Here is a 70,577-nt window from a genome sequence, read left to right on the forward strand (position 1 = left end):
AGGACAGGCCCTGAAGCCGGGCCGGGCACAGAGACGGAGGCGGAGCCCCCGCTGGGCTGTCCCGCAGGGTTTCGGTGCTGGGGGGCCCAGCCTGAGGCCGTGTTGGAACACAGCACCCCACTGGAAATACTGATTCGAGCAAGTGGCAGAGGCTGTGATGTCAGGAGGCAGGTGACAGCTGGAAGAGGGGACGTCCTGCTGCTCCCGCACACCCACGGCTGACCCACCCTGCGGGGCCAAGGGCGGTGTGGCCAGAAAGCCGTGGCTGGCACACAGGGCCAGACCCCAGGGCAGGGGCAGGTCCCTCGCCCTCTTGCTCACAGCTCTCGGTTGGTCTCTTGGAGAAACTCACAGTGTGGGGTGCGTCTGCCAGGAGAAAAGGAAAAGTGACTCCAGTACTGGGAAATTATGCTTTTCTAACACAGCCAGGCCGCTGAAGCGTCCGTGTTGGCGTGCAATGTGGAAAGCCACGTGGTGTCTTTGATACCGACTTTTAAAACACTCTGAACCACCCGCGGGGCGAAGGTCGTGGCAAAGCACGACTCGCTCTGGTGAAGCTTTAGTTGGTCCGCCACGGCGGGGACGTGTCTTGAACCAGAGGCTGGAGCCGGAGGCCACAGGGTGAGTGAGGGCTGAGTGGGCGGCGCATGGATGTTCTCTGCGTTGTGGGAAAGAGCCAGCCTGTGAGCTGTCCAGGTCTAGTCGTGCAGAGACAGAAACCAGTGTGGACTGACGCCTCCTCCATGAGGCCCACTTTGCTCTCCTGGGAGCTGGTGGAGCAGGTCTGGCCTCTGCCTGGAGGTCCGCCGCCCCCCACCCCGCCCACCACGTGCCTCTGTCCGGTGCGGGAGCTCTGGCCTCGCCGTGGGGAACACAAGCTTGGGCTCTGAGCCCGGTCTCCCCTGCACGTGGCCGGGAACTTGGCTGGGAAGTGACGCGGCTGGCACTCAGCTCCCCAGTGTGTGCTCTGGAACTCTCCGTGGCGGCGTGCCCGAGTGTGGGAGGAGCTGGAGACAAAACACATCTGGGGTCTCCGTCCCTGACCCCCGAGTGCTGACCCCCGTGTGGCCAGGAGGCGAGCGATCCTGCAGAATTGCGTAGCGTTCCCGCGGCCACTCTTCCTGACCTTTCTCAGCTGTTTTCCTGGGGGTCGCGGGTAGACTGGCCTTGGCTTTGCTTCCTGTCTGGGAACCCAGAGAAGGCGGGAGCCGGCCTTGGCCTGTGACCCCCGGGCGGGGCGCAGAGGGCCCGGCTGCGGCGGGGTCGAGCTCCGGGAGCTGCGGCCCACCGCGTCCTTCCACGTGGACATCCGCATGTCTCAGGCCACGGCGGGTTTGGGGGACTCAGTTACCGCCTGGGAAACAGCTTGGACCCACTTTCAGAAAGTGTGTAGAATACTACCCAACGGTGTAGACTGCGTGGTCCGGCCGTTGCTTCCAGACTGTCCCTCCCTCAAAGGCCCGGACTCTTCGAGCCCCATTTAGGGGCCCCAGGATTGCTGTGGTCCCGGTGGCCGTCTCCAGGGGCGCCTCACGTGTCCTTCCGTTCCTGGGGCTCGCAGGGGCACCAGCTCCGCTCAAACATGCGCCCCCCCCCCCACACTCACAGTGAGCTTCGAGGTCAGGCTGGCAGGAAGGAGCACGTGCCGGGCAGACGTTCAGCAAGAGGACATAAGGAAACCTCTCCGATCCCTCTACTGGCCGGATCTAGTGGAAAGACTGGAAATTGCTACCCTGAACGGAGCAGCCGGCCTCTGGCCGCTCACTTTGAGCATAAATCCCTGATGACGTCCTTTTACACCTGTCGAAACCTGATTTCCAGGGGTGCCTGCCGCTGGCTTTCAGGCCCCTGTGCAGACAGGCCTGATGTGGGCGCGTGGCCAGGACTGGGGAGCTCCTGCCCCGGGGGGCGACTGCCCCCTAGTGGGCGCTCACGGGGTCGGGGAAGACGGCGCCCTGTGGCCAGGCCGGCCCCCTCCTGCCGAGGCCCCGCCCACCTCCCCTTTTTCCCTCCCCTCCCCCTCCAGAGAGAGGCTCAACCCAGAAACGCAGCCGCCTGGGAGGCCAGTCCCACGGGGTGGGTGGGGGGCAAGCTTTCTCCAAGCAGAGGGCTGCGGCCCACGCTCAGGCAAGGCCACGCTCGGGCACAAAGGGAAGCCGACTCTGGACTCCGTTCTGGAAGGCAGCCCCTTCCCCGCCAGGGTTTCAGGAATAAGGCTCATCTGGGGCTGAGCTGCCGTCCTGTCTGCCTGGTGCATTAGGTCCTTACAGTGGGGTGCTTGGGGGCCCAGCACTTGGCCTAAACACATGGTCACTTGGTGGCTCCCGAGGGACACACGGCATGGGCCAGACAGGGCCATCTCGGAGCAGCCACTGCGCGGAGTCGCCATCCATGCCTGGGGACAGGCGGCTCTAGGGGCGGGGCTCCTGCTTCCCCTCAGTCGGGGCTGGGATTCACCCACCTAAGAGCCGAGTGCAGCGTGGGACGCTCCTTCAGATTCGACTTCTCTGGGCTCTGGAAGCTTCCTGCTGGGTGTTTCTTCTTTCTTCCGTAGTTCTTTGTCTCCGTCTCTGTCTCTCACACACACAGACACACGCAGACACAGGGCTGAGCCGAGACTGAACATTCCCACAGACAAACCTGCCACACAGCCTTCCCAGGGTTACCCTGACCCTGCGAATAAGGATGACAATGGGCGTGTGGGGTGACACCTGCCTTTGACCTCCGCTGTCCTTGAGCCATATCACGTGGGTCTGCAGGGTGGGATTCAGACTAACCCTTGCAGGGTCAGAGGGCAAAGCTGGAGCGTGCTGACTGGACCGGGACGGTTCCCCCACAGACCTGGCTGGACACGGCCACACAGAGACCGTGATGACCGCAGGGAACTGTGGCTTCTGGGGCACGGCCTAGGAGGGGCTGCCCCAAGCTGAGCTAACTGCTCTGGGGCGAGTCCGGGATCCTGGACTCTGAGACCCAGGCTTTAGGCCTTTGGGCTCAGTCCCCAGAGCTCCACCTGGAGCCCTACTTAGGACAAGCGCGGATTGTCACACAGCCGGAAGATGCTTGGGTTTGAGACCCTCGTCTGCTGCTTCTCGGGACGCAGGAAACACCTTGGGGACGTGCTCACGGGGCCTGGCGCTTTAGCGGATGTGAGCTATTTGACCAGTCTGATGAGACGTGCTGTCTCCGCCACGGCCTCCCAGAGTCTCTGCCTGGGTCTGGTCTGAGAGGGGCCTCAGACTAGATGAGGGCTTGGACAGCAGACACACTCTGAGGAATGATGTGGGCAGGCCTGGGAGTCGTGACCGGTGGCTGTGGTCTCCGTGTGGACTCGGGGACACTCAGCAGTGGGCCAGGGGCATCTCTAGATGACGGGGAGCGGAGATGTTTCCATCCGCCGTGCGCACCTGGCCTTGGTGCCGTGCGTAGGTGGGGGACCTGGAGAGAAGGAGGGTGGGGACGGTGTGCAGCTGGAGGGGCCTTGTCAGACCCTGACGACAACGCACTGAGCAGGGTCAGCCCCGGCGAGCGGACGGAGTGGACAGGGCACAGGCAGAACTCACACTAGAGTGGGGCCCTGGCAGGTGACTTCTGTCCTCTGCCGTCTGCCTGGCCCACACCACCTGCAGCCTTTTCCACCCTTCCCCTCTCCCCCTGTCCCCTCCTCCTCCTGTCCTCCCCCCTCCTGCTCCTTGGTCTGTCTGTCCATGTGTCCGTCTTAATACTCAGGCTCTTGCCATCCTGCTGGCGGTTGGCAGACGACTTGCCGAGAGGCTAACACGATAGTCCTCAGTGCCCAGGGACCGGATGGGCCCGTCCGAGGTCCTGGGAGAGGACCTGACAGTGCAAGTCGCGCCGTTTACATACAGTTTCCCAGAGGAAGAAATTGTATCTGTGATGTCTCAAGACAGCTGCCTCCTTCCCCTCCGCGTTCCCCAGGGAGCGGCCCTCCTACGATTCGGGAAAGGAAAGACGTGCTGGGGGAGCAGACCGCCTGGGTCCTGGGTCCTGTGTCTCCCGCTCCCGGCCACTGCCTGCTTTCCCGAGCACCTGGCTTGAGAGGGGAAGGTGGTGGGAGTTGATAGACAGACAAACAGAAGGTGGTGTGTCCCTTGTAGGTGGGCAGGAGGAACACAGTTGCCCAGTTCCGGAGCTAGGAGTGTGACCAGGACAGCCGGGTCCCGGTGGAAGCAGGGACGGTTCTCCTCCGGAAGCGGGACTCCCCTGCCCGCCGCACTTGGCCCGACAAATTTATACAATCATCGTAGGTGCTCTTCACTTTCTCCATGGACGTCACCTAGGGTGGAGTCGACCAGCATTCCCTTTCCCGTGGGCCAAACCTGGAGCCCTCCCCAGCTCGGAACTGTCTGCTGGGGTCTCCCAGATTCTTCTCCTGAGCAAGGCCTGTGTCCTCTCTGTCGTCCTGGGCCGAGCACGGCTCCTGACGCCTCCTCAGCGCCCCTGAGAACTTGCCCCTCTTTGTCAGACGCCGCAGACAGAACGGGATGGGAGGACGCGAGCTGCTTCCAGTCCGTTCCCTGACCTGCCGAGCCGGCGTGGACAGACTGGTCGTGACATTGAGCTTCCCATACTACAGGTTTCTTTGTTCTTCCATGAAATGCTGGAAACTAAATCACAGGGAGCGATGAGGTTTAGCAGCAAAAACGAGTGAGTCGGGTTTCTCTCATGTGAGAGAACTCAGGACCCTAACTCATCCCTGAGCCGTTGTGGGACAGCGGGGCCCCCACTCAGTGACCCATCATGAAAATTTTGGGTTGACAGCGCTTGGCCTCCAACAGAGAAGCCCAACCTGCCGGAACTCAGGTCTGGCCACGACCCTCACCTTCTTGTCCCAGATTCCGAGCGGCTCCGTGTGCCCAGGGTCAGAGCCCCGAGGAGCAGAGTCGCAAACCTACCTCCGGGCACACCTGCACAGACCGTGAATGCCCGGGGCGCGCCAGGCCAGGAGGCCGTGCTCTGGGAGTCAAGCCTGGGCACCTGCATTCTGGAAGCCACTGAAGATTCTGTACAGTCAGGCCCAAGAGCCGGGGCATGAGGGAAGAAACGGGGTCAGCCTCGTTTCTGCTGCTCTTTTCCGAATCATGGCCTTTCGTTTGTAAAATGAGGCATTAATAATGACAGCTGTCTCAGAAGTGGCTCATTTTTAGACTTAAAATGGACTTAAAACAGCGTTTTATACCTGAAAACACGTTGCCAGCCATGAAGCGCACAAACGAACGAAAGGCAGCAGAGCCTCGGTGCCGGGTCCCGGGTCTGGCGTGCAAGGCCGGCTCGCTGTTTGCGCGTGTGGGCAGCGCCGTGGCGTCCCGCCGTGTCCGCTGGTTGCCATGTGCAACCCTTTGCACGCCCGTCTGCCCGTGGTCGGGGCGGGGCCGAAGCTGCTGGAGGGTCTCACGCAGGCATCCGCGTCTCCGGCCCCTGAGGCTCAGCTGGGCGCTTTCCCAAAAGCTGAGAGCGGGGAGAGGGAAGACGAGGACACCCACAGAGCCTCATGCCGCAGTCACGTGTTGTGGACGTTCTCTCCTGCAGGCCTCCAAGAACCGCTGGTGGCCTAGGGCCCAGGGGCCCAGGCCGGGGAGGCCTCCCTCAGCAGTGCAGGGAGTCGCCTCTGGGATGAAGTGTTCGTTGTAAATCCTGCTCTGCCAGTTAGGCTTGTTTCTCAAGGGTAGGAGGACTGGTCTTGGTAGCAAAAATCCAATTCCACGATTCCACTCTGCAGGTGTGCAGAGAACGGCCTCCGACCTTGGGCCTCTGCTTCCGGCACCCTCCCTGGGAGCCCGAGCGGGCGGGCAGTCCTGGAGGGGCCCAGGAGAGACAAACCCCTCATGGGGAAGTGAAGTAGGAAGGCGTGCCCCAGGCCCAGCCCCGCGCAGGGGACATGGGGAGCAGGGTTAACTCTGGGGGGCCAGGGATGGGAGCCCAGTGTGCACACCCTGGGCTGACCTGGGAAAATGGTGACCAAGTAGGTTAATGACAGAATGTGATTTTCATGTTGAAAGGAGTATTAGGATGACATGAGGCTCGGGAACAAAGAGACAGATACTGTTTAACAGGGTCACACACACACACACACACACACACACACACACTGCAGGACAGGCCCCCCCGGCCAGCTTGGGGCCCTGGGTTTGCCGACACTGCTGTGCAGCTGCAGGGACGGGCCGGCGCGCAGAGGCCCCCCCGGGGTGAGAGCTGTGGGTGGGAATCTTACTCACTTTCGGCAGAAGAGTGTCCCGGTGTGCACAAACGACTACATGCTTTGAGGGCAGGACTAAGTCGACTAAAACGGTGCGTGCTCCCAGCCAGCCTGGAGCTGGGCTGCACTTCCCTCCGCAGGAGTCTCCCCGGCGTAATCCTGCCCGTCCCGGAGGCCGGCCTGGCGTCTGAGTCATCCCGGATGGCGGTGGGCTGACAGCCTGTGTGTGCATGTCCACGTGTGTGCGCGTGTGTGCGCGTGTGTGCGCGTGTGTGCGCGTGTGTGCGCGTGTGTGCGCGTGTGCACGTGTGTGGGCTCAGTCCTTTCTGTTTGTGCCCTCCTGCCACTTGCACTGTTGCACACGCACAGAGATGCACAGCAAGCGTCTTGTTTCCTCCTTCTGTGGGGTGGGGTGGTTGGTGGTGCACGTCCCGCAGCTGTGACAGTGGCCAGGGGACAGTGCGCGGCTGTGCGAGCCTGCGCACGCGGCAGCTCGGGGAACACGCGCGGTGAGCATGTGCGCCACTGTCTGAGCAGTCCCGAGAGCACGAAGGCCAGGAACCTCACAGCCTGGGGGCCGGTGGCTCGCCTCCTCCGTGAAAACCACTCTCTGACTAGCACAGACACATGGCAAGGGCCCACGTAGCAAAAACAGTTCCCCTCCCGTCCCTGTGTGCACGGCCACGGCCTCTGCGGTGCCCCCCGTCCGAGGGAAGGCCTCCGACAGCCGGGCCTGAGCGGGGAGTGGTCCCAGCCCCGACGTCCCCCGCGCTCCGGCATCGTCAGCGGCTCAGGGAAATCCACGGTGGCACCTGCTACCAGCCACAGACCATGCCCAGCCCCAGACGTGGGAGCTTAATTTCCACAAACGAGGAAGAGCCATTTACGAGCAACATGGCTTTCTTACCCACTGTTCCACAGTGTCATGACGGGCATGGAAAACTGAGTCATTCCGAGACCTCAGGGACGGTGAGGCCTTGCCTTGTGACTCACGGCTTTGGTCGAATAACAGCTCGATAACGAGGTCGCTCCCGGAGCCGACCCCGGCCGAGCAGTGTGTGCGCCAAGAGTGACCCGTGGTCAGTTGACGCCCTGCGAGGGGGCCGTGACCGGCGAGACAGACAGAGGCCGACAAGCAGACGTGTGCCATGGGCTCAGGGTGTGCAGGGAGACCAGGCGGATGTCACCAGTGGGTGGGTCAGCGGTGGCTCCAGGGAAGTGCTTTCTTCCCCTCTAGGCTAATTCTGCAAAGCTCCAACATCCTACGTGGCCTTCAAAAGAGCTCTAGGTGGTGAAACGCCAAGTATGTGCCCTGGGCAGCCCCGGTGTAGCGAGATGCTACCATTGCTGCTTGTTTTTCTTTGAAGGAGTGATTGCTTGTACGTGTCCTGGGTGTGTGTGTGCGCGAGAGAGAACAGGGTGTGTAAGGAACCCACATGTGAGATCAGGACGGGGCCGGTTGTAGCACAGCAGACAGCCTCCCCAGCTGACGTCAGGGACAGAATTAGCTCCCCACCCGCGCCCCTTGTCCCCAGTAGAGCCACCTCCCTCATGTGCGGCTTTCTGGCCTGTGTGTGGATCGCCAGCTCCGTGTTGCTAACAGGCCCTGAGCATGATGGGGGGGCTGTGGTCAGAGAAGTCGGGGACATGCTGAGCTGGCGCGAATGTGTGGAAAGGTCTCTGTTGCTGAGCTCCTCAAACTGCGAGTAGGCTGCTGGGCACCGGGGCCCTTCCCGGGCAGGGCCGAGCCGAGCTGCCCGAGCCTCTCCAGCAGGGACTCAGCCTCGCTGGTGCAGAAGCCCCGGAGGGTCTGTCTTTGCTTCTCCACGTGCCTGCAGGGGAAGGAGCAGGAGCAGGGCTGGGCTCTGCTTTTGCCTGCCTCCCAACACCGAGAAAGATGCAGGGACTGGGGAGGACCGGCTGTCCCTGGCCACCATTCCCAAGGCCATGAGGGGTGTCCAGAAGTAGCATGACGTGGAGCCATCAGCCCCGTCTATCCTACCCTAATAGAGTCTGCAGAAAAGCCACCTCTCATTCCGGCTCTTGGAAAAGACTCTTCTTTTCCTGCACCCGGAATGTGTTCACTGACTTGCTCTGACGTCTGTCCGCACCTGGAGCCACGATCCTGGGTCTCAAATCCCTCTACCCGAGCTCACCTGGCGACAGAGCTGTCTCACGTCCCTGCCTCTGCGGCGCTGCGGTTCCTGTGCCCTCCCCAGGGTTGAAGGCTCGGAGTCAAGGTCGCTGGCTTCCTGAGTCACCGCCCAGCCGGCCTGCAGGTCCTCACGAGGTGGAGCTCCCTCTGACATGTTCAGAGTTGGGCCCCCAGCCTGGGAGTCTGCACTCGCAGGCGTCCGCGCCGGTTGGTGGGCAAGCCTCCCCCGGTGCAGGGGACCCGCCACGGCTGGTGTTGGGGACCCACTGACTGGTGCTCTCTGTTGCCACTTGGCACACCTGTGCTGTGGGGGTTCCCGGCATCATCACCCCCTTCCCTGAGGGTACGAGGTGGGCTATCAGGCCCTCCCTGGGCAGACCCCCTGCCCCCAGGAATTCCTCAGCAGGCCTTTGCCCAAGAGAAGCCCCCAGACCCACTCCCAGGTATCTCTGTGCAGCCGTCTTCTTAGGACTCAACTGGGCACTTAGCATTTTTTTTTTTAAACACCACATTTCACATTTCACGATGCTGCTTAACACTGTTTATTTGACGTTACAACCTACAGTATTCCGTGAAAATCATCACAAAGCTAGTTTAAAGTTCTTATTAAAAAGTCAGTTAAAGAAAAAAGAAAAGTCTGGTGACAAAAGGTCATTCTTCTGAAATGGTGACGTGTGCTCTTTGGGGTGGGGAGTGCCCAGCAGGAGGACCCAGCAGTCACCTGTGCGTGTGGAAGTCCAGGCGAGGCGGCCGTCATGGGGCTGGGGGGACCGTGACGCTGCCGTCCAGTAGGAAAACCAAGGCTGGCGACAGCCCGCGTGGGGACACGCTCACATGAAAACCACAAGCGGTCCCGTCACCACAGACTGGGTTATGGTTGTGTTATGGAAACCTCCAGTCCCGCAGTGGGGACATGGGGTGTGCACGTGGCCCCAGCAGTGACTGGTTCTGCCCTGAGCAGTATGTCTGTCCATGAAGCTGCCTTGTTCCCGCAGAACAAAGACCAGAAGGGAAGGCACGAGGAGGGGGCTCAGGCCTGGGGAGGGAGAACCGGGCGGAGGGCGGCACGCCCGTGAGCTCCAGCCCCAGCAGGGCCTGGTGAGGACCCTCCCCTCCCAGACGGCGCGCGTCCGCATCACGGAGCCTTCCACGCGCGGCCTCCTGCTCAGAGGTCCCCACGCTCCATCCAGCCCTTCCAGGCGTGACTCCAAATCCACGGGGGGCCCCACCGCACGGTTGTGTCCCACAGCTTGTTGATGTTGGGGGCTCTGATGTGTGTTGCCACTGTTCTGAGTATCTGCTCAGCACGCCAGGACCTTCTCTAACAAAAATGATTAATGATCAATTAATCAATTAATGATTAATCCACCAGCAAGCACAATCCCAAAAACAAAACAAAAACACAGCACAGGTGGGTTCTAAACGCATCTCCCTACCAGTTCGACGCGGGACTCCTGTCTGCTTCTGGCTGAGCCGCGTGCCGACTGCTGTGTCCCCCCGGCCTCCTCCCCGGTTACTGGAGGGGACAACCCTCCTGACAAGACGCCAGACGGACACTCTAAAATGTCTCGGGGTCTTGTGTCTTATGGGTCTCAGCTGACCTAAGAAGGACGGCTAATTCCCTCTGACTTCCGAACGGCACAGATGGGCCAATGACCTGTGTAAGCTCGCACGTGACTCCAGGGCGACTAGAGAGCTAGCAGAGAATTCCCGGTCCCGTGTCTCCAGGACAAGGTCACACTCAGGCATGCTTGTGGCGAGGCTCAGGGTCTGGCTTTATTATGAATTAATACAATCTTAGGAAACTCACGCAGAGATGACCTTGGCCCCCACCTTGTCCCCACCCCACCCCCACGCTATGAACACAGAGAAAGTCGGGGTTTCTGGGGGCACCATCTCTCTAGGGGAGAGGGGTTTGGACCTCCCTGTGGAGAGGACAGCCCCTGCACGCCGTCGTCTGTCCTTGCTCAGGCCCAAGGGGACAGGCACCCGCCATCTCCATGTAAGCAGCCCCCCAGGAAGGTGTGCAGGGGAGAGGCTCTCGGGGGGGGGGGGCAGGAGGCCGCCAGGTCAGCTCATGCCACAGCCCTGCCTTTCCCGAGGATCTGGGTCTCGTGTCTCCAAACGCACAGAGCAAATACAACATCCAGACTTTCTTCCCCCCTTAACTGGCTACAAGCTTAGGAGCTGGACTGGCCCAGCTTGATTTTTTTTTCTTTCTTCCTTTTGTAAAGTCTCAAAGCACACTCATTGCCGGGAAAGCTCTTCCGGGCAGGGCCCAGTCTTGGGACCTGTGGGAGCCAGGTTCTGGAGGCAGCGGAGCCCGGGCCGTGCGGGGCCGCCTCCAGGCTGCCGGACGGTCGGAGGCCGACCCGGGTGCTGGCGGGACCTGCCCCACACGCTGCGCAGACGGGAAACACGAAGGAACCCACGGCCCCCCGAGCCTGCGGTCCTTCTCCCCGGGCTCTGCGGGGAGGGTGCGCTCTGCGGAGAGCATGTTCTCAGGCGGGCTCTGGGGTGACAGCCGCGCGGGGGACAGTCGCAGCACAGCCCGCGCGAAGCTGGCTGTCCCGACGGCGGAGAGAGGCGGACGCTGTCCCGATCCAGGTGCTGGGGGGCTTCGTGGCCCGGCCCCCCAGTCCCCCGGAGGCCGCGGAGGGCCGGGGGCCTTAGTTCACCACGTCGTAGTAATAATTGCGCAGCCGCAGCTCCACATTTTCGAAACTCGGCCTCTTCTCCACCCTGTGAAGGGGAGACCCCGTTACTTTTTGTCCCGCACGCGCCGTCCACCCCGCGACAGGTGCCTGTGGCCGCGCCCCCCAGGGCCCTCCCCACCGCAGTCATACTGCCCGGGACTCTGTGAACACCTGCCGTTGATTTGCATTAAACTCCAAGCGTGTCCTAGACCTGTCGCCCCCACGCGGCAGCATCAGCTGGAAGGAAGCTTTCTTAGAACTGTGGGAACCTGCCCCGAAGCAGAACTTATTTTGCTTCCATTTGGGGCTGCCCTGCCTGCAGGGAGAGTTGCCCCGGAAGTGAACCAGAACTTGAGGTCACCCTGGGTGAAGTGTCCACATTCAGACTGGAATTTTGAGAGGTTCCCTGTGGTCTGGCAGGGCAGCCAGGGGCAGGCTCCCGGGGACCCAGAATCACTCACCCCCACAAGAGAGCGCGGTTTCCACAGAGCCCGCATGGGTTTTGTCAAATGGCACCTGAATAAACGGCTTCTCCTACAGCCTTCAAGACAAGGAAAAGCCGTAACGGACTCCTGGAATTCAGCGGCCGTCTGTGCTCATGGCTGGGGACACAGGCCACCTCGGGCGTCGTGGTGCGAGCCATGCCTCTGGCCGCCAAGCCGTGGTCAAGGAGGGCCGGGGGCCAAGCCCGGGTGCAGGAGTGTGGGTTGAACGTCTGTGACACAGACGGACGGCCTCCCTCCTTCTACAAAGAGCGCACCTCCTCGACTTTCCAAAACCCGACGTTCTCCTCCAGCTCCGTGGACCCAAATGCTTGGAGCTCCCGAGTCCTGTCCCCTGGCAGCCAGGCGCCCGGGAAGTATTCGAAGACCCCAGTCCCACGTACAACACCCCCTGGGCCGTGTCATCAGCACTGAAATGCCATCGGACTCCTCACCTTCTGAGAGCACATGGGTTCCCGACCTTGTTTATAGCCTGTCCGCCCCTCCCCCGGCCCGTGGGCTCTAGCTGGGCAGGGTCTGGGCCTTCCGTGAGGCTCCCCGATCCCTGCCCCGGGTTATGGGATGGTGGCTTGCACACAGCACCTCTAGTGGTGAGTGCGGCCCACGTGAATCCTGGGGCGCTCGGGACAGGGCGCTCAGAGGGAGCAGAGCAGGGAGCCGGGGGTAGTAGGCCTCAAGATGGTCCAGGCAACATCACCCCGTTGCTCAGGTTTAATGATCTTTAAGAAGCACTTTGAGTTCCCTTTAGATCGTTCCCGACCTCAGGGATCCTCAGTATCCCGGGCTTTTCTCCATCAGGCAGAAGCCCATTTTTCAGGGTGCAGAGACCCCAATTCTCCTAATTCGCAAGTGTTTTCCCCATTGGCATCCCTAATTACAGGCCAGGCACTGACTCTGTAAACACACTGAGGCCCCCGGCCCCCCGCTCCCCATCTTCCTCAGGGACCATCTTCCCTTCTGGCCCTGACACACACCCCCCGCCCTCAGTGTGACCTTGGCGGGTGTGCTCGGAATGCCTTCTCCCCTCTGCAAGGCCAGAGGTCCAGGGGGTCCAGCTGCCTACACAGGGCTCCGGCCCCCACCATGGAAAGTCCCCAGAATGTTGCTCTGGGACACACTGTGGGTCTGCAGGGAAAGCTGGGTGATGGCAGCCACTGCCGCCCACCTTGGCCGGGTGTTGTCTTGAGGTCCCCGGGCGGGGACCCGGCTGCCAGACCATCTCCTGGTATGAGTGCTCTTTGGTGGCCGTGCCCAAGAAAACGGTGCTTTGTCATTCAAGGGCACATCGTCTCACTACTTACACTGAGACCGAGTCTCAGGACCCCCGTCCTGTCCCCCACCTGGTTTGGGGTTACTACCAGAAGAGCCTGGACCTTCAGAAATGCGGCTCTGCTGGAAAACGAATCGAAGACTGAGAAGGGCCCATCGTTTCTCATCTTAGGCACCGACTGCCATCAGTCCTGTAACCTGGCCGACACTGCAGTCCGTGGCTGGTGTTCCGTGAGCGACATGGAACTCGCCAGAGCGCATGCTTAGGCTGGAAGCCGTGGGAAAGACGGCCCCACCTGCAGGGCTCACGCTGCTGCAGCTGAAACCCCTCTGTGAGCACACATGGCCCCAGAAGCAAAGCTCCCGAGAGCTCACAAGTCTGGTGAGGACCCGGGAGACCCATGTCCCCTGCGTGTCTCCCTTTGTGGACCGTGCCACCGATAACCGTGTAAGGGGCCATCCGTGTCCCGTGGGGACAGGCAGGCAGAGCGCCGGCATCGGGTGCCCTGAGCCATGAGTGCCCCCGGAGCTGAGGGTCTTGGGAGGGGCATCCTGGCCACCCCAGCCCACGGGGCATCCCTCACACCTGCCCCCACCGTGAGCCTCCTGCTGCCCATCCTTACCCTCGTCATCGGCAAACACAAAGGATGGCAGTCAGAAATGAACATCTCAGTCTTAGCGTGAAATGCCAAAACACTGATTCTAACTATCTCCCTGAGAGCTGATTTTAATTCCAGGTTTTAAAATGTGTTTCAGAATGATTTCCAGCGCATTCTTCTGCGCAGCGGTGAAACCCGCCGCAGGAGAAGTTTCCTTCTTCTAGAAGCTTGCTTACGTCTAGTAAGTCCCCTCCCCAGGACTGCGCCTGACCCGCCGCCTTGCCCTGCTGCTGGGGGTCACCTGACCCAGTGTCCTTGGGAAGGGGTTGCCTAGGCCAGAGCCTGGGACCCAAGTGCATGGAGGGAAGGCACTGAGAGCCCCTTTCCAACCTGGGGCTCAGCTCCCAGTGAATCCTCACCGCCTGCGGGGTCTCCAGAGCCAAGCAGGGTGCGCGGTGCCTGCTGGAGGCCGGGACGAGCCTGCGCTGTTCCCAGCGGCTCCATCGGACCCCCACCAAAGGCCCTTTCCCTGGGCCGTGTCCACGGCGTCAGCCAGGGAATGTCTGCCCTCTCCCCTGGGGGCTGACCCTGCGGGCCTTCTAGATTCTTCCCCTCCCAGCCGTGGGGGACGATGGCCCTCCGGGAGTTATAGCATCCCGAGAGGCATCTGAAAGCACCTGGAGTATTCCCCACCCTCCGGATGCTCTGCTGCATCAGCCCATGTCGCTGGCCACAAACCTGACCCCGAGTGTTACAGCCACGGTCGGGCAAGCACACGGCTCCCATAGATCACAGACCCGCGGCACCTCGGAGCTCCGAGGGCTCACAGACACACCCCTGGGTCAGGGTTTCCCCACAGCCCACTCACAGGCCTCCGATCCGGGCAAGGTCAGAGGCCGTGTCCCTGCCTGTCCGCTGTGATGCATGTCTCTGGTCTGGGGAGCTGCCCTGAACACCATCCCCTACAGCACCTCGTGCACATCCAGGCAGAATGCCTGATGGCACTCGGCCATCGCTGAGAGCCACTGTCCCGGGTCTGAGTCCCTTCTGGGGAAGTGCTTCCTGCGGCCTGGACAATGCCCCTGGTCTTGCCAGGAAAGGTGGTTGGGAATCAGGCAAGTATGACATTCATGGCCCTGCTGAGTACTTCCGCCGTCCAGTACTGCCAAAAGGGGGATGCAGCGCCAGCCCGGACTCCCACCGACATCTTCTACACCGACCACCCTCCCCCCCAGCTGACAGCATCTACACTTAAATTCTGACACCTGGATTAGAGCTCATTGTCTAAACTACTTCTTTGTACCGAAGAGTACGAGAGCCTGGCCCAGGAAGCAAGCCACTCACAGCTCTTCGGTTAGGAGGGAGCACAGCCCTGGTTCATGGAAAGGCAGAGGGGGGTGCTTCTTTCCAGGGCCTTCCCATGTGCCTCAGGGCCTTTGCATAAACTGCAGGGCATGCTGGGTACTCACTCATATGTCCAGCACAGCTTCATCAGCTCGTACATCTCCCTCGGACATCCCGCGGGGCACCCCATCCTCTCCCCTTTCTCCAGCATAGCCGAAACTTCACTTCCTTTCATGCCCTAAAATGCAAAACATAGCCAGCCTTATTAAAGACAGCATTCGGCAAAACACAGCACATCAACAGGTTAAGTCCTACCCCGGCCCAAAGAGGCAAAAAGTACACGTTGCACTATTTCACTTACAAGAGCCCCTAACCCATGGTCTAGAAGTCACACGGGGCTGCCCCTGGGGGACACTTTGTGCCTTCGGGGGGCGCGGGGGCCTCCTGTTTCATCATCTGGGGGCTCGCTTCATGGACACACCCACTTGTGAGAATTTATAAGCTGTATTCTAGCACATATGCCCTTCCTGGCATACATATTTTGACTTTAAAAAATCTAAAATTTTTAGCTAGACTGTCAGTTTAACCCTGGAAGTAGCCAGGATTAAATATCTCTTTCCACTCCAATTACAATGTTGACGTGGGCGTCTCTCATGCGTACTTCTATGTGTGAAGCCCAGCGAGACTAAGTACGCTACTCGGTCAATGTCACGTGCCAGGTTAGAATGAACTGAGGTCGTGCCGCGGCTCACTGGCACTCGACAGGGAGCCCAGACTTTTTGAGTTCAGGATTTTCACCGTCCTGTGACAATCATCCGGGCCTGTCTGTTCCGCGAGCCACGCAGCTAGAACCGAAATGGTGGGGGCTCACCCGGTAGGGCTTCTGCCCGTAGGAGAACGCCTCCCACATCAACACACCGAAGCTCCAGACGTCGCTCTTGCTGGAGAACTTGTAGTAGTTGATGCACTCGGGAGCGTACCACTTCACCGGCCACTTCCCGTGCGTCTGGGCCTGAAAGCAAAGCAGAGACTCTCGGTGACAACAGGACTATGGGCGCCCAGCGGGAGAAGGTGCGCACCACCCAAGCGTCCGCGGATATGTCCGTGTCCACGCCATGGAGGGCCATCGGGCTTCGGACAGGAAGACTCCGTGAACTCAGCCGGCCAAGTCCCTACAGTAGCGATAGTGCCTGAAGACACTCAGCTGAGACCCCGAGAGGGTCCATGTCACAGAGACGACTGCCGGGGACCGGGGGCTCAAAGGGGACAGGGGAGAGGCTGTGTAAGGAGGACAGAGTTTCAGAGAATTCTGGAGGATGGTTGTAAACACGGGGAACGTTCTTAACGTGACTGCACTGCACACTTAAAAACAGTTCAGACGGTGAGATTTATGTCGACAAATAAAACGAACGTGTGTTAGCCAAAGTGAAAAAAAAAAAAAAAAGGAATAAAATGACTCACGAAATGCCGTGTGGGTGTGTATGTGCACGTACATATTTGGTCTGAATCTTAAAAAAATAGGTATTTAAATCTTAAAAAATTTAAACTTTTAAGATTTAATTATGGTTTTAAGATTCAGGCTGTATTTCTTGTCCCCTCTCGTCGTCTTCTACTCACAGCTTCATGGAGCTTATTGTGCCGATGCAAAGAGTCAGGCCCGAATTTTTAGCCTCGCGGTTGTGCTCCAAGAAACACTGGGCTATTCCCAAGAACTGTCAACTTTTACTAGGTGCCTAGCTATGGCTTTAAGCCAATGTTAATCATTTTGTCGCAGACTGCTAGTATTGGTCAAAAAATGTTTTAAACATTTCTTTTTTTTAAGATTTTATTTTTACACACAACGTGAGGCTCGAACTCACAACCCTGAGATCAAGTGTCACGTTCTCCACCCACTGAGACAGCCAAGTGCTCCAAAAATGTTTTCAACTTTCTAATTTAAAAAAGTAAGGGGGTAGTAAAGAGATCAAAATTGTGCCCAGCGGAAATCCCTTCCTCTGGGGCTTGGTGTTCAATGCATAAGTCAGTCCTGCTGCCTCCTGGGGGGTGGCTACCCTAACAAGCACCCTTGGGGGGAGGGAGGAGGGAGATGGGCTGCCCTACGGTGGGTCAGCGGGGGGCCAGCCCCGGACATCGCTGTGAGACCACAGGCACCATGGGTGTCTCTAAGTGGCGCTCTGATTACACTTCCACCTCAGTCATGTAATGCATTACTTCGAGATTCTGATTTCCAAAGCTGGGAACAATATAGTTACAGGTGTTATTGCCTTTAGAATTTGAATTTCGAGGTGATACAAAGATAACCCTTTGACGTATCCTAAATATGTCGAAAAGTGAGGTCTCTCTCCACCAACTTCAAATCTTCCTCCATAGAGATGGGCACGTTTGATCATTTTTCCTGAATCTTTGCAGAAAAATCTACATCCAGGTACAGATGGATAATATATCCCTTTGGGGAGGTAGAAGAGCTCGGGACATATGTTTTGCACTTTACACTTTAAGTCTCTCCTTAAACACCTGCTGTGGACATTGCTGCTATAAATGTGGGGGTGCAGGTGCCCCTTTGAATCACTACGTTTGTGTCCTTTGGATAAACACGCAGTAGTGCAACATGCTGGGTCATAGAGTAGCTCCATCTCTAACTGTCTGAGGAACCTCCATGCCGTAGGAGGGTATGCGTGGACATCCTTCCCTTGTTCCTGATCTTAGACCAAGAGCTTTCGATCTTTCTCCATCGAGTCCGGTGGGAGTAGCGGGCTTGTCCTCATGGCTTTGTGGTGTTGAGGCCTGTTCCTTCTATACCCGCTTTGTTGAATGTACGCATCACGAAAGGGTACTGAAATTTGTCAAATGCTTTTCCTGAATCTATTGAGATGACCATATGATTATCGCTCATCCAATCAATGCAGTGCACCGTGCTAGTATTTTTATTTTAAGATTTTATTTATTTATTTGACAGAGAGCACGAGAGAGCACGAGCAGGGGCAGAGGGAGAGGGCGAAGCAGGCCTCTCGCAGAGCAGGGAGCCCAAGGTGGGGCCCAATCCCAGGACACTGGGAACACAGCCTGAGCCGAAGGCAGATGCTTAATGACTGAGCCACCCAGGTGCCCCTCGTTTGCTAGCATTTTATCGAGAATTTCTGCACGTATGTTCATCAGGGGTTTTGGCCTATAGTTTTCTTTTGTGATACTATCCTTATCCGGCCTTGGGATCAGAGTGATGCTGGCTTTATGAAATGTGTTTGAGCACATCTCCTCTTCTTCCATTTTTTGGAAGAGCCTGAGAAGAACTGGTGTTAATTCTCCTGTCAATGGTAGAATTCACCTGCGAGTTCTGTTAAGGTGCATTTGGCCTAAAGTACAGTTCAAGTCCAATGTTCTTTATCCATTTTCTGTCTGGATAACTTATCCGTAGTTAAAAGTGGGATACTGAAACCCTTAGTACTATTGTATAATTGTTAGTTCTCCCTTCAGATGTGTCATTATCTATTTACTCAGTCATATTCAGAAAGTTCCCCAACGTTGGGTACATACATATTTAGAATTGTTAAGTTCTCCTGATGAATTGACTCCATCATAAATACAATGATGTTCTTTGCTTCTTATTACAGATTTTCACCTAAAGTCTGTTTCATCTGACATAAATGTAGCTACTTCTGCTACTATTTGGTTTCCGTTTTCAAGGAATATCTTTATCCCTTCATCTTCAAACACGTGTGTTCTTAAAGCTAACGTGAGTCTCTTGCAGGCAGCATGTAGTTTGGGTCAATTTTTTTAAAAAAATTTTCTGCCACCTTATATTTTTGGTTGGAGAATTTAATCCATTTGCAATTAATTATTGATAGGTAAAAACATACAAATGCCCTCTTATTGTTTTCTGGCTGCTTTGTAGTTCCTTTCTTCCTTTATTCCTCTCTTGATGTCTTCCTTTGTGATTTGATGGTTTTCCAAAACAGAATGCTTAGAATCTCTTCCATCTTGTGTGTATTTCCTGTAGGTTTTTGCTTTCTGATTACCCTGAGGCTTACATAAAACATCTAGTAAACATAACAGTTTGTTTTAAGGTGATAACTTCACTTGTATTCAAAAATTCTACCCTTTCATTTCTTCCCAACATATTTTATGGTTTTGATGTCACAATTCATATCTTTTTATACTATGTATCTGCTACAAATTATTGTAGCTATAGGGATCTGTAATACCCCTGTCCTTTAATCTTTCTACTAGTTAAGTGATCAACACAACACTGTGTTGTGGTATTGGGATATTTTGAATTTGACCATATACTTACTTCTACCATTGTGTTGCATATTTTCATGTTACTAATTTCTATCCTTTCATTTCAGCCTGAAGAACTTTCAGCTTTCTTCTAAGTGAGGTCTAGTGGTGATGAACTCCCTCCACTTCTGTTTATCTAGAAAAGTCTTTATTTTATTCACTTCTAGAGGACAACTTTGATGCATGAAAGTAACCTTTGCCAATTCTTTCTTTTCAGCACTTGGAATACATCCTCCCACCCCCTCCTGGCCTGTATGGTTTCTGCATAATCTTTGCAGAAGATCCATTTGAAGTTAATTTGTTTGGAGACCAATGAGCTTCATGAGTCTGGATGTCCAAATCTCTCCCCAGATTTGGGAATTCTCAGTCATTATTTCTTAAAAGTAAGTTTTTGCCCCTTTCTTCCTCTCTCCTCCTCCTGGGAATCCAGTAATGTGGGACTTTTTTCTCTTAATGGTGTCTCACAGGTCCTGTAGGCTTTCTTTCCCCATCTCATTTTCTGTGTGCGCCTCTGACAGGATCATTTCAAATGACCTGTCCTTGGGTTCACTGATGCTTCCCTGTGCTTGGCCTAGTCTGCCACCAAAACTCTCCATGGTCTTCTTCAGTTCAATCGTCGTATTTTCTAGCTCCAAAATTTCTTTTGGTTCTTTTTTATGTTCTTCATCTCTTTGTTGAACTTCTCATTTTGTTCTTGTATCATTTTCCTGATTTTTTAAAAAATTCTTTATCTGTGTTCTGTGCAGCTCTCTGCTCATTTTTAGAAGAACTCTTTGGAATTTCGTGTCAGTTCAGGCATCTCCATTTCCTTGGGGTCAGTTACTGGCAGTTTACTGTGATGCTCTTGCGTTTCCCTGATCTTCACGATCCTCGAGTTGGCTGTCCGTGTGCACTCCCACAGCTGCACAGGCTCATTCCAGCACATGCGCAGCTGGGGAGGGCAGCGAGGGGAGGTGGGCTGGCAGCGTGCAGGGGTGCAGAGGCGGGCGAGAGCAATGAGGGTGAGCCTGGGGGTGGAGGTCAGCTGTGGGTGTCTGGGCTGGTGTTCTGCATAGCTGGCTGCTGTCCTGGGTTCTAGGAAGTGGGGGATGGGGAGCAGGGAGGGACTCAGGCCTCCACTCTCTGTGCGCGTGGAAATATCTGTGGTGAAAACCTTTAAAATGCAATAGGCAAAGAGTCTGCAAAGACTGTGCTTTTGGCGGTTTTCTCAGCACCGAACGCCTCTGGAGTTCTCTGTGGTACAGCCCACGGGGGTCCATAGCAGGATGCTCGGTGACGGAAGCTGGGGGCGTCCAAACAGCCACAGGTCCTCAGCGGCGAAGGCTGCCAGGGGGCCTCTGCACAGGAGGTCACTGGGAACCATGGTGGCTCCCACCGTGGGGCCGACAGTGGCAGCCCCGGCGTTCCTCCTGGTTCCTAGCTGTCTCCAGGTGTCCCAGCTTTGCTGATCTCTTGGGCGGTGCCATGCAGTGGGTCCTTGGTGCCGTGTCCTGTAGCAGGAGGTGGGTGTGACTCTGAGCCTTGGCAGCCCGGCAGCCTCTCTTCCTGCCTCCCGAGTCAGCCGCCCTCAGGACCCAGCCGCCATGCTGTGAGCAAGCCTAGGCCACACGGAGAGGCCATGTGCAGGGGAGCTAGGTTGCCTGGGTACGCCGCAGCAGAGATCCTGGACCCCAGCCCACAGGAGATCAGGCTCTAGCCGTGCAAGTGAGCAGAATGGGAGCCGATCCTCCTGCCCGCCTGGGACCGCCCCTGAGGCACTGTGAGCAGCAGAGACGCGCCAACCCCCACACCCCACCCCAGCGCGGAACTGCGCGTCAATTCACACTTGGTATTGTGTTAACACACTAAGTTTGGGGACGATTTGTTATCTCAACTTCCCCGCATCCTCCTCGAGTCCTAGTCTCAGTCTCGATTTTCTTCTCCCTTTAATCATCACAACGAAACTTATATTCCAAAGTGCCTCCGATGGGAGGCCTGCTTTTCTCTGGCGCGTGCGTGGGGCTGTCCCTCTGGGCCGCTGCCTCCTCCATGTCACTTTCCAGCCGTGTCCATAAAGGGCTCACTCGGTGCTTTTCGAACGGTGCCTCTTCTCTGAAGGGGCTCTGCTCTGGCACCAGCTTCTGTGGGGCAGCTCCGCTCCTGCTGCCTATCCTTTATGCCGACCCCTAGCTGACCAAGACGTGCTGTGCCCATCTGCCCCCTGCAGGGCGGCCGTGCCAGAGAGAAGCCAGCGGGTGGGTGGGGGACCAGGCGCTCCAGGGTGTGGAGCTCAGGGCAACCCCGAGGTCCCCACCGTGCCATCCTCAAGTGCGAGCTCCAGGATGCGCTGTCTGTTTCTAAGAAAGCTGAACCCCCGGGCACCCGGAGAGTTGGAGATCTGGTTTTGGCTGGTCTTTCGCTATCTGGGTCCCACTTCCGTTACGTTTTCCAGTTGGTCAGCCTAGACTGTCCATCCACAGGGTGACTGAGTTCACATGAGGGTTTCTTGTGTGTCTCCCTTCCTCGAGTTGCTATTAGTTCATCTGGGGGGTCAGGGACGGGCTCTGGGAAATTCTACAAGAATCAACCTGTCCAACACATTTTCCCGAAGTAAGTTAAGGAAGCAATTCTATGTTGTTTTGTTTTTTAATGAGTTATCAATTAATACCTTGATTCCTTTTTGTTCTCAGAAATAGTTTGGAAGATACTATTTGGAATAAAGTCAAGTTGCGATATATGAGTATTTCCATTTTTTAAAACAATACAATCAAAGCTTAGCAAGAACATTTCTTAAATAGGCAAGTTGCTTCCTGAAACCCTCACATAATCAAATAAAGGACACAAACACTTGCATTTCAGATTCTCACCATACGGGCGAAGTCATTCCTACCTTATAGTAGTTTTCGTCAGCACGGAGTGCTTTGGACAGTCCGAAATCACTGATCTTGGCATAATGTTGCGTCACCAGCAGTACGTTTCTTGCCGCCAGATCCCTGTGCACGAAGTTGCACTCCTCCAAGTACTTCATCCCCATAGAAACCTGGTGAACCAGTTCTATGATGTTCTTGTCCTTGACGTGCCTGAAAGTCACACACGGGTCATTAGTGACGGCGGACAACAGTGCACCGGGGACGGCCAGCCGGGCTCTTCATGCAGGCGGAGGGATCCCCTCATTTCCTACTCTTCCTAAGAGTGGCAGGTGGCGGCAGATGCCCTTGTTCACTTACAGCCGCTCCCCACCGAGCCCCGTGAGCCTGGTCTTGCACAACCAGGACGTTCAAGGTGCGCTGCGACTGGGGTGGACAGGCCAGGCTTTGCTTGGATCCTCGTTCCCACACTGGACAGGGAACAAAACCAAGTCCGACTCTGTTTGTCACCCACAAAGTGGGGTAATGGCACCTTCCTCCTGTGCTGATTAGAGACACAATCAAAGCAGAGCACACGTGTAACATATCACACGGGACAATGTAACCAGAGGCTCCGGTTATGACTTATTCCACGGGAGCCCCTCTGCTCAGCAGCGGCTTCAGACCAGCACAGTGTCAGTCCCCCACCTGCGGTGGCTGTCGGTCAGCGGCAACAGAAGTTTTCAGCGTTACTCATGGGGACGTAGAGCTCAGCCGCTCGCGTAAGACGTCAATCACTGGTACCTTCTCTTAAAATGTTTGTTTTAATATTTCTCTGCCTAGGTAGGGCATGCTCTGCCGAGTGAGCAGAGACTGATTGCCAAGGTGTTCTAAGGCTGATTCTATCGCTGGGCCGTACAGAGGGAGGAAAGGAGAACCAGGACCAAATCGTTAGGCTGGAGTCCTGAGCACCGGAGGAGCTACGGGAGCATCTGACGCAAAGACTACGGCTCTCTCCCCTCCTCCCTGAAGGTCCCCGAGTGGGGGGCCAGCAGAGCCCTCAGGCGATGACGTACACCGGGCAGGCGGGCCCTGTCCGGCACAGCGTCAGCTGCCGGGGACCTCGAGGTACCTGTTCTGCTGTAAGTACTTGTTGAGCGGACCGAGCTCGGCCATCTCCATGACCAGCATCCAGGACTCGGCCTCACATATTCCGATCATGCGCACGATGTACGGGTTATCCAGCTGCTGCATGACGTTCGCTTCTGCCAACAACTCGTCTTTAAGGGCGGGATCATTAGCCTCGTTCTTCAGAATCTTCACGGCCACCGTCTTCACGACTCTGCGGAAGAAACCAGAGCGCATAAGGAACTTTTTGGAGGGGCTACGTTCTACGGAATCACCTTCCAGGAAGCATAACTGCTGCGCCGGAAACCATGTATCGAGACGTCCGCGGCCGTGTTCTCCCGTCTTGTAGACGGGGCGACCCCGCGTTAGCTACAGATCGTGAGGAGCTGCTGGAAGACGCCCGGCCAAACACAGCCTGAACAGTACAGGACACGCAAATCATTTTCAAATAAACCTCAGAAGCCGCGACACGCACGGATTCCTCCAACCTCTGCGGGTCTGTCTCCGACTATCTGTAACGTGGGTGAGTAGAACGTTCCTTCCATACATGACAAAGCGAATCTCCGGATGCAGAACTAAAAAGGCTACACTGTTAAAGCTCATGGTTTACGAAACACCTTTTAAAATGGAGCATTGATCATTTTAAGCAAGCTGTAACAAGTTTGCAAAAAAAAAAAAAAGCCGATTTTCACTTGCTCATAAAAGCATCCCGTAGATCCTGTCTGACCTCCTGAAAGTTTTCGGATAGAGCGGGACATAAACGAATGACGGTCACTCTGCGTGATCTGAAAAAGGGCATTTCTCTGGATGGGATTCCCCCCTCCCCACAGGAAGTACAGCTCCTTTGCTGAACTCCGAAAGGGGGGAATAAAAGCAGAACCGTCCAATAAGACGGTAAAATAAGAGAACGGTGGAGTAAATCTAACATCCGTTCACAAAAACCCAGACCACGTCGGTGTAGAGTTTAACAAGTGTTTCCACACGGACTGCAACCTGTAGGTCCTGTGCGAGCGCCCCCGGAGCCTCCCTGCCCCTCCTGCTGTCGTGGAATGCTTCCCCGCACTTCTCTCGTCAGGGCGTCGTGGTGCCTTTCCACAGCTGCGTCTACCGTCCCCCCGGAACTGCTCCGTGTACGGCGCGAGGTAGGGGCCGAAGTGAACAAGAGAAGCCTCGTGATCCTTCGCAATAGTGAAGGAAGAGAAAACACCTGCCATCTCTTCCAGAGAAGAGAAGAGGAGGGAAACCTCCCAAGTTATTTTGAGACCAGCAGTATAGCCTGATGCGAAAACTGGACAAAGAAACTTCCGAGAAGATCATTTACTGGTATCGTTCGTGAACATAAATGCAAATATTCTAAGAGAAGTATTAGCAAATTCAGTTCAGTGATTTATGAAAAAGGATGAATTCTCATTCATGAGCAAGAGGGGTTTATCCCAGGAAGTCGCGGTGGCTTTAACATCTAAGAGTCAGTGGCCTTCACCACATAAACGCAAGAAAGGAGAAAAACCATAAGGTCACCTTAGCAGAAGAAAACGAGCACTCAAGTAAATAGTAATAGAAACGTCTCTCCTCTCCCCAAACCCTCCAGTTGACATTACATATCCGTAGTTATGTCTCCTTTAATATATGTATTTAATTAAGTGAGGAATTTAAGTGTCATGAACTAGTTGAAGAAATTCATGCTTTAATACAGAGTAATTTATATTCATTTCACAAATGACTGTGATGTGCCTGCATGGATTTTCAAACGAGCCTATCAGTCAATTACACGCATCCAGAAAAACGGGACGGCAAGCACGAGTTTCTGTGCATGTTTTGCCTACGTTCTTGACACTTGAGTCATGTAAATTCACCCACTCAAGATAAAACATCTATAAAATGTCATAATTCAAAATAACATCAAACAACTAAACCCAGCTCTATTTGTATCAGTAACGTACTAATTCAAACATACACACTCAGAGACAGGGTCTGTTTCGAAGGACTATACAGTCTGACCCTTGTACTGGACACTCTTTGGGACACCTTCTACAGAGCAAATGAGGTATAGAAATTTCAGTGACATGGGAATTCTAGCTATTGTACGGTATGGATTATTATCTGAAATTATAGGAAAAAGCAGATAAATAATTGCACTGATGATGTCTGTAATCAGGAATTTTCTGGGTAAAAGAAATGATTTGAAAAATAAAATAAAATACTTAAAAATGCCGTGTTGTTGTCACTGAGTAATTTAACTAAAATTTAACTGAATAGTACCTGCCTATATGTATGCTTAAAAAGACCCGAAAGTAAGAAAAACACTACTGTTGGTTACGGGTGGTAACAAGAGGATGTTCTCATTTTACGACATTTCGCAGGTTCCTACTTTCTAATGCTCTAAGAGGCACACCTCCCACGAGCGGACTATGTCACCAGCATATGCAGAGTTAACATACACAAGGAATGCTTTCACCGTAGCCGCACCGTGAAGGGAGAACCACACACCGTTCACGAAGAAGGATCTGGCCCTGCTGGGTTAGATTCTGTGTTTGGGGCCGAATGCCCGGGATGCGTGTAGTGTGGCGGTTTCTAGAACGTCAGCTCGCGGGAGGGCGAGCCGTGCGGAGGTGTCGCCGTGACTTACTTTTTCATCTGGTAGTAGCCCTTCTTCACGGTCCCGAAGTTGCCGGAGCCCAGCTCACTGTCCTCCAGGGTCAGCAGCTTGCGGTCCAGGTAGACCTCCTTGGGCCGGATCTCCTCGGGGTCGGCGTAGGGGCTCTCGTACACCTCGGTGTCCATGGGCATGGCTTCTCTCTGGGCATCTGCAATGCAGTCAAGCAACAGGGGACCCGGGGCTGGGTCCCTGCTGGAAATCCCAGCATCACTCGCTCCTGCCTCCTACGGTCACACCTGCCTTTCCAGACCTTGGTCTCCCCTGACGGCTGTTTTGCCAGCGAGCGCTCAGGGTACAGTCTCTCCCAGTGTGTTGGGGGGTTAGCAAAAACGCCTCCATCCCCAGGGGACTCACCCCCGTTCTTGCACAGATGTGCCCAGAAAGGGGTCTTTCGTGCCAGAGGTGAAGACGGAGGCCTCAAAGACCACGTCAGGCACAAGGGCACCGTGGTGCACGCACAGGAGACCTCTGCCACCTGTCCCCGCGAGCAGCGGCGCCCACCATGCACCTGCCAAGCCTCTGTGTGGGGCTGAGCTAGCGAGCCCGCTCCGTTGCTGCTGTGAGGCAAATGGCCCGGGACGGAACCGCATGTGTCTCACCTCTGTCCGTGGCCCAGGGCCCCCGGTCTGGCTCGTAAGGATTGAAGGTCACGGAGCTCTCGGGCCGGCTCCCTGCGGACGAGGAGGCCTGAAGCACACAGAGGACAGCGGGTCACTTGGCTTCGTGGACACACCGCTGAGCTGATCTGCACAATGACTTTTGTTTTCAAATAATCACATTATGACGTATGCGGGGAAGACAAAGGAAAGCGTCAGGGACAGAGACAAAAAAAGCCACCATGGCTTATCTCATTCTTCGGGCGACTGCTTGGACCCTGTGGGGGCTAGACGGAGCTCGGGCCCCTGTGAAGCTCAAGGGGCTGCCGGGTCTCAGAGAGGCCCCGGTCACAGACCCTTTCAAACGTCATGTCTGCCTACACATGACCCCCTGGACTTATTCTCCCTCCGTCAACTCTCTCTGCTCAATTTAATGTCATATGAAGTTATGTAAAAAAAAAACACAGGGTATCCACCAGCTACTTCCCCCATCCCAACTCCAGAACGTCTATGTGGTCCTGGTTTCCGCCTGAACTTGAACTTCTGTGGAGATCTAGCTCTGTGGATGGGATGCCGGAGGGCGGCGACCTTCCTGATGACTGATCTGATTTACATCCATTTGCACGATGAGGTGACGGAGTTGGGGAAGGATGTTCTCCTCACGCCCCTATAACCTATAACCTTTCACTTTTGGAAGTCTCTGTCTTGAGTCTTCCCAGCCTGCCTTCGCCGCCTCCTCTTAAAACAAGGGTGTTGCTACTACACTTGGTTTGTGAAAAAGAATCACAAATCAAACCTCCGGTGTGTTTGTTAGTTTTGTTTAGTTGACCGGAAGGGTCAGCCGAGGGTCAGCCAGCCGTTTCCCGTAGCAGGGCCCAAGCACTGGCCAGGAAGCCACGAGATACTGCCAGGGTTTGGAGGAATGTGAAGACACAGAGACATCAAGCTTCCCTGCACACGTGACCTAACCCACGGCACACACGGGGTCCCTGTCTGCCTGCCTGACGTCCCAGGCCGGGGAACCAGAGGACGATGATAGGGTCACAGGGCACCACGGCCACCACCATCTCCAAAACCTGGACCTCCGTCTTCACCCGTGTGCGGAGCGCCACAGAGCTGCTGCTCCCGGCACGGCGACCCCGGGGGCTCTCCCGGTGCGCTCGCTCCGCGCTCTCCGCCTCGCCCGGCCTTCCTCCCGCGCTCCTCCCGCGCTCCACCGAGGGGCTGGGACGCACCACTAGCAAAAACCGCGTAAGGCCCGGGGCACAGCCGCGCCCTCCCTGCGTCTGAACTTTGCCTTGCCCACCGCTGGACCGCGATAAAATTGTGCCAAACACACCGGCGAGCGACTGAATGAATGACCGTGAATGAACGAATGGAGATAGTGTCTTAGAACCGGGAGCTCTCTCCAGCCTTACACTAACGGAGGGAAACAGGCGTGGGTAATCCCAGTGACGACCCAGTGACGACCCCCTCTGTTAAGAACCGGCCTGAGATTGCAGGCGACTGGGCGTCCTGTGGGTCCACTTCTTGTCTAGGCCACAACCACCCTGTCTCGACAGAACTGTCCTCAGAGAGACTGGGGACCCCAGGCCTCCCATTAGCCCTGGGCTCAGCTGCAGTCGAACTCCAGAGTGGAAACAGTATTCAATTTAAAAAAAAAAAAAAAAAAGCCTGTGGGGGAGATTCTAAAGCAGAGGGACAAGTGTACAAATGCAGGACAAGGACGCCAGGGCATCAAGACTGAGGGAGAGCTGGTGGTCCTGGACACACCCAGCCCAAGCCCACTCGGGTGGGCAGAAGGTCACGCAGGCCCCGGGCCATTCCTAGCCTTCCCAGCCTGGCCGAGCCCCGCGAGTCCCTCAGTCACCGCATCCGCCCCCTGCCCGGGTCCTGGGTCACCTCCCTGGGACAGAGGTTGGCACAGCCCTCGAGAGAATGTTCTTCCGAAGAAATGGGACATTTTCTGTCATGTCGGTTATCGGGGCGGTGTGAGGAGATGATGAAGGTCAAGTCACAACACACAGCCCCATCTTTCCTGCAGTGTCTGATGGGTGTGCCGCTGAGTAGGACACCCAACACCCTCTGGGATTGAATGCTCGGCCAGAAAAAATTCAAAGACTTTGTAGAGAACAATGCTAAATTATAAATGTACAGATTCGCATTAGAACTTAGTGAAAAACACATTGCCGGCCCATTCTATCATCGGTCATTGTTTTTTCCACTTTACATCTGGTGATTCTTCTCTGCCCTAATCAATACCATCACCTTGGTCCCCCGTAGAGCAGAGCAGAAGGTGTCCTGGAGTGTGAGCCGGTGCAGTCACCCTGCCGGCCACCACTAGGTGGCACTAGCTACCTTCGTGTTCGCCCTCCAAGGACCACGTTTGCCTGTTAAGTTTTATGAAAGGAGGTTAAAAACTGGTCGCTCTGCAGTAGTAAAAATTAGACCAAATTAGGTCTTATATTATGATTCCTGACCTGTTACCGGCCAGGCTTAGCTGCAGACCGAAATGTGTTGGCCCGCGATCCTCTGGGGGCAGAAGTGCACGCAGTGCACGAGCATTGCTCTCCCGGTGACCTGGGAGCATCACGCTGTGTCCTAACGTCCATTCCTAGACCTTCACGTTTAGGCTTCCGGACAGACCTCTCCCGATCAGGCACGGCATTAGGAAAGAGGACCACAGACGCGGTGACAAAGAAAGCCCGCAGGCTTCGGAATGCGGGCTGCTGTGGCGGGCACGGCTCCAGTCTCTGCGGGAGCAGCCGTGGTCCCGAGGGAAACAAGACCGCACAGCCCAGGGCAGCCCGTGTGACCACGTCTGCTTCGGGTGCCCGCAAACCAACCCCTGACCTCCACCATCCATCCTCCCGACCGCAGGAGCGGAGGGCTGTGGGGTGGTCCCTGATAACCCCAGGGCAACACGTCTTCTCCAGGGTCTGTCCCGGCACCTCGCCGTGACCGCCTGCCAGGGGGACTTCACAGCCGTTTCCCTGTTTGGCTCTTCCAGCTCAACCCTAGCGAACTGCGTATTCAAACAGAGCCTTTCAGGGGTCCAGTCACCAGGGCAGGTGCTGGAATAAAGCATGAGCAAAGGGTCTGAACGCGCGTCCACCTCGGAGCCACAGGTGACGGCTGCGTCGCATTGTGGGGAGCTGGAAGCCGGCCCTTGAGGACGCTGTTGTCACACTCAGCCAGTTCACAAAGCACAGGCTTCTGTGCCTAAAGGATCAAGACAAATACTTTGGTTCTAGGTGCAGGAAGGGCTTCATTCGTTTAAGGACGTCCAGCCTTTCTGGCGGGGAGGGGAGAGGGTCAATCAGACCGACACTCGTCGGTTAGTTTCATCTTTATATTTTTAACGGCCAAGTGTCCCTAATATCGAAGCAAACTTTAAAACAGACCCGTCCCTTGAGTTTTTATTATGGAGGACAGGGAGGAGGATGAATCATATCTACGTTTGTACTTACTTAACTTCATTTGCATTTTTTAGGACGAAAGTATTCCCAGTCTCTAAGGAAAAAATTTAAATTAGACCTGTTCTTAAGTTTTTATTATGGAATCTCTAATATCTAATTAACAGTCCTCTTCAAGTCAAAGCCTACTTTTCAGTAACTGCCCACATGCCTGAATTAATTCAAGTTCTGACATGTCCTTTTTGGGCCGGAATTATTTAAAAAAAAAAAAAAAACTATGTATACCGATCAAATTAACAAACTCAAGAAAGTCATGTGCACCTTATCTAAACAGATGGGATATCTGACATAATTCCTGTAAGTCCTTTCCCATGACTGCCTAATTAATAGAAAATTCTTCCTCTATTTGCGGAAACATAAACACCAGCTCTTCTAGAAATATTTCTGATGAGCAATTAAAATACATTTAATCCATAACTTAAATCACACAATCCTTCTTTATTGATATTTTTGGCATCTATGAAAATTCAATGCCTATTTCCAAGTTGTTATAAATTTAAATAGGCAAGAGCCTTTTTATTTTTTTTGCCAGAAAAGTATTTTCACAGTCTTTATCAGATTCATTACTTTCTAATATTTAATTCTCTTTTTAAAATTTTTGATTAAATTCGAGAGGTATGAATTTACAAAGGCACACGGGGTTTACGGTGGAACGTGAGTCTCCTTGACACCCCTATTTTGTGCTCCCACAGTAACTACTTCCACTGCTGTGTTTCTGTATTTCTTCCAGAATATTTTACATTCTATCAGCACATATCCCTTGTTTGTAATTTACACTGGATTTTGGAAGTAATTCTAGACCTCGGCGGCCTCTCACCCTATGACTTTCATTGTAACTGGTTTATTTCCCAATGCCAGACTCCTAGTTTGTTTCAGACTTTGTCAGTTACACTGTGCTGGAATAAATACTTTCATGGACACATAGTTACACCTAGAGGGAAGAATAATACATACCTAGAAACAAAATTGCAAGTAAGAAACCCTATGTGGTTTTATTTTGGATGGATGTTGTGAACTTGCCTTCTTTGAAGGCCTCATCATCTCACACTTCTCCAGCCGAGTGTGGGAGGGCTTACTCACCACACCCTCACTGCACATCCTGTCCGTTTTTACGTGGGTCCATTTCACAGGTGAACTTAACAGAGCACCTAGTTTTCACTTGCATTTCTCTTATTATGAAACAGAACAGCTTTTTCTACATTTATGTTTTCCTAAGTAGGTACTATATCTGCTTTACTACAAACTACCTCCTGACATCCTTTGCCATGTGCCTGCTAGTTCAAACTTTTACTGACCTACAGAATTTCTTTATATATTAAAGATCTTAACCTTGCCTGTGTATCATGACCCATATGGATTCCCAGTTTATTATTTCCTTTGATGACATGTCTTTATTTTCAGGTAGTCTTACTGATATTTCAGGTGGTCTTACTGATATTTCGATAGTGTAAGATACAGACACATGCTCTCCTTTGGTGCAAAGACCTACTGCATCTTTTCTGGGTATTTCCTTAGTTGCTGCAAGTGAAACAAGCCGGCTTCAACCTACTTAGCTGTGAGTCTCTTCTCACCAGGCTGTTTCCTGACTTTTTGATGGGTCTGTGTGGCTAGTCTGAGCTCCAGTCCTCCGTGATTAGATCAACGTGTCATTTTGCTACTGCTGTGGAGGGATTCTGTAGATATAACTGAAATCCCTAATTAGCTGACTTAAATTCGTGAGATTACACTGGGTGAGCCTGGCTTAATCAGTCGAGAACCCTTTTTCCTGATGGTCTGCCCTGCAGATACGGGATTTGCCTAGTCAGTCCCTCTCACTGTGTAAGGCCAGTCCTTGTGCGACACCTGTACGTGTGTGTGTGGGTACACGCATGTAGAGGTGTGTGTGTTTCTAAACATGTACGTGTGGCATACGTGTACTTAGATAAGTGTGTGTGTGTTTTACACACTAATCTCTAAGTGGTCACACTTCCTCAAAGGATCCCGGAACACTGCACTGAGAGCCACAGAACATGTGGCCACACACGGCATGTGGTCCGTGCACAGTGAGACTGCCCATCTCTGGGCCCGCACGTGGGCGGGGGGCTGTGTGTCGGCACATCATAAAGGGAATAACGAATGCATGAGCAGTGGCAACCAGTGGCGTGGCCCGCATCCGCAGGGCTTCCTCCACGGCTGCCATGCAGGCCCTGGCGTGGAGAGGCCACGGGAGCTGGCAAGTAAGGGGTTCCAGGCACCGTGGAGGCCACGTGTCCCACCCTGAGCTGTTCCCTGAAGGGCTGTCAATGCCGCGTTTGGCCAAATGCTCTTGCATCCTGTGTTTGACCACCAAACCATGGCAGTGCAGTCGCTAGCTGGAGCTCAGTCCGTGATTATGGCCTCAAAAAGAGGCCTCTGGATTGGAAAGGTCCCTGAATCAGAAGATGCTTTGTATCACTGTGGCTATTTCCTGCTGGGCTACGGGCCCGTGCCATGTCTCTCCCAAGAGAAGGGATGCATGCCCACAGGGGGTCCCAGGCCACGTGGGTCGGAAAGGGGGGCAGCTGGACGGAGGGTTCTGCATTGGTGGATGCTGACCTTTTCCATGCCACAGCCTCAGTCACCTGCTGGGTCTGGTGGTTTCTGGCCAACACCAAGCGGTGGGACAAAGAGGCACCGGACACAGAGAATGTGTCCCTTAACAACCTGGTCACCGTCTCCTAACACACCTGCCCTGGTACGGGCAGCCCTGACTGCAGCTCCCACAAAACACTGCCACATCCTCGCTGAGGCTCCGTGGGCTGGTCCACAGCACCTGGCCACGTGACGTTCAGACAGACAGCTACTCCGTTCCGTTTATCAGAGAACTTGTTCCCTGACCATCGCACGCAACTCTCGTCTCTGATCTATCGTCAGCAGGACTGGGAGCACCTGGCAGTCTGGGAGCACCTGGGAGCAGTCTGACTGCCCACCTGGAAAATTCTCCCTAAACAAAACCTCAGATTTTATGCTTTTTTATTTCCATTGTACTTTCAGCAACTTGCATCATGAGTCAATACCCACCTGTATGGTTGAAATGTTTGAAAAAAAAAAAAACCAATTGGTAAGAAAATGGAAATAATTATTAACAAAAGAATCAACTTTCTACCACCAATGAAAAAATACAAAGGAAACAAAAATAAGTCATACACCCACACATATATGGAGATGATTCATTATAAATAAAAATCAATAAAAAAACACCTTCGCTTTTTCCCTCGCAATTCAATCACGCAACCAAACCCCAAAATACACCCCAGGTCGAACTGAACTGCCTCATGAAGAAACAGGAACTTCTAACCCTTGAATTCCAGACTTGACTTTCTACGTGTTCTACAGCCTCAATGCGGGGTTCGTGGCCCTGGGGAGCCACGCCATAAACAGCCCGAGACGCTCCCTGTCTGGCCCCCACAAACCCCCGGTCCCCCTGCTTCCATCAGCACATACTTGACACAATCGACCACCGTGCTCTGCAGCTCGCCACTTCGGCAACAGATCCCTCGGCTTGCTCGGAGCAGGTTCTGGACACGAGGCTCCCCCTCCCGTGCCGACCGCGGGACGTTCAAGCGCACACGGAGCGGGGAGGGCACGCTCGCAGGGGCGCACGGGGCGGCAGGGCTGGGACCCACACATGGCAGGCGGGAGCGCACAGCAGCGGGACGGGGGGGGTGCAGCGCACACGGAGGGCAGCGGGGAAGGAGCGTGTGGCTCCGTCCTGCCACGTCGGGGGATAGCAAGCAGGGGACACGTCAGCACCTTTCTGTGGCCGGGCTTGGGGAAGGAGTACGATTTGATTCTGGAAATTATTCCACCCGCCGACCACGTCTAGAAACCATAACGGCAAAGAGGGGAGAGTCAATGTTTCAGAAAGCAAACACATGACATGCTATTCCGTCTGGCTTTGTGTCCACACCACCAACCCCTTCCGTGCCCCGCAGGGATGCTGCCAGCCGCACCTGGTCATGGGGGAGGTTTCAGGGAAAGCCCGCCCCCTGAGCGGAAGGATCTGGAAAAATACCTTGGTTCATATTTCCCATGGGAAGCTCTAGAGTCAGGGCTGTCCCGTTCAGCAGCCCCGTCTCCTATAGATACTACATCTCGAATGAGACAGATCATTCTAAAGAAACCAGAAGTAAGTGCCCAGTTGTGTTACTACATCCCCGGGGGCTGGTCCCGTGGTTTGTGGGAATTCCTTGATTTGGACACGTGGGGCAGGCGCATTTTTCCTGTCTGCGTTGACATGCAGTCGATAAAAGATTTTCCGAGATATCTGAGTTCTTGAAGCTACTGGGTGATGCGTGGCTCCGCGCAGGGGCTCCATTTTAGGCGTGGGTGCTGAAGTTGTCTGGTATTTTAGCAAATTCCCTCCCTCCCTGCCAATCAGGGGACAGGGGCTGCCCCCGAGAGCCTCCCTGCTGCTATGTGGGCACAGCCCGGGGGCGGTCAACCATCCTTACTGTGGGCAGGACAGCCATTCCGCTTTCTGCCGGTGGTTTTTTAAGGATTAACAGGCAAAAAGGGGGACGTGATGCACACTCACGGGAGAGGATTTTTATGCTTTAGAGATGGTATTAAAGGACACCAAAGGTCCACACCGAGATCCCCAAAAAGGAGCAGGACCCGATTCCTCCTCTGGGTTTAAACCTGTGTGTCTGTTTGGAAGAGTCGGGAGCAGGCAGGGAGGCAGGATTCTCCCTGCAGGAGTGTGTGCTGGGCAAGCCCACGTGGAGATGCGGGGACCAGTCACACTCACCTCCTACAGATGCGGAGGGAGAGCTGCATTCTGGCCTTTCTAGAGGCTTCTCTCAGATGATGCTGCTGAACATCCGGTCCCCACCCAAGCCCCCACTAAGCTACCACCAGACCAGCTCTCAGGAAAGGTCGAGGCTCTGCTAACGATGATCTCACCAAAAGAGCCGGGCGGACAAGCTCAGTGAGACATCTTGGGCGGCAGACCGTGTGCACGGTCTCCTGCATCCTGCCCCTCATTTCCCAAAGGCGCCAGGAGGCATATTTCCGATTTAACACGGGCGTCCCGGTCTAACCTACGAAGAAATGAACCTGGCCGGCCCAGAACTGGAAGTCAGCCAAGTCCGGCTGACGTCCCCAGCCCCAGGTTATCAAGTGTGGCAGGAACAGTCGCGGCTAATCCCACAGGCTAACCCACGCCTCTCCTGGCGCTAGCGTCCCGCAGCTCCCCCGCGGGCCCTGCTCTCGTAACTTACGGCAGGATTGGCTCCCGGGAGGGGCGCGCGGGCTCCGAAGTTGATGTTCCCTGGGTGGAAAGAGCATGGGCAGTTACGGCTACGTCCCCGACACCCAGCGGCTCTCTCCTCCCCCCGGGGGGAGGGCACTCGGCCTGACCGTCCGCCAGCCTGGCCCAGAGGCAGTGTCTCCTCCTTCACTCGGAGTCCTCACCCGCGAAGTAGGACCAACCCGCTTTCTCCAGCGAAAGCTATCAGCTACGTGTGATTCACTGGAGTGACCCGACCTCATCTGTCATCAACCGGGAAGAAGCAGCCCTGTCCCCACCGTGATCGGGGACAGGCCGACTGTGAAGCCAGCCTGGTCGCCGTCGAGATCGTAGGGACTGAGGCTCCCGGTCAGGGACCCACCTGTCTGCCCGCCGATCTTCTGGCACGGAACTGTGAGAACTCTCAGCAGTCCATCGGGTTTGTAAGAGTAATGCTCCACCAGCTGAAAGGGAGGAGGACAGAGCCATAAACACCAGAGGCAGGACATGGGGAAATCCTTCCTGGAACAGCCGACGCCCCTTGCATCCCTGAAACGCGACTTGAGGACAGCCCTGGACAGCAAAATGTGCTTCCTCGGGAGGTCGTCCTGGTCCGTCCTCATGCCTCCCCCTCAGAACACTCACATCCTGGAGAGGAGCCCACACCCCACCGTCCCTCTGGACTGAGGCACCCTCGATCCACCCCTCCCTCCATCCACCCCTCCCTCCATCCACCCCCACTTCCCTTCCGTTTTTGGTACCAAGTTCCATTTATTTGTTTGTTTTTCTTACACCTATATAATGTTATAAAAACATTTATAAATATAAATACATTATATATATATTATATTATATATACATATATATGTGTTATATATATACATATACATATATATATACTATATATACATATATATACATATGTATATATATACGTATACATATATATACATATATATACATATACATATATATGTATATTATATATACATATTATATATACATATATACATACATAAATACATTATATATATATATAAATACATATAAAAACATTATAAAAACATAAAAACATCAGCATGTCAACACTTATTCCTTCATATAGTCATTCAACAAACAGCCTGGGCCCCAAGACAGGACTGAAGGCAAAGTAAGGTGAACAAGACACATTTCCTACCCATGAGGCACTTCCTCTCTTGAAGGAGGGGCAGGTCAAGGAATCACAATATGCTATTATTATCAATTACTGCTCTATGAGGGTTGTGGGAAACGGCTTTGGAGGGACCAAGTCATTGACCCCAAGACTTCTGGGGAGAAGACAGCAGAGCTGGGACATGGGCAAGTGGGGAAAGGAGGCCTGTGGACAGAATGCGGCCATCCTTGGCTAATGGCTCCCAGAAAATTGTGACTCATGGCGTCTAATTGGCCCATTAGAAAATTAATGAACGGCAAGTAGAGCCTGAGATCAAAGTCATGTGCTCTACATACTGAGCCAGCAGGCGCCCCTGAATGAATCTGTTTTATCCTTCCAGCAGCCATTGTCTTCTAAGTTGTGTTTTATTGTGGTGAGATCGACCTGCTAACCAGACACTGCCTTGTGACGAGCCCTAACACACTTGATGCAAGATGCAGGAGCTCCGCCTGGTCTGGTGAATGCAAGAGCTGCTCTCAGCTGGGGACCGGGGTGCCTAAGGCAGGGAGGTTGGGGGACCGGGGTGCCTAAGGCAGGGAGGTTGGGGGACCGGGGTGCCTAAGGCAGGGAGGTGGGGGGACCGGGGTGCCTAAGGCAGGGAGGTTGGGGGGCCGGGGTGCCTAAGGCAGGGAGGTTGGGGGACCGGGGTGCCTAAGGCAGGGAGGTTGGGGGGCCGGGGTGCCTAAGGCAGGGAGGCATCCCGCCCAGCTCTCCAGTGTCACTCCAATATCTGGTGGTTCCTGACAACGTGCTGGACGAGGGTGCCCGGAGGTGGGCATCCCTGTCAGGATTCTCTCTCGGGCAGGGGTGAGCAAACTTATTCTAGAAGGGGCTAGATGGCAATATTTCAGGCTTACACATCCTGCAGAACAATCCTTTGCTTTTTTTTTTTTTTTTTTTAAAGGACTCTTCAAAGTGGGGGAAAAAAAAAAAACACTTCTTGAAGAACTACACAAAAACAGGCAGGGGCCAGGCTGGGCTCGGGGTTCACGGACTCCTCCAGATCACGCATTCCACCGAGCGCAGCTATGGGGAACGGGAAACCGGCCCTGCTGGGCCCAGCTGTTTAAAGGGGCTTGGCTGAGAGGGTGCAAACACACAGCCCCGGCCACGGCCACATGTGGCTGTGACGCACGTGAAGGTGAGCGGCGTGTGCCCACCTCAGCCCGCGAGGGAGTGTGACAGCATTTGTTCCCTGCCTACGTGCCTCCCAGATTAGGTGCCACTTGGGGGGCTTTCCTGACAGTGGGATCAAGAATAAACCCTTTTCAGACCAGAGCTGGAAACACCCTGAGCATGGGCAGCGAGTGCCGACCCCCTTTCTATGCCGCCTTAATTTCGCGGGGATTCCTTCCGCGGTGGCCGAGGCACCGGACCCTTGGTGCTCAGTTGGGAAGGCAGACAGAAGTGCTCCCCGTCCCCCCTGCAGGGCCGTCTGTGCACCTGCCAGTGCCACTGTCCCCAGACACCTCCGGGGTGCGGACAGCTGAGTGGCCCCAGACCTTCTGGAACCTCGGCCCCCTGCCGTCCCGCCCTGTCCATGTCCCCGCCTGGGGCTGGCTTCAGGGCACCTGAGGGCTGAAAGGGTCCCTGCCGGGGGGCGTCAGACAGGGTCCTGGGTGGGCTTTCTCTTCCACGCGACGGCCCCTACCTGCCAGAGTGTGTCGAACTTCTTCCCGTCGGGGATGGAGAGCTTGCCCGTCTTGTCCTTGTCGATCCGGTAGTGAAGCACTTTCCCCTCATGCAGCACACACAGGGCGTATGACCCGTTGTCGTTCCTGTCCCTGATCCTGCGAGAGGACACCACGCATCACGCTCACACCCCCGCGGGCAGCAGTGGCCTTCCTGACCTGGGCTCTGGGGCTCGGCCCCTGCGTCCCAACAGGCCCAACTGGCAGCTCGATGACCCCAGCAGCTTGGTGACCCTGGCAGCTCATGACCAGGAAATGCTGTGTGGCGGGTGGGCCACAGCCACGGCCCGGGGGGGACCCCTGGGTGGACAGCGGGGGAGCCCGGGCTCAGCTCACCCGGAGAGGCTGCATGGTCAGGCCACCAGCACAGGGGACCCACAGCACACAGACAGTCTCTGCACTCACCTCTCTTCCCCGAGGTCATAGTCCCAGCCACTGCCGCTCCACCGGCTGCCAGGGTGTGGTGTGGGGGTGTTTGGGAAGCACTTTACTCAGGGAATTCCGGACCACAGGTGGACCAGAGACCACAGCCCTGCTCCCCAGGGCCCGACTGCATCCACTTACACTGTCCCGTTGCCTGGAGGACAGGGTTGCCCTGGGCCGTGCTGCCCCCCAGGCTCTGCTTCCCTGCACCCGCGGGCTCTCCACCCTCTGCCCTGTGAATAGGACTTCAGAGACCAATAGCGAGCCAAGTGCTTGCCTGCTGCCCCATGGGGAGGAGTGGGCCTGTGGGATTTGCGGGGGGGGGGCAGATCCATGCAGTGGGGACTGCAAAGCAAGACCTGGCCACAAGCCCCTCCCCCGGTGCAGCTCCTTATATCTCCCCCAGCTCTCCCCTGTAGCAACTCAAGCCCTCAGAATCAGGAGCTCTGGGAGCTGGTGAGGCAGGAGGCTTCCCGAAAGCCTTTCTGGCCCCAAGGAAACGGAGATGCCCAGATGTTTAGCATGTGCCCCGATGCACCGCATTTTGGAGAGCGTTCAGAAGTGCCAAGCTGCATGGAATTTCCATGTTTGGGGGATTTCTGATGCGTCCTCCTTGTGGCAAGAGGTCACACCCCCGAGATGTGTTCATGCTGTCCCTGCCTGTGGATTCTTCTCCAAAGGCCGCCTGACACTGAGGGCTGAGCTGGGTCCTGTGGGACTGGAACTGTTTTAAGAATAAATTTCCTGGGCACCTCAGAGGCTCAGTGGGTGAAGCCTCTGCCTTCGGCTCAGGTCATGATCCTGGGATCGAGCCCCGCATCAGGCTCCCTGCTCAGCGGGGAGCCTCCTTCTCCCTCTGCCTGCTGCTCCCCCTGCTTGTGTGCGTGCGCGTGCTCTCTCTCTGACAAATAAGTAAAATCTTTAAAAATAAGAATAAAGTTCTTGTGGGGTCACGCTTGGCCATGCACGATGGGTGGGTTCCTTGTACAGCCCACTGCTCCCGCAGCTGGTGCTGGTGGATTGACACGCCCAGACCCTCTGCGGCATGGCCGCTTCTGAAACCATCCACGGCTTGCAAACAGCTCCCTCCTCCCAACCCAAGCCACTAGCACCCCAGGTGTGAACCCGTCTTCACAGTCCAACCGCCTATTAAGGCCTGCTGCTCGCCATCAAAATAAAAAACCACCACCCAGGAAAGGTAAAACCTATTTTCATAGGGGAGGGGAATTCGGCTTATCGGATAGGAAGCTGTCTTATAATGCAGAACGTGGAACTACTCGTATTTTGTTTATCTCATAAGCATCGGTAATGCCCACAAGCCGTAGTTCGGAGATACGAGAACTACACAAAACGAAGACTGAGCATTGAGAATTTTGATGTTAGGACAATGCTATCCATGGGCTGTTCCAAAAGGTCATTCTCCATGATTTACAGCCTTTCCCCTCTTTGACCTCATGGTCCTGGAAACAAGGAAAAGGGATCCAAACTCAGGTTTTCTGAATTCCTGTCAAAACCTCCCCCCGACTCTACCTTGCGTTAGCCCCCATGGACCTTTTCTCGTTAAAACTAAGACCAAGGACTGCAGGTGGCCCTGCGAGCTCATGCCATGAGCTCTTCAGAAAGCTGAGAAAGGGCCAAGTAAGACCACAGTGGAAACACCCTCCACACCAGCAAGAATTCAAAAGGCCGCTAGTGCTGTCGGGTGGCAGGGCGACGGGTCCCTCTGCGCTGGGCCGAGAGTGTGAGTCGGACCATTTCAGGAGACCGTCTGGGATTCTCTGGGGAGAGCACACCGCTTCGATCCTGGTGAGGCAGAAATCCACACTCTGTCTACATCTGTTTCTGCGTCTGTTGTAAGACACACACGCTTACGCCCTGTGCACCCAGAAAGTGCTGGCGTGTTTACCAGCAGCTTTATCTGTGACTGCCGGAAACCCGCACAGAGCAGCCACGCTCACGGCCTGTGGATCATAGATGCTGGGACACGGGTGTGACGGAACAGCACAGAACCAGGACGGACAGACAGCAGCGACACAGAACCAGGACGGACAGACAGCAGCGACAGAACACAGGCCACGATTCCAGACGCGCAGGGTCCTGAGCAGGCGAAAGCAAATGGTTTGTTTAGAGAGGAGCACCTAGGTCCTGGGTGATAAAACCAAAACAGAAGAAAAACACCCAAAGGGTCCGCCGGACATGAGCATCCAGGAAGTGGTGTCCTGGGGTGTGAGTGGGGCGGGCGTCCTGCGGCGGGGGGGGGGGGGGCTTGCTGTCCCCACCCCGCGGCTGCTGCCCTCCTTCGCACGTGTTAGATTTCACGACAAGGATGGGATAAAGAGAATCTGGTGCGAGGCGGAAAGACAGTGTGTCTGGCTTCCAGACAAGTGACGTCAGCAAAAGTGCACCCCTCCGTCGGCTCTCCCCCGCCCCTGGGGCTCGGGTCCCGGAGGGGAGCCCCTCTCTCCTGGGGCTCCAGCCGGGCAGCTGCCCCAGCTCCTGGGGGCGTGCTCCGGGACCAGCAGGCCTGCTGCCTCCCAGCCTCCGAGCAGCTAGCAGGAAACGAGGGCAGAGAAGGGAAAGCCACAGGCCCAGCCTCTGTAGGTGGCCAAGACCAAGAGCCCTGGTGACATGAACAGCCAGCCACGGGGAAGGGTCTGCTGGCTTCAGGTGGCTCTGGGGGAGGGGGGCTATTTTTAATCCAGTGCACTAGGAATACAGCTCTGGAAGCCGAGGTGGCCTCCTCCCGGCCCCCTCCTACCCCTCTGAGTGCTCCCTGGCCCCGGCACGCCACCACACAGACCCCCAGCGGGGGGAAGATGCAGTCTTCTTCCTGCCCCCAGGCTCAGCCAGCCTCGGGAACGCTCACAGAAGCCCTCCCGTAGTTCTTCTCCGTGAGGCTCTTGGAAGCCGCAAGCTCACAGCCAGTGCGTTTTGCTCTCGTGGAGGGTGGGATTCCCGTGCTTTGGACTATGGCTGGGCCTAGGCACTGCAAGGCACAGCGGCTCTGCAGGGTCAGAGGGCAGCCACCGGCCACCGTGGGCCGAGGTCTTGGGCTCATGGCCTTGCACCGCACAGATGCTGAAGCCCTTGGCCTGTGTGGTGGGGGAGCATCCGTCCTGCCATTCCCAGCCTAGAGGACCTGAACCCCTTGTCTGCCCTCCTCCCCTGGCCTCCTAGGTCAGAGATACTGTGCACTGGTGTGGCCCAGGCCCTGGCGGGGATGGGAGGACCTGAGTGGCAGAGGCACTCTCATGGCCCCCACCCTCCTCCCAGGTCCTGGGACACTGGGCTAGGTCTGCTGCAGACAGAACACAAGAGCAGGGCACAGGCCCGCCACCCCGCTGTTCTCACGGTCCCATGTGTTGTTTCCATGGCGCCACAGAACCTGGCTGGCCAGAGCAGAAAGAGGGCTGGGATGGCAAGGGACGGTCACTGTGGCTGGGGTGTGCTGTACGGATAGACCTGGAGGGCTCCCATGGGCCTGCCCTTCCTGTCCAGGGTGGACATTGCCCTGCGTGGGGCCTTGGGCCAGTCCTCGGCCAACAGTCTGTAGAATGATGGCTTCTGGGGAGCAGAGCTGGAGGGCCGGGAGGGAATGTGATGTAGGGTCCCTACAGATCCATGAAAGAGAAAAGAAAACACCTTCTGGGCCCCGTTACAAAGCGTGATCAGCACAGAACACGGGTCTCCACCCGAGGCCTTCGTCTCTCTGATCTGGTTCATGAAGTGGAGCTGGGCTACACGCGCCCTCGTCTAGCCTCACAGGGGCCTCGGGCAGATCAATGAGCTCATACTGACATCAGCCACAAGCACCTCAAACTCTCACTTCAGACGGGCTGTGCCTCAGCCTGACCTGGGCCCCCAGAACCACACACGTCCGATAACATGGCATCCTCTGACCAGTGACGGCGCTGATGGCCTTCATCGTGGCACAAAGGGCTCGGGCCAGCCCCACGTCATCTCACACATCAGTGAGCAACGGGAAGGGCTTTTCTAAACCCACACTTCGCTTTTGGAATTTAAGTATATTAAAAAAAGGGAGTTGAAGCTGGAGCAGGGGAAAAGCGAGTGGTAAAGAAGAACCAAGAAATAACGTGAGTTTGGTCTCGCGAGAGACACCTGATCTCAAGCGGAGAACACTGCGCTCTCGCCCTCCGACTTCCCCACGCCGGCAAGGAGTCTGGAAACATGCGTGCGTCACTACTGCTGAGTGCTGAACCCAGAGGGAGGACCAGGTTTTCTTTTCTCCATACGTAGGAAATAATATCACCACGTTACTGTCCGTGGAAGAGGTGGTCAAGCGTTACAGTTGAAAAATAGAGAAAATAAAAGGTACTGTTGGGAAGGCTCGGGCAGTTAGGTCAAAGATCACACCACTGCTTTCTGAATGTTGTATGTCTGTTACCTTATTTCCCAGCTTTAAAAAAGTATAGTATGTTGCAATTCTTTTCTTATCCTGAAAAATACACTTTGCCCCTAACTTTGCGTTATTTTAAAAATGATCTCCAAACTATGTGTTTTGGAGCCCACCAATCCTGGGTCCTTCCTCGGGAGGGAGATACATAACTTTTGGAAAATAAGTTGCTTACCTTTTCTAAGAAATTCACTTTTCAGCTCCACCTGAACTAATTTCTCAAGGCGGCACACCGTGTCACTGTGGGGGGCTTCAGAGAGCCAAGCGGCTGCCCCCCAGCAGAGCCCTGGTCCCTGGGGTGGCCAAGAAGGCAGAGCTCTGACCTCTATCTGCAGGACCCTGGCTGGGGGTGTACGGGCGTGTCCCTGTCCTCACGTGTGGCTGGCCAGACCCCAGACATGCACAGGTGTTTTAGTCAAAATACCAGCTTCAGTGCTGACATCTCTTCCTCACGGCTGTGGAGGCCAGAAGTCCCAGATCAAGGTGCGGTGGATTCCAAGTCCGGTGAGAGCCCGTTTCCCGGGCGGTCGGTGCCACCGTCTGGCTGTGCGCTCACAGGGCCAGCCCTGGTGCCTGCACACGGACGCCTCCAGCCTCCTGTTCCCACTAACCCATCACGTCGCCCTCACGACCTCCTCTGACCCCGCCCACCCTCAGAGGCCCCCATCCAAACACGGCTACACCGGCTAGGGTTTACCGTATGAATTTGGGGAGGACACGAACATCCAGCCCGTGACAGCAGGTGGGGAATAATCGTCTCTAGGAACACCGCAGAAGACGGCCCCCCGAGGGTCTGTCGGCCCACACCGTCCATGTCTGCGGTGAAGACCCTTCACGCCCGCACCCTTCATTCTTCCAGCATAGTATGCAGACCCGGATACCTGCCTCTTCCAAATTGCTGCTGTGTGGTCCCGGCAGGCTGTGTGGACGGGAGACAGACAGGGGAATGCTGACACTTCCCAAGGACACGCCCTGGCGCCATGCCCGGCGTGGGGAGCTGCGGGAGGGCAGGCCACCACACTGGTCTCGGTCCAGACCCCTCAGGACCCTGGGTCCAGGCTCTCATCTCCTAGTTCCCTCACCACTGTGAGCAAGCTCCCTTATGCCTGAGTCCCCCTTAGAAAGTCCAGGGTTTACACCCACGAGCCCTAAGGTCCCTTCTCGCCCTAGGCTTCTGCCTCCACATGTGGACTTCACACCCTTATCCATGAGGAGAGGAGAGTGGGCCAGAGTCGGCCGGCATCCCCCCGACACAACCCTGGTGGCTGGGGGTTTCTGGATTTACGTCCTGCATCTTGAGCCGTACAGGTGACGATTCACAGCCTCACGCAGGCCTCACACATTTCGAGACAGGCCGACCTCCCTCCCGTGTCCTCCGTGGTGGCAGGGGCGTGTGCTCTCCCCAGAGAGGGGTCTTGCCACACTGAACCGTAAATGCAAACCAGAGGCTCCAGAATGAAAGCGTGCAACGTCCCCATTTGACCTTCCACGTCGTTCTCTACGTGGAAACGGCCAAGCCTCCAACGTTGCCCAATGGTGTCCCCTGGGTTCCAGGACCCCAAACCAGCTTGCACACGGAGTCCCCAATTCATGATTCGATTCGATTCGTCTTGTGATTTTCCAACTTCACAGCCGTGAAGAGAAAGTGCTACGTGTTCCGTAGAAGCTGTACTTCGGGTTGGAACGTGGACCTTCTCCCGGGCGGGCGATGTGCGTAGTGCGGTCCCCGCCGTGACGCCGGGCAGGGCGGCCGCAGCCCCCAGCAGCCACACCATCCGGGGATCAGATAACGGACCGTTGCGTCACTTCCCACGCAACGTTTCATGACAGGTGAGACGGGTAACACCTGACTCTCAGACGGGCTTCGCAGCGATGATTTAGCCCGACCGTACGCCCAAGTGAGGGGCTCTGAGTGCATTTGGGGGGCTGGGCTCAGCCGTGCTGTCTGTCCCAGAGCGCAGGGCCATGAGCGTCTGTCTGGGGGTGCAGGGGCATGACATACATCTTTGACTTGTGATATTTCCCACCTACTAAGGGTTTGTTGCGACACAACCCCATCGCATGTCAAGGAAGATCTGTATTTTTTAAGCACCTGCAGAGCACTGGACATGATGCCAGCACACTGACACACATCGGATTATCTCAAATCGAGTCCATGATGCCCAGCATTCGGAGCCACACAGATGAGGCTCTTTTCTGGATCGGAGAGCCTCCTTGGTTCTTATCATTCTACCAGGGGCTCTGGGGGGCTTGGGGAGGACAGGCTGGCCTCTGGCCTTGACAGGTCTCAGACAGGGTCATGCCGGGAACAACTGTCCCTGTGAGAGGCAGTGCAGAGGGGATCGGGGGTGGTGAGCACGCGGCAGGCGCTGACTGCCGCCAGACCATGTCCTAGAAGGGCTGGGACCAGACCAGTGTAGGAAACCAGCAGTGCAGACTGAGAAACCCACACGGCCGTCCCCACCCCAAATCCTGCCTTCCTCCTCAATGGAGCGCGGGCCAGGGACCCCAGAAGACACAGAGGAGCCCCGGGAGCAGGTGTCTGAACCATCAAGAAGGCAAGAGGCCTCGATCACTCTTTGGAATAGACCACTCGGGGCTGACTTCATGCACCAAGATGCTGCGTGCACGGTCCCATGACATTTGTGTTGGGAATTAGTCCTAGGAAGACAGTAAAAGTCTGAACCTCAGGGGCAGACGAGCAGACAGGTGCCCCACGAGGAAAACTGTCCCCGCCACGGGATTTCTGTTGGAGGCTGACGCTGTGCCCTTTAAATCCCCACCTCGGCTCCCAACATGGGCCAACCTGGCTACTCTGTTCCGGAGCGTCACTGAGCAGGGACGAAAGGAGACCCGCGCCCCCTGCCAGCCACACTGGGGTGTCAGCTGTGCCACAGCTCCGGGGGATACGGCCCACACCCGCCCGAGATAGCCCGTGCCATCCGTGGCCACGGACCTGCCCCGAGGGGGCGGGCATCCCCAGGATCTCGAGGACTGAGGTCCATTGGACATCGGGTGACAATGAGCAGAACGGAACCCACGCTTCATTTCTGAGTTTGTAAGGCTGACGCCCACACACCCGCATGGGATCCCATCACAGGAAACCGCTCCAACACTCAGCACGTTTTGTTCTCTGTCCTCCTGGCGCTTGATTCCCAGGGACACAAGAGAAGTTAAAGCCCGACATCTGGGGGGCTGTGAGTGAACAGGCCGCAGTGTTGACAGCTACAGGGACCACTGCGCATTCGTCTTTGCCACAAAAAGCAAAACACATGGCAGGATAACATTTCTTTAAAGGTTATGTCCCTCAGTACCTGAAAAGAGGGCTGGCTTTGGGGTTGGACTGGGCAAGACACAGGCTGAATGACAAGGGATGGCTTTGGAAATGTCTTCACGGCGGGCCCACGGGCATGTGGGCTCATGAAGCTCCAGTGACGGGGAAGCGGAGTTGCCCTGTCCCTCTGAGCGGGCCCGGCCGTGGCAGGTGAGGGGGAGAGACCCCATACTTACAAAAACTTTCCGTTTGTCTTGGATCCTATCATGACGATCTGCTCAGACTCAACCCTTGAGATCTTCCCATGGAACCAAGGCATCTTCTCGTGGGCTGTGGTGGCGATCAGCTTCTCCAGCTGCGGCTTCTGGCTGATGATGGCCTGCTCCAGAGCCTGGCCCTGCCACGAGGAGGGCGCAGAGAGGGACAACACACGAATGAGAACAAGACGCAGGAACCCTTTCTCATCTGTCCCAAGTCCTGGCTGCTAATTCATTCATCAAAAATAAAGCCGTAAGATCCGTACACGTGATCTAGTACCATCCAGTAGAGAACTACCAGTGCAGGTTCCAGAAGCCTCTTGAAGCTGGCCGGGGCTTCAGAAACTGGCACGACCCCCCAGGTCCTGAGACCAGCCTCCTGCCCCCTGTGGATCACGGCCCTGCACCGACCTGACAGATTTGGATCAGAACCCGACTCAGCAGCCCCCGGGTGCCGGCCACGAAGGAGACACGGTTTTCCCAGCTGCCCACCGAGGCCACCTCCCAGCGCTCACACGCTCTTGCCTGTACGTGTAAATGTGGCCACAGGGCGCGGAGGACATGAGCTGTGACAACGTGGAAAACAAAATCGGGAGGAGGCTGGCAGCTGGCTGAGTTCCCTTCCCGGGCTCGCTTAGTGGGAGACACAGTGGTATTCTCCGCAGCTGTAAATGAGGACCCCACACTGGGTTATTGGACGGTGTAAAGATGGACAAGAAAAAGTAAAAATAAAAATATAATGAATCCAAATGAGGGGACGTGTGGGTCCCTTCACATACGACGTTCTGGAAAAGGCAGCACTGTAGGGACAGAACGCAGGTGGAGGCTTTTGGGGGCTGGGGTAGGGGCTGCTCATCTTGGTTTTAGTGGGACCTACGGGGTGCTCTGTGTTGGTCAAAAATCACAGCACTGTAGGCCTAAAAAGCTTAGTTTTACTGTATGTAAAGTATAGCTCCACACGTCTGATTGGACTCAAAAATGTAAGAAGATGGTCTAAGGCGTAGCTTGCGCAGCTAACGACCAGTGCTGACCAGGGTGCTGCTCTCCGTCTGTGAGGCCGGATCCATGGAGATCCCATTTGAGGAGGGAAAGCAGTCACCGTGTAGAGTCCCCCAAAACCCTGTCCTGTCACACGTCCGTGGGCGTCAGAGGCCACTGCCACCCGTGGTGCGAGAACCCGGGAAACGCAAGAGAGATGTACAGACACCCAGATCTGAGCGGGAGACCCTCAGCCAGCCCGCTAGCTCCAGACATTGGGGGCTGGGAAGAGTGTGGCGGGAGCTGAGCTGTCCCCCCCGCCCCGCCCTGGGGCCTTTGTGGATGGCGTGTCACTGCATACTCATTAAACACGCACATGTCCCTGTGGCCAACCCGACTAGCTGGGAGTCTTCCTTCCCAGCGGCTGGGAACAACAGGCAGAGCAAGTTCCGAGCGGTACTGAGGGACCATCACTAGGCACAGGCCTGGGGCAGGACAGGGCGCTCTGGGGAATGCCAGGCAGCCAATGAGGGGCCGCTGCAGCCCCGTGTGCTCACCCCGAACGTTCTGCCTGAGACACTTAGGAAGGTACAGAATCAGGAACCCAACCGCTTGGACAGGGCAACCCCCTGCTGACTCCCGGGTGGCCTGTCCGGGGCCCGTGAGGGCCGGGCAGCCGGGGCGCCCTCCCCACGGGACCCCCCAGGGAGCCGGCCACCGCCGGGGCCGGGACGCACCTGCAGGTTCCAGGTCTGCTTCACGTACTCGCGGATGAGGCTCTCCTTCAGGTCCTCGAAGGGGCCTGTCTTGGGCTGCACCCCGGGCGGACGGGGGAAGGGCTTGGTGAGGAGGCAGACCAGGCCGTCGGACTCCTGCGAGTGGTAGTGGCAGAGCTCGGCCGGGCTGCCGTGCGTCCTGCCGCCCGCGATGGCGTAGGTGCCGTTCATCTCGCGCTCGATGGTGTAGTGGTGCGCCTTCCTGCCGTGCGCCACCGACAGCGCGAAGCCGCCCAGGTAGTTCCGGCTCTGCCGCAGCAGGTACAGCCCGTCGCTCATGCCGCCCTGGACCAGGTAGTCCTCAGCCTCCTCCCGGGTGATGTTGCCGAAGAAGAAGGGCAGGTGGTTGGCACTGTCGGCCGCGCTCCCCGCCATGCCGGCGCCTCCCCGTCAGCGCCCACGGCGCACAGCGGGGGTCTTCCTGGCAGGGAGAGAGAAGATGGGACGTGGGTCAGGCCGCGGGCAGCAAGCTCAGGGGCTGAACCGCTGACCCTCGGAAAGCCGGACCAGGTCCGCCCGACTGGCGGGGAGCCTCCGGCAAGGACAGGCAGGGCTCAGGCGCGGCCATTTAGTTTGGGGCGTGAACACTGTCTGTGAGGCCCGGGTCGTGCTCCCTCCAGCACCCAGCCAGGGCCTTCTGCTGGGTGCCCCCGGCTCATCGCCACACGCCATCCTCCCCTGCTTTCCGGACACCAGCGCTGGCTCACCATGGTGAGCCCCGGGCTGTGGGGCCTCCGTCTGGGCCGCTCCTGCCCTGACCCAGGAACCCAGGGCAGTGCTGTCCCCTCTGTGCACCTCCGTCCACCTGCCCGTGGACACAGCCCCACCCTGCCCCCGCCTGTGACTTGCCTTCAGGCCAGATCTGCCTTCTCCTCCGACCCGGGGAAAGTCTGTTGCTCGCACTGGGTTTAACACCCACGGGGAGAACTGGCTGCCTGAGTTTGGCCTATTTGAACATTTCCCGTGACTTTTCTCCACGCCTGAAACCACTTTATTCAAAAGCTCCAAACTGAGAAACAGAGGGGTCCCCTGGACCGCACAGAGCGGACCCACGCCCCATACCTCCGCCAGCACACGCGTGCGCAGCCAGCTTTCCAGGGGGCTGGGGCTGCGGGACGGCGCGGGGTGAGCTCCTCCAGACAGGCGGCCTCCCTGCCTCCTCCGGGGCCTTCTTACGACCCAGGTCCGAAGGGCAGCTCACAGCAGAAAACCGTTTTAGGACGCGGAATCATGTTTTGTGACACCTGGGGCAGCATCTCTCACTCTGTTTCACGCCCCCGCACCCCCCACCAAGCTCATCGCCACAGACCACAGTCCCTTCCCACACGGGGACCTCCCGAGAGTGCGATTCCCGCCTCGGACCCCCACCCGCGTGCCGCCTTCAGGACCAACACGGAGATGCCAGCACCCACTGCCCCATCTGGGTGCCCGGAACGGTTCCTGGCACGTGGCAGGTGGCCACAAACACCGGCTGATTAATAGAAGCGTATTTCAAAATAACGCATCCAGAGAGAGGTTCTGTTTTCAGAAGCTGATGCCGCGCACATAGGTCAACGTGCCCTTGTCAGGGCGCTGCAGAGAGACGGGCTGTGGCCCGTGGGCACCTTACCCACCTGTGCTCCGTAGCTGCCGAAACCCCGCTCCGTCCCTCGGCTCTCCCACCGGCGATCTCTGCCTACGCTCTTGCCGTCACCAGGTGGCCAAACCCAAGGTCAGCCCCTGCCCACCTTATCTGGCTTGACCTTTGGGAGCGCTGGACGGATCCCAGCGGCCCTGCCTCAGTGGGTCAGTCTCTCTTCTTCCGTGGCTCCTTCCTTCACTTACTCTGCAAGCCGGGGCTGGGGCTGGGGCTCCCACCTCATCCTCTCCCTGCACATGCCCCTCCCCGCCACTGGCAATGCTCGCCGACCCCACACCCTGCCATGCCCACCGAGCTCCTGACTGAAACGCTGCTCACCTGGGGTTCCCACCTGGCTGTCCAACAGGCACATCAATGTCACGTGCCCACAGGTGCCTCCCTCTGTCCTAACTTGGGAAGGATGAGACCCCAGGGTTTGCACACCCCTCCCTGTCACAGCTCACTAACCTCTGGAGTCAGCCGACGGCATGCCCGCTCCTGGGGGCATCTGAGCTCCGTGCGGGAGACTGGACCAGGAGTTCTCCCGGGATCTCTCATGAGTTTTCATCCAAGTACATCCCAAAGCCATGGCTTCTCACCATCTGCCCTGATGTCACCCTGGAGGAAACCACCGCCTCTCGCACACGTAGATGCGTCTTACCCAGTTCTCCCTACCTCCCGCCCTCCTCATGGCCCACTCCCTACTGGGCAGGCAGGCGATGTCGGCGAGCCCCCTCCCTGTCCCTGTCACACTATTTTTAGAGCATTCCCCATCCTGGGCACTTTGCCCACACGGTTCCATTTCATCCAAGACCCTCTCCAAAGTGTGGCCAGCTTCAGTGCCACCACGGCGGGGACCTAAACGAGCAGGGGCACAGGCCACTCCTGGGTCTGCCCTTGGTGTCCCCAGTCGTGACCGTGAGTGGTCTCAGCACCCCGGTATTCACATTGGGCTTCTAGCTAATGAATGCTGCCTTTCCCACGGTGGCCACAGCATGTCCCCGCCCTCGCTGTGCATGGAAACACTGAGGCTCACCCTCCTTCTGTCGCCGCCCCCCTCATCACCCGACATTACCCTGGCTCAGGGTTTCCCAACGTTTGGGCTGGATCCTTCTATCACGGGGGCTGTCTTGTCCACGACCAGTCGGCCCCCACCGACTACTGTCAGCAGCACCCCCAAACCCCCACTGGGACAACACAAACCATCTGCAGATGTTTTCAAATTCCCCTGGGGGCAACAACCCCCAGCTGCCTGATCGGAAACCGCTGTGCTCACGGCCCAGGCTGCCCGCAAATCTGACATGTTCCTTCCACCGCATTAAAGTGGAAGGACAATTCATCACTAGATTAGATGCGCAAATACCCCCGGTGACATTCGTCATCGCCGTCACTGTGAGCAAAGGGTGGGGAGGGTCGGAAGTGAGCAGAGGCCCATGGAGGGAACCGGGCCCCCCACCACGGCTGGCTGGCACTAAACCTGGGGACGTTCTCAACATTGTCACCAGCCAAAAGCACAAAGAAGTATAAAAAACACGGCAGTAAGTAGACCCTGGAGAGGACACCTGTTTGCAGTGTGAGCCCGGACGGGACAAGGAGGCCAAATGCAGCCCCCGGGCCCCGGCTGGCCAGGAACGGGCGTGGGAGCAGACGACCGCTTCGCTGCTCTGCGCACGTCCACAGCTGACCATGCAGACCAGATGAGCGCTGGCTGTGGGCTGCAGAAGCATTTTGGCGAGAAGGTGACTTCATAATCGTGACATCTGTGGATAAGGGGGTGGACCACCCGACGTGGTTCCCTCTCCTAGGCAAAGACCCTCCCTCATGGCTGGAGATGCATGACCCTGCCTTGGGGTAAGACACGTTCTCGACAGTGTTATTCTCATTCCCGAAATCCTTGTCTGTTTCAGTGCTTTAACCTCAGCCGTGAAGGGGGCAGGCTGTGTCTTCGTACTTCCGTTTTTGCTTAAGCCCTGCCTGTCCCCGTTGTCAGAGGCCGTGACCGGTGCTTGGAGACGTCTGCTTTTCTTAAGAGCCGTGAAGCGTGGTTCCTGCAGGTGCGGCCCCTTCACTTCCTGCAGAGGACCTCTCCGTCCGCGCTCAACAGGCTAAGGGGACTGACACTGTGTCACTGGGCCCCAGAGCCTCCCCACAGAATACAGACCGAGGTGATGGTGGCAGAAATGAACGGGACTCTGGGCAAAATCTGGGTACGCTTTCTGCCAGAGCCCTGCCACCGAGGGGAACTAAAGATACCTTGGCTTAGGACCCTTGGAGCCACACAGCCACATCGATGCAAAGCAGCCCTGATTAAAATTCGCGTGGGAATTCCCTCCGCAGCTCGAAGCTGAGAGAAGTCCGTGTGGGACTGCTGTGAAAGGAACCGCCTCGTCTGTGGGTTTTACTCATTTTCATAAGAGGAAAGAGCCCAGTCTACAGGGGCAATAAGGCTTCCTGGGCTGGTCAGGGGCCGGCTGACTGGTTACAGTGACCAGGTCAGGGCAGGTGCAGGGGGCCTGCCCCAAGCAGCCCCCACACTCAGATGACCACCCTGGGCCACTTTGCAGAGGATGGCAGGCACTGTCTCCCGTAGGGGATCCGCTGCTTGGGAGGTAACACATGGACACAGATGCTGGGCCGCCCACGGAGACCCAGGACCCCCAGCGCCTGGCCTGAGCCAGCCCTGTGTCCACCAGCTTCCTGAGTGATACGGGGTTGTCCTCCGGGAGACCATCCCCCCACCCGGTGCTGTCCCCAGCCTCCCCGAGGCCACCGGAAGGCCACACCGCTGAGGACCCAGCACCCCGGGGAAGATTGTACAACCCCATCTCTACCTAGCGTCCCCCCTTCTGCATTTGGGGGAAAGCACAGCTTCTCAGAAGATGGAGACACATGTTTCAGAAACAAACAGTAAATCTAAGGCCAGAGAAAGTGATTTTTTTTTTTTTTTTTACTAACACTTAGAAGTAGAGGAGAAGTTTCAATGCTTGAACATATCACTGAACCTTCAGACCTGAGTTCGTCCGATGCTTCCAGAACTCACAGGCCCAGACAGCGCACCGAGGACAGACAGACGCCTCTTGGGCAGCGTCTGGATTTTCAGACTCCACGGAATTCTGCTTCATACCTGCCTGATCTCTCTCCCTTGCGTATCAGCACAGATCACAGATACTAAGCTTTGATGTCAACATAAATGTTTGCTCTCAACATATTTGCTTACAAATAAGTGACCAGCCCATCGTAAGCGAAGTTAACATGAAAACAGCAATCAGTCATGATTCTTCACATTCGCTGAGCAGCTACTATGTGCAAGTGATTTTTCTCGATGCTGTGTGGGAAGGAGAGTGAGTGTCTTTCCTCCGGGAAAAGAACAGCAGAAGAGGCTCAGGGGAGGGGTCCGCTGCAGGGGCCCAGCGTTTACCCCAGGGCTTCGAACCCCAGGGCCTCTGCTGTCTACACCACTCCTGCCTCCCGGGGGGACTGGCAAAGCGGCTGCTGGTCCTGCTTCTCGCCAGGAGCCCCGGCTCACTTACACCCTAAGCCTGTCAAGTGCGGCCCTCAGGCCCGGCCCAGACTCGGCCCCAGGAGGTGGGGCCCGGGGGGACCCGCCCCAGCTCAGGACTCGCACAGAGAGGGTGAGTCTGGATTGCAAACAGCTTCTCTGTGGAGAGCCTTGGCGACGAACCGGCATTTCATCCTCCACGTGGGGTGAGCAGAGAGATGAGCAGGCCGCGTCCTCCCCCAGGGGCCGGTGGGGAAGAAGGTGGCAGGTGGGCCGAGATAGGACTGGGGACACAGGGCTGCAACTGCATGGCCTCTCCCAGGGGTCCCGGCGCACACGAACGTGCACAGCCCCGGCGGGACTGAGGCGCGAGGACGTGCTTGCGACGTGAGCTTGGCTTAGCGGAGACTCCGTGAGCACAAGATGACATCCAAGACGTCACCGGGTCACGTCCCTGTCCTGCTGTCCTGGAGGGGATGGGTCTGCTGCCAGTAGGGTCCCAGACACCCAGCCACGGTGTCCCAAAAGCAGGAGAAATGAAGACAATGACATAACAAACGATAACACACTGAACATGACCGGTGCTTCTCTCTGGCCTCTTCACGGGACGAACTGTGCAGGGAAGCAGGACCGGCCACAAAACAGCCTTGTTTCCTTGATCCTGCTCTAGGTGACACTCCAGGGAAGAACTGGTCACCCCACAAAGACTGGGCTCCTCCTGTGCCATCCAGAGAGGCCTGGCTGAGGTTTTCAGCTTCTAGATACTATTTTTGGGGTCCCCATCCCTGCACCTCATTTACACAAACCACAGCTGGCCAGTGCTCGCGGGAGAAGCCAAACCACCTGATTTAAACCCATAGGGACACGCTCATGTGGGCTGAGACATCGCCAGCAAGTGATGCTCCGTGTAAGTTAAAAGTCACTACCCCGCACTGTCTCCTCGTCCGTGCAAGCGCCTTTGTGGGGGACTCACGACGGCATCACACGACGGAAGCTGAGGATGGTGCTCGTGGATGTCATAAGCCCGTGACACAAGCATGCCCCGTGCTTGAGTAGGTGGCCAAAGTTATATGACGGGAAGAAGGGTGGTTTGGCCACATGACGACCACAGGAAAGGACTGGAATGGTGCTCACGTGTGCTGGGCAGGAGAGCGCAGGCTGCGGCAGGAAAATGGCACAGGCCTGGACTTGCTGAAACCCAAGTGCAGCCCCTTCCTGCAGACCCCGCAGCAGAGTGGAAAGCGGGAGGCCAGGCTTCTGGATGTGCCTGTGTCCACACGCTCGACCTACCTTCCTTTCCTGGATCCAAACACAGGTCTGGAATCAGGAGCCCGGGACAGCGAGGGCGTGTGCGAGGTGGAAAATCCCACAAAGATGGAGAGAAGCTCTCCAAGGGAGAAGAGCGAAGCGACACAGAGCAGAAGACAAGCCCCCACAAGCTGGAGTCCTTCCTGCGGCTGCACAGTGTCTGCAATTAGGGAAGTGGGCCCCCGCCTCCAGCCTCGGCACGAAACCAGCCGGAAAGCAGAAGTGCCAATCGCCCTGGCCGCGGGCTCCCTTCAGCGGCGCCTTCAGATACAGTCAACCCCAAGGACACGGACCCGCTGGGACAGACTCGGCCCCGTGAGCGTGTCCCCGAGTCCCAGGGACCTAAGTGCCGAGCTGCGTCTGCCAAAAACTTCATGGATATTTTATATATATTAAAAAAAACTAAACATTATAAGTATCAAATTCCCTTATAAAACTATATTAAGTAGGAGAGAAATCCTAGAGAATCTCATCAGGATAGCAGCTCCTGGCAGGGGCTGGTGAGGCTGAGCAGACACGGTCTTGATGTCTACGTGCTAAGCTGGGTCTACCAAAATTTTTGTGGCGCTCACACTCTGGGCAGTGCTGTCTCCCACACTTGGGAGAACTAGGAGAGGCCAGCCTCCACACGGAAACATCACAGGAGGCACAACACGGAGAGACACCCTCTCCACGCACTGAAGCTTCCAGAACTCTGGTGGAAGGTCTACTTCGATGCGTCCAGGAGACTTGCAAGGATGTGTTCGGGGAAGTAACGGACGGCATCCTGCATCCCGGGCCCACAGAAGAGACAGGTCTGTGCAAGAACCACACCACCTTATGGATGATAAACCGAGCCGCTGGGAGGACAGGTGCACCTTCAGGGCCCGCCTGGCTGGTGAGCACCGTGAGAGCGACAGTGGATGGTGACCCGGATGACAGGATGACAGAGGGAAGCTCCCAGGAGCTGGCTCCAGGGCATCAGCTGACTTGCCTGCATCCCTAAAGGTGGTGGTACTCAGGTTCATCAGGCCTGGCATTGAGCCCAGGACATCAGTTAACTCCCAAAGGACACACAGGCGGTCATGGGACAAGCAGTGTGGAGGCCAGCCCTTCCTTAGCTACAGCCTTCAGAGGCCCTCGGGGGTGTGGTAACAGGTCCCTCGGCCCGCACATCCTCATGCAAGTGCAGGCCTTTCTGGCCAAACTCAGAGCTCCCTCCTTGGCCCCGCGCAGCAGAGACTGGCCATGTGCGACCCTGAGGCCAGCAACAACAGCATCACGCAGAGCTTTCAAGAAATGCGAGTGGAAACGTCTAGGCCCCATGTGGCTTGCAGAATCAGAAACCGTGGGGGTGGGGTCCGGCCATCTGTGATTTCCCTGACTCAGGTCTGAGGACTTGCACCCACAATGTCATCTGTGTGGCTGTTCAAGACGAAGTCTATGTCCTCTTAGGAAGCTCTCTTCTCTGTGCTGCTGGGTCTCCAGTCCTACCCATCTTAGCTTCCGCCTTCCAAACACGCCCACCCTTCCAACAAAGCCTGGTCACACCGCTTCTCTGCTAATGGGACTTCCACCCTCTGATCTTAGGGTGGCTTGCTGTCCGCCCCATCACCCGCCGCAGGCTCTCCGACTACGGCATCCCTGGGTGCTTCCAGAGCAGCGAGGGCCCCTCAAGGTACCCTGCTCCTTCCTTCGCACCACTGACCACAGTTCTGACTTAATTTTAATATATCTTTACTTAAATGAGTGTATTTGACAAACGCTTGTCTCCAGGAGGGCAGAGATGGTATCGATCTATCTCTTTCTCTTTTGGTTTGTAAATGAACTTAACATTTTAGGATATACTTAGATTTTCAGAAAAATCGCAAAGATAATACAGAATGTCCATACACCCCATGCCCAGTTTCCCTGTTCTTAACATCCTACAGGACATGGTACGTCCCTCACAACTAGTGAACCAACAGTGACCTATTATTGTTAACTAAAGCCCCTCATTTATTACTTTCTCTGGATTTCCTTAGTTTTTTACCTAATGCCTTCTTTTTATGTCCCCGGACCCCAGCCCAGGTACCGCACGGTACTGAGCTCTCACACCTCCTTAGGCACCTGCTGGCTGTGACTAGTCCTCAGACTTTCCTTGTCCTGCACAGCCTCGACGGTTTTGAGGAAGACTGCTCAGGCCATTTGTAGAAGGTCCCTCAGCTGGGTTGTCTGATGTTTTTCCCATGGTTAGACTGAAGTTATGTGTTTTGGGGAGAAAGACCCCCCAGGGAAAGTGCCACCCACCTCACGTCAGATCAAGGGTGTGCGCTATCGACGTGACTTATCACCGTTAGGTTTCCTCTTCAACACGGGCCGAGCTGGCATTTGTCGGGTTTCTCCACTGTGAAGGTGATCTCCCCCATCCCCTCCTCTTCCTGTCCCGCCCCGTTTGGAAGGAAGAAACTCTGTGCTGTCCATACATCAGGAGAGGGGAGGAGTGTCCCGGCCCCTGGAGCACAGAGGATCTACATAAATTGTCTGGAATTCTTCTGCAGAGTAGATGGGGCTATCCTCCCCTCTTATTTATGTGTTCAGTTATATTTTATCTAAGTATGGATTCAAGGTTATTTAATTCATGCATCATGTTTTAATGAAATATTACTTTACTCTGTTGCTCTGACAGTCCTTGTGTGGCCACTGGGATCCCCTCCAGCTGTTCCTGTGCCCTGGGCCAATGGCCCTGTCATTGTGGTTTGTGTCGTGTTTTGGGAGCACTGCACTGAAGATACCGAGGGTGTCTCAAGTATGCGTCTCGGTCCACTCCTGCACGCTCTCGTTTCCCTACTCCTTGTGATGGGCGGTGGTATTAGAGACCAAGATCTGAGCACAAGGTGTGTCCGCGGCTACCAGAATGCCGCTGCCTCTAGACCCCCTCAGACGACGGAGAAGTGTACATACAAGCACCCTTCAGCTGTGTGTGCACCACCTGAAGTCTCTCTCTCTCTCCATCTGGGTCTACATGAACCTGAACATGAGGGCGCACTCATGTCTCCATCCCTCTGCCCCTATTTTCTGTAAGAGAAAATTATTGAAAATTGGTATAACTTCCTCCTTCAATGTATGACACAATTCGTCAGTAAAACCATTTGAGCATGGACCTCCCCCGACCCCGGCAGGGAGGCGGTTATTAAATTGTTGACTTCAACTGAAGAGACAAGGCTACTCAGGCTCTTTTTCCTTCTGTGAGTCCAGGTGGTTTGTGTCTTTCAGGAACTAGTCTGGTTCACGTTTGCCATCACATTTGTGAGGACAGAATCTTCCACACTATCTGGTCACTGTTTTTTTGATGTCTATGGTATCAGTACTGATGTCTCCTACTTCTGATACCGGTAATTTGTCTCTTCTCTATTGTTTCCCTGTTTTTAATTTCAAGGATTTCTGCTCTCATTTTAATTATTTCTTTTCTTCTTGCTTTAGGCTTTTTCTGCTCTTTTAGTTTGCAGTTTTCTAAGGTGGAGCACAGGTTATGGATTTTATAAATATCCCTTTTATCTAATATTTGCACTTAACTCCATAAATTTCCTTTTAAGCACAATTTTTGCTAAATCCTATAAATTTTATGTTGTATTTTTATTCTGTCCAAAATACTTTTACAGTTCTCTTTACACTTCTTTGACCTACAGTGCATTTAGAAGTCAGTTGTTTAATTTAAAAATTTGGGGGGAATTTACAGCTATCCTTCTGTTACTGATTTCCTGGTTAATTCCCTTGTATTCTGAGAACATAATTTGTTATTTTTTATTCATGTAAGTACGTGTATATACGTTTTCCAAGAACGTGCTCTGTCTTGATGAGCGTTCTACGTGAGTTTGAGAAGAATGTGTACTTTTCCGTTGTTGGATCGAACAGTTTATGAGCGTCAAGCAGACCAGCGGGATTGATGGTGCTGCTCTGGTCATCGTGACCCTATTAATTCCCTATCTACTTGGTCCATCAATTACTGACAGGAGGTGATGGGAGATCTCCAGTTGCAATAGTGGGTTTGCCCATTCTCCTTTCAGTTCCATCAGTGTTTGCTTTGTGTATTTTGATGCTGTCATGCATGTACATGTGGAAGACTGTCCTTGGATAACTGCTCCCTTTGCTGTCATGTAACACTCTTCTTTATCCCTGATAGTCTTCTATTTTTCTTGTCTGTTTTAGCTAAAATTAATGTACCTATTCCATTTTTATTTTGATTGGTGGGGATATCTTACTCCATTCCTGTATTAATCTGTAGGTGTCTTTACATCTGAGATAGGTTTTTTGTAGACAACATAGGTTTGGGTCGTGTTTTTGGTCCACTCCTATAAACACTGTACTTTAACTGGGATAGTTAGACCATCTGCTTTGAAAGTGATTATTTGGGGCGCCTGGGTGGCTCAGTGGGTTAAGCCTCTGCCTTCAGCTCAGGTCATGGTCTCAGAGTCCTGGGATCGAGCCCCGAGTCGGGCTCTCTGCTCAGCGGGGAGCCTGCTTCCCCTCCCCCACCCCTGCTCTCTGCCTGCAGCTCTATCTCTCTCTCTCTGTCAAATGAATAAGTAAAATCTTAAAAAAAAAAAGAAAGTGATTATTTAGTTGGATTGATATTTAATACATTTGTAACTTTTTTTTCATTGCATTTGTTCTTTGTCTCTTTGTTCTCTTCTTTTTCTGCTTTCTCTGGTTTTACTCAAGCATTTTACTACATTTTGCTTTTCTGCTTTTCTCTGGTTTTACTACAAGCATTCCATTGTAGATCTTTACAGCATAACTTTAAAAAATTTTTAGTAGTTTCCCTGGAGTTTACAATATACATTTAAAACCTAAATTTTCTTTTTTTTTAGATTTTATTTATTTATTTGACAGAAAGAGATCACAAGGAGGCAGAGCAACAGGCAGAGGGAGAGGAGGAAGCAGGCTCCCTGCTGAGCAGAGAGCCCGATGTGGGGCTCGATCCCAGGACCCTGGGATCATGACCTGAGCCGAAGGCAGAAGATTAACCCACTGAGCCACCCGGGTACCCCAAAACCTAAATTTTCAATCTAACTTTCCAATGACACTATCCACTCCACATACAATACACTACCTCCTAACAGCATTCCTACCTTCCCTTTCAGCATCTGTGACAACCCTGCCTTCCTTTCCACTTACCGACATGTGAGAATCACTAGTGCACTGTTACTTCTATTGCTTTAAATGAACGATTGCCTTTTGGATCAATTAAAAATAAGAAAAGTAAAATATCTTATTTTACCTTCACTTTTTCCTTCTCTGATGCTCTTCCTTTCTTCAGGCAGATCCGAGTTTCAGATCACTCTCCTTTTCCTTCTGTCTGAAAAACTTCCTTTAATACTTTCTCTAGGGCCAGTCAGCTAGTGGGAAATGTTCTTCGTGTGTGTTTGTCCAAGAAAGTCTTGATTTCTCCTTCACATTTGAAGGACACTTGAGCAAGACAGAAGATTCTAGTCGGCACTTGTGTCTTCTTCCCCCTCAACTCTTCAAATATTTCACAACTTCAGTTCTGGTTTGCAGTTTATGACGGGAAGTCTGCCATAAATAACCCTTCTCGTTCCTCTGTGCGTAGGGTCTCCATCCCTCTCCGGCTTTTTTCAAGATTTTCTCTCTGGCTTTCTCTTCTTTCTCTGGGTTTCCTGGATCCTTGTGTTGACTGTATTTTTGCTTCTCCTTTAGCATGCTTGTCATTCTTTCTATCGAAACCTGGAAGGGTTTGGTTTTCTTGTTTTGTTTTTGGTTTTTGTTGTTGTTGCTGTTGGAGACCTGGCAGGATTGAACCAGGCAGGAGGAACCGAGGAGTGAGGTTTTCCCTTACTACACTAGGATTCCACGTTTTCTGTAGCCACAGGTGCAAGACTTCATGTTCTTCTGTGTCTCACTTCTGTGTCCTTCCCCAGCTACTCCTTCTCAGAGGTGTGTTTGCCCTCATTCTTTCAGCTGCCACCTGGTGCCTATCCGTGTGGAGGTGAGCCATGCGGAAGGGGAGCTTCCCATACGTTGCCATTAACTCTCGGGCTCTCAGTGCACCGTGGTCACAGAACTTTGACCTTCCCAAGTGTTTATCCGGTGGTCTAGCTCGTTTTTCTCCCAGACCCACACTCCCTTTCCTGCCTGCTATGTTCCAATCCGTTTACTTGAAGCCTTACCCCCATTAATGATGGGTCTGTGTCATCCCCTCCACAAGGGGAACACTGTATCACAGTGATCAACACACTGTGTCATCCCCTCCACAAGGAGGGGAACAGAGTATGAGGAATCCTTTTGCTGGGACACAGCGGTGACAAGGTCCTCTCCCTGGAGGGGAGCCTCTTGTGGAGAAGGCTCCGGGTGCATTTTGCAATGATGCTTCTCCTCCCACCACCAGTCATGAGGGGCCCGTTCTCAGCCGTCATCATGAGAACTGCATGAGGCTCGTAAACATCATTTCTCTCATTACTTTCTTATTCTTCTTATTTTCTGTATTTCTGATGTTTTGATGCCTGGATCTAGTGGATCCCAGAGAGACTGCCCCTCGCAGCGTTGGACAATTTCTGTCGACAGTAAAGGCTCTCCTACAATGGATCCTTTCTCATCCCAACCAACCAACCAACCCCCCATCCACCTCCTTCCCTGGGATCTCACACCCTCAGGCCAGGTATCAGGCCATGGTGAACAGCCCTGACACCCAAGAACCTAATGAAATTTTTCAGAGGAACGGACCTCAGGCCTGTATACCCTGCCTCACCTTTCCTGCAGAAACCACAAGGTTTGCCCCTGTTTTCCGAATTCCCTCTGCCTCGTGACAGCCCCCGGGGCTTCCCCCCCGGGGGGGGGGGGGGGGTGTATGCGGTCCCTCCTGTTTCTAGGGATCTTTGAGCACAAACACTTCTTCCTTCACGACAATCATTTCCGCATCTGCGTGTCTTACCACACCTGAGCAAAATGCTTTCCAGGTATCCTCAAAACGAGACTTTTATAGATAAAAACCAAACAAGTGGAGGTCTTGTTAAGACTACAACCCATGGGAGTTTCTCTCTCTCAAATTAGTCCTCACTCAGTTCCAGAAATTCACCAAAGTGGCCCTATAAGAGCTCCTGTCCTAACCCTTGGTTTATAAATTGCATGTGCATTGGAGGAACTCAAAAACGTGTTAAAAAACAAAGCATTGGTTCAGTGTCTGGTGGGGACGTGGGCAAGTGGCTGGTGTTGACCCCTCCCCTTGCATCCAAGCTGGACGACGCAGTCCACAGCCACTGAAGGCAAATGCCCACTCCCTTCGTCATGTGCCCTGAGGATTTCTGCCTCCCGCCTTCCAAGTCAGCCTGTGTGGAACGTGAGCTCCAAGGACCTGGGGGTCTGAATAGTGTGAGCCATAGGGACCCCCCCAGGGGCTGTGCATGTTACTACATCATCGGTCACCCGCTTGTGCATCTGGAAGTCAGTCTGCCATAAAATCACTCCCTGGTTATAAGAAACATATTTCCTTAGACATACTGGCTGTGAGGATGCCTGGGTAGCTCAGTCGCTTAGGTGTCTGCCTTCAGCCCAGGTCGTGATCCCAGGGTCCTGGGATCGAGCCCCACGTGGGACTCCATGCTTAGCAAGGAGCCTGCTTCTCCCACTTCTCCCTAGCTCTCTCTCTCTAGCTCAAATAAATAAAATCTTTAAAAAAATTATTTCCCTGCTTTGTACAAGAAAGAAACAAAATACAATCAGTTGTGCTCGTGTGTGGTATTCACTTCCTAAAGAGTTACCTTGAAGACAGAGTTAGTGAATACAGGACCGCTGCTTTGAGGGGAAGCACAGGCTTGTTTGGGGAGGCGAGTGTGGTGATCCCACACGCCCAAGCACCAGTTCATGCAGTCTTGACCCTGGCGTGTTTCTGTTTAAAGACACCTGATTTAATCTATATCATTGATGAATTAACACCGAGCCACGAGCAGCAACAGCGCAACTCCTGCCCAAAGAAAGCCCATGGAACACGCCGTCTCTCCAGAAGGGGCCTCGCAGCCTCGTGCACGCGGGACCCCACACCATACTCTAGCTTCAGACTCCAAAGTCACCCACAAAAAGCAGAAAAATTAAAAAAAGAAAAAAGATGTGGGATGTGATTGACACCAAGATGACGCGTGGGCAGAGGGCGTCCGTCCACCGGAGCTGGGCGCGAGCATCACCTGGCCAGCTGACCCCTGCTGCTCTCGGCATGTCAAGGCCCGCGAGGGCGCCATGAGCTCCGGGCTCACGGTCTCCAATGAATTTCAGCGAGTGGGTGAATTCGCAGACACAGACCCCGCGGGCCCCGGGGACAGAGAGCACCTCATCTCGGAGAAGGAGCTGAAGACAAGTCGCAGGTTCATCCCTCTCCCCCTCTGAGAAGCCTCCTGAGTATTCACACGGGCGTCTGTGCCGCAGGAATGAGACGGGGACAGTTACCGTGACACGCATACAGCGGTAAGTAGACCGTCGTAGGGGCCAGACTCACGCCTTGATTCGTCTCAGCCCCTGACAGCCCCGCCTTGCCGTGTCTGCGGGCTCTGCAAACGTTCCTGGCACCGCGAAAACACAGGCTTTACATACACGCATCAAACATCAGTCCACCGTGAACGAGTCTGTCTGCGCCACTACTGCGGACGCCGACATCTGCCGTGGGCGAGCCACTCAACGTCGCGTGCGTAAAACAGCGCGGCAACGTGCAAAGTAAACACGACGAAGAGCAGACTTTGCCCCCAGAGGGACCCGACCTTGAGTGTCAGTCCGGCTGCTCACCGGCTCTCTGGTGTTGGGCAAATTACTCTCTGCAAAAAGGATGTAGCTTTCACTCTATTCAGAATGTTCTTTTAGGAGAAATAAGGGCAAAAAGAAAAGAAAAGAAGAAGAAAAAAGGTAAAGTGGAGATATTTGTTAATTATGAGTGGTTGCACTTTTCTGTATTTTTAAAAGTTCCCTTAAAAAGATGGTTGCCATAAGGAACGAATGAGGTCACTTGTGATCAAGGCCTGGGCTGGGCTCCTGCTCTTTCTCCCAGTCTGACCGGAAACAGACTGAGTGCGGGGAAGGATCTTGGCTACTGCTAAAGCCCCAGCACCCAGCACCAAGCACCCAGCACTATTCTGGCTGGTGGAACTTGGCCGATAAATCAATGTGCTGAAGAGAACAGAGAGCCAGCGGAGGAGACAGCCCTGCCTGGCCGTGTGGATCAGGGAGGCCGGCAGAAGCAGAGTGCCTGACCATGAGCTCTCTGGGTCATTCTGACTGTATTTTGTTTATTCTTAACTGTTCCTCAAGAAATTTAGTTGTTTAATGAAAATGACAAATGCTCTTCAAGATAAATACCAAAACCTCAGATAGCTCGTGTGTTGACAGATAAAGATGTCACAACTGCGTCCTCTCTGGAGTGACCTCACGAGAACCAGAAAGAGAAGTGCCAGGAGTCACCCAGACAGGCTGTGGGAGCAGAACCCAACGCAGCAAAGCTCACCCTGGCAGCGTGAAACCCCTCAGGGAACATGGGGGCAGCTGCAGACCTCGGGCCAAGCCACACAGAGCAGGGGTCCCACTGAGAAGTAGGGAATCAACCACATTTTCAGGGCGGAGAAGATTCTGAAACCAAACCGAATGGCGGGGAGGCTCCTTGGGGAGAAATGAATATTAACGCAATTCTCTCTTTCTCTCCCTCTCTCTCTCTCTCTCACACACACACACACACACTCACACTGACAGCATTACTGAGAATGAGGAAAGCACTGTGCAGGCCTAGACCCCCCCTGGGCCACTCCCTAGCATGACTCATGTCCGAGAGGAGCGGCCTACCCTGGGTCTGCGCAGAGACAGGAACACAATCCAAGGAGAGAAGTGGTGACAGAGACAGGTGGGGCCTAGGGACTGTCACCAGAAGCCTGTCCCAAGGGGCAGGTGAGGTCAAGGCCACACACACACACACACACACACACACACAGCCATGGGATCCAAGCACTCACCAGAATCACTGCTTGGTAAAAACAGCAGCTCCAACCGGCGACACGAAGTGAATGGGGAGGGGAGGAGAGTCATGAGAAGACAGCGGGGAGGAGGGGGAGGGCAGAAGGCGAGCAGACGCTCAGTCACGGAGCACAGGGTGGACGGAGGAGCTTGAGGACAATGGGAGGGAATCCAGCAGGGGTTCAGCCCAGAAACATGAGGAAGACAAAGGAGACCCCTGGTCTGCGAGGTCCCCGAGGAGGAGAAGTTCAAGGCAGGAACTGACAGGTGTTCAGAGCTTCAGTTAAAGTCACTTTTCAGAAGCCAGAGGACTTCTCCCCTGGATTCTCTAGCCCGGGAGCCTGTCGGGGAGCGTGAATGACAGACCTCAGACTTGTCCCCGGCCACCTGCCAGGACGGGAGCCCATCTGACCCAGGGCCGCTGGGCCCAGCATGAGCCAGACCGTCCAGCGGGCTCAGGCTGGCAGGGGGCAGTGCCATTTCAGCTTGGGGACCACAGTGCTACAGGGGGTGGGAAGGCTCGGACGGTCTGCCAAGAATCGGAAGGCCGGAGCAGGGCTATCCCCCTTCCCGATGCTCAGCGACCCCGCAGACCCCGTGCCCGTGCCCGTGCCCGCCCCCACCACTGTGTCGGAGCGCAGGCCACCTGCTCCCGGAGGCGGGCGTCCTCAGAGGCCTGCATTCCTGAGCAAGCTGGACGAGCAAGCGGAAGAAAGTTCTAGAGCTCAGCAACCCCCTCCCCCCCGCACTGTGCCTACAGCTTAGAAGAGCCCGGGTGACGCACTGTTCAGAGTGCTGGGTGATGGGGTTCCAGCCCCAAAGGGCTCAGAGCCTCCTGGGACATGGCCGGCCCTGTGGGGGTTTGGAGCCTCTCCAGGTGACAGGTGCGGCCGAGGGGGGATTGGGGGCTGCAGAACCGCTGCTCCGCGCTGGCCACCCTGCACCGAAGGTTCTGGGCCTCCCTGTCGACCCAGACAGAGCCGGCCCCAGGCGGTGGCCAGTCACACGGCTGCCGAAGAAGCCGCAGTGTTCCGGGAACCCCCATCCTGACGGGGACCCTCACGCTGATCCTCGGACACAGTCCTGCAGATGAGAGCGTCGCGCCCCTGGCTGCCTTGTCAGTGCGGCGGGCGGGTCCCCAGCTACGTGTAGGAAGCTCGCGTCGCCACACTTCCTGACGACGGGCTGAATCATGAAAGAAAGTTCCAGAATTCCCAAACCCTTCAGCACTGTTGCTCTCGGGCTGCCTTATCTCTCGTCCAAATAAGCAGCGCAGAAATTCCAGAAACAGGCGAACTGCAGGCCTGCAGGGAGAGGCGGGGCTGGAGCCTCAGGGACAGGGATGGTTGCCCAGCTGGGGTGGTCCCACCTGGCGACACGGGCCTCCGTGCCCGGTGTCACAGGCTCCCACAGCCATGGCCTCTCCGGGACACCCTCCCCTCCGCTCCCCACACGGGAGCCCATGGTGCGGACTCCAGCACCGCACGGCGAGGAACACAGCACGTCATGAAATCTGCGTGATTTCCTTCTTTCTGCCTCTGTCGGAGTGTTCCCGCTTCAGACGTCCCCTACTACATGGACAGGACCTCAGATTCCAAATATTTTGAGAAAACGATGTTGGATTTATTTTTATTATTGCACAGAAATGAACAAGTATTAAGGTTTTCTCCATGACCTCAAAATCCTCCTGAACGAGACACTAGCTGATTCTTCCAGAAACCAAACCGAACCAAGTACGCTTACCCAAGAATAACTCTCTCTAAGGCTACTCCCTCGGGACCACCACCAGGCGACACCTGGACACCACTCCAGTGTCTCAGACTCACTACTGACCCGTCACTGAGCTGGACCACACTGGTGTATGTGGTGTGTGTGCACGTGCCCCTGGGTGTGGTGTGCACACTTACATGCACATGTGTGATGTGTGTGATGTGTGCACATGCGTGTGTCAGGGAAGGCTGTCATATTGAGTTCATGTCACGACTGCAGATGAAAGGGCTGAGCCAGTTCCCGTCGACAAGACTTGGGGTCTCCTCTGACCTTGGGGCCAGACCCCTTTAAGGAAATGGGAGGCACCCGGGTCCACATGCGGAAAAGCGCCAAGCGTTACGGTCCACTCTCCACAGACGGGGCTTCTGGGGGCAGGGGTAGAAGCCTGTGTCTCCTGACTCCGGGAGGGAAGGCGTGGGACTAGACTGTGCCACCACGAGGGAAAGGCTGTTCCACCCTCCACCCCACACGGAGCCACGAGCCACAGGTGGCTCCTGCCCTTGAATGTGTGGCTTGAAGTGTGGCAGAGAACCGATTTTGAAATTTGTTTCCCTTTAAGTACCAGGAATGTACATGACCACACGTGGCTGCTGGCCCTATAGAGAACCACACGGTTCTCAATCCTTTGGAAAAAGAAGGACCCTCTTTTTCACTCCCTGGATGAACAGGGCTAATATGCTCCTGGATTTCCTGCACGAGCCATGACCACCCTGCAGGCGGCCTCTTCTTTGCAAGCCAGGCCGCTGGTGCTCTGCGTGGTGTGTCTGTGAACCCCAGACGTGCACCTGCGGGCCCCAGAGTTCTGCATCAGACCAGCACTTCCAATCTCGTCCTGCAGATGAGCTAGCAAGAAAGAGGGTGGATGCCAGAACCCTGCATGGGCCCTGTCTCTGCCACCCGTGCCGACCCCAGATAGGGGCTGGAGGAACACTTCTGGGAACTGGACATTTATGGGTGAAAACTGTGGTCCTAAAAGTTCTGTTACAAAGGATAAGCATGGACGTGTGGGAGGAGTCCTGGGGGCTCCCCAGGTGAGCACAGCGCTGTGCCCTGTGTGGGCGCGTGGATGGACAGGGTCAGCACCGGGGAGGGCACAGCCACAGATGGTCCCCAAATGGCCCACAGCGACAGCAGTCCCCATGTCACCATCCACTGCAACTGGCGAGGCCCCAAATTCAAGCCACAGACACCAAGAAACGATGGCGCAGCTCTCAACCCGGAGCGACCTGTTTGGGTCCTTTTCATGAGAAAATAACCATCTTACGCATGTACAGGGGAGCCAGAGTCATCTGACAGATGGGAATGCCCTCGGGTGGAAAATGTGACAGGCCAGTCTTTCTATCAGACCAGGCCGCACATTCTTTCCCGGAGAATCATTCCACGTGCTCGTACCCGCTGGCAGTCGGCCGCTGGTGTAGAGAACGCGCTGACGTCGGCCTCACAGTCCTTCTTCCCCAACTTCAGACATCCAGACCTTATGATGCAAGCGCAAAAGGAAGGCGTGAAGACGAGTGAGCCCTCTCTGTTTCTCACATCCACGGGCGCATGCACGCACGTCCGTGCACCGTGGGGATGGATCAGAGTCTTTGCAAAGAAAGGCACGCGTGGCTGCCATGATGCCCAGTCCCCCAGTACAGTCGACCTTGATGGCAACGTGGCCAGGCTTTAAAGACGTGACATGTGCTCTGCAGTCCCGCTCACCTGTTCTCAGCCTCAGCTGCTGCACTTGTGGGGAAAGTCCAGAGGCGAGCCGCCAGCCAGACCACATCCGAATGTGTGGAGACAGCCTGAGCATCTGGGGGTGCACCAAGCCCGGGCGATGGCCAGGGGCACGCGGGAGGACCCCAGCTGCACCACCTCGGGCAAGCTGGCCAACCTCTGGAGGAACCCCTCCTCATGCGGGGACCAACGTCCAGTCACAGGGGATGCTCTGTCCTGCCTTAGCTCTCCTCCAGTCTCAGCCCAAGCATACCTCCCCATTTCACCCTGATCATTCTAAATACCAGAAACTTCTCTGGGCAGAGTCCAAAGGTGCATCTCGCTTTTTCTCTAAACTGATGTTACTGCCCTCCCCGCCCCCCCGCGGCCCGCCAGGGAAATGCTGCTCATAGTCGGTGACTTGCCTTGCAGACCCCGCTGTGTATTTGCACATGTGCCGCACACCTTCACGGGCAGATCCCCACCTATATACGGTGAATTACCAGTGTGGCCCCGTTATCGCGTGTATGCATGTGTTTTAGCAAATGCATAGAGATACACTACATGTCACTTTTTCACCAACAATAACTTGGACCTCCTTCTATTGTGGTTACAAAGAGCCCACATTTTTTAAAAAGACCACTGCGTGGGATTCGGCCGCGTGGACAGAACACCAGTGAACCAACCAAGCCCTCTCCTGATAAGCGCTTCCTTTTTCCTTTCCTTTCCTGTCCCCCCCCCAACCCGGGGTATTACAAAATGAAATGTTGCAATGAATTATCATATGCATATACATTGTTTCACTTTTGCGACTCTATAGGTGTAACAAGTTCCTGAAAGTGACACTATCTAGGGAAAGTGCATGCGCGTTTTAAATTCCAAAAGAGGACCCTGCCAGTGCCCACCGTGCGAGGGTCCGCCTTCCCCACGCCTGGTCACAGAGCCAGCGCTGCGACCAACGTGCACTGCACAGAGGCAGGCCATGTCCACGCACGGGGGTCGTTCACCTTCTCAGCACTTGTCTGTGTCCTCCGTGGAGGCTTCTACTTGACTATGTTCATGTTTCTCACCAATCTGAAAAAACTCCCTGCACGTCAAGACTGAGTCCTTCACCACGGACGCTGAAAATAAGCGTCTTTCTCGGGGGTTTTGCCACTTGTTTATACATTCTTTATCCTTTGTATAGAGACTTGCTTAAAATGCTAGGAAATGATACTCGCCTCTCTACTTCTTGGTTTCGTATGGTCTGTTATATTTAGGAAAGGCCTTCTTCACACCGTAATTACTTAAAAACTCTCCTGGGCTTTTCTTTTATGATCTTGCTGTTACGTTTTCATTTTCTGCTCAGCCTGGAGCTTATTTTGGTCTAAGAAGTAAAGCTTTTCCAAGGTGACTAATAGCCCACGCCCCTTCCCTGACGGGCGGGAGCGTCCCCGCCGGCCTCGTGCTGACGTTCTGCACGTGGGGCCGGTTTCTGCACAACCCGCTGCACTTCTGCTTCAAGGTCCCGGGGGTCCTGTCACCCCTCACCTGCCCTATGTTTCTTCGTGTCCCCGGGACTTTCACGGTGAAGCCCAGAGAGTCCCCTCGTGCTCTTGATGGCAGCGTAGATGGCCACCACGAGGAGGGGACAGGCTGACCCTCCATGTCCCACAGATTCGTGTGTTGAAGTCCTAACTTCCCAGGACCTCAGAATGTGATTTTATGTGGAAAGAGAGTTTTCACTGAGGTGATTAAGTTTGAACGAGACCATTATGGTGGGTCCTAATCCAGCATGACGGCCATCCGCATGGAAAGGGGGAAGACACGACACCGAGACGCACACAGATGGAAGAAGGTGTGAGGACAGAGGGAGGAGACTCCGTCCACAAGCCAGAGAGAGAGGCCTCTCTGCGGACAGCTGATCTGAGACCTCCGGCCTCCAGAACCGTTAATTAACCCCCCGATTCTCTGGTCCTCCGTTCCAGCAATCCTGGCAAACCAATACCATTCCTCTACGGAAGGATATGCACATGGTTTCCAGAGTTTCCAGAAGAGACGAGCTGGAAGGGTTAACTGCCATGTGTGTCTCTGCCAACACCGGCGACAACTTGGTGGGGAACCCCGCGTGGCTTTCTGCCTTCCTTCTAGAGCACGTCCTTTCCCGGAAGCGCTCGAGTGGCCTTCCTCTGACCAGACCACTTTAGTCCCATGGGCACCACAGACGTCTCCACAATCGGACGCCACCGAGTTGGAAAATTTCTCCCTGCTCCATTCCGTGGGTTCCCTCCCAGCCCCGGTGGCATGAGCGCCCATAGGGAGCAGCCACTCTTCCCCTCACGGGGCAGCCTGTGGTGTAGACAGTGCCTTGGGGCACCCTCTCAAATTAGCTTCCAAGTGGCTCTGCTTCACTGTGGTGGTGAGCTTGAAAGTAAGCTTAACGTGCGTTGAAAGGAGACAAAAACATGAAAGCATCCAATGTTCTCGTATTAACCTGTCATTGATTCAAGACTGGTTGTCCAATTCCAATTGAATTAGCTAAATTTCCCCAGACAAAGCTATACAGATAGTAACCACATGGTGCGCGGAGCTCATGCCCGGTCCCCCTGACTCCTTGGGCCTCCCTGTGTCATGGGCAGGACTCTCCATCTCCTGGCTATCCACGACGGCAGACCCCTTTACACTCCTTGTCAGAGCAGCAGGTAAGAATCATGGGTCCGGCTGAGCCACACAGAGGTCTGAGGCTTTGGAACCCA

General features: G+C 55.2%; 1 protein-coding gene across 2 annotated transcripts; it reads right to left on the reverse strand.

Annotated features, from left to right (window-relative positions):
- Window positions 1–8,896: 8,896 nt before the first annotated feature.
- LOC111153538 (spleen associated tyrosine kinase) lies at window positions 8,897–48,413 on the reverse strand. 2 transcript variants are annotated; one of them, XM_022512603.1, is made up of 13 exons: window positions 47,954–48,413; window positions 46,218–46,378; window positions 37,831–37,969; window positions 35,370–35,451; window positions 34,980–35,029; window positions 33,511–33,579; window positions 26,267–26,354; window positions 25,638–25,815; window positions 23,016–23,225; window positions 21,928–22,117; window positions 15,655–15,795; window positions 14,909–15,021; window positions 8,897–11,114 (listed from the first exon to the last, which is right to left on the reverse strand). In XM_022512603.1, the coding sequence occupies exons 1-13, from the start codon at window positions 48,365–48,367 to the stop codon at window positions 11,042–11,044; spliced, it is 1,908 nt and encodes a 635-aa protein (XP_022368311.1). In that variant the 5' UTR covers window positions 48,368–48,413; the 3' UTR covers window positions 8,897–11,041. The 2 variants fall into 2 exon arrangements, with proteins under 2 accessions (XP_022368311.1, XP_022368312.1); XM_022512604.1 differs by lacking the exon at window positions 33,511–33,579.
- Window positions 48,414–70,577: the final 22,164 nt, after the last annotated feature.

This window comes from Enhydra lutris, unplaced genomic scaffold (assembly GCF_002288905.1).
Source record: "Enhydra lutris kenyoni isolate GAN:26980312 unplaced genomic scaffold, ASM228890v2 scaffoldscaffold33, whole genome shotgun sequence".
NCBI classification, from domain to species: Eukaryota; Metazoa; Chordata; class Mammalia; order Carnivora; family Mustelidae; genus Enhydra; species Enhydra lutris.

Bases quoted from the DNA above. Each gene is read 5' to 3' on its own strand.
- LOC111153538 (XM_022512603.1), bottom strand. From the start codon at position 48,367: ATGGCGGGGAGCGCGGCCGACAGTGCCAACCACCTGCCCTTCTTCTTC. The intron at 35,030-35,369 runs GTGGGTCCCTGA...CTTTCCACCCAG, and splicing joins GAAGATCGGCGGGCAGACAG to GGAACATCAACTTCGGAGCC. The intron at 11,115-14,908 runs GTGAGTACCCAG...TCCCCTTCACAG, and splicing joins AAGCTGTGCTGGACATATGA to GGTGGAGAAGAGGCCGAGTT.